We start from the raw sequence: 69,379 nt of genomic DNA, 5'->3' as shown, positions 1-69,379 counted from the left end.
GGAACTGTTGTCTCGTGGATACAGAGTTTCCATTTTGCAAGATGAAAAAGTTGAGGTTGATCGCACAACAATGCGAATAAAATTAACACCACTGAACTATACACTTAAAAACGGTTCAGATGGTAAATTTTATGTTATGTATGTTTTACCACAATTTAAGAAAAAGAATAAATGAGAGGGATTTTCACAATGTTTTGTTAGGTGAGAAAAGCAACTGGCAGAGAAATCTATGTGGTATTTGTGAAATAAATGATAACAAATGTAAAGAAACTCCTGTCGAGTACTCCACACCTACCTGGGCATGACCTACGTCCTCTGATTCCTAAGCGCTCTCCACCCTTCTCAAAGCCCTAGAATTCCGGGCAGGAGCTAGCATTAACCAAGCTCGCTAGCTTTGTCAGCCTTCAGGTGGCAAAGTGCCCTTTTGACTCCTGCCTTGGTGTTTCCCCATCTCAACCCTCCTCTCCCAAACACCAGGCCCCTGCAGGCTCTGGCATCGCCAGCCCAGGCCCGCAGCTGTTTCCAATATTCTGCACAAACTTTACTGAAATGAGAAGCCCCGTTTATCATCCCTCAGGCCCCAGCTCCTCCTGATTAGGTACATAGGACCTGACCTGTCAGCAGGGCCTGAGGCAGCAATCACAGAGGAGATTGTTCTGAGCCAGGAGGTGAGAGGCGAGGTGGCTAGGGAGCTAAGAAGGGCCCAAAGGAGTCTTTAGCCAGCCTGGGGTAGATGGGAAATATTCTCAAGCTGAGGAGAGAAGCAGAGGGCAGGGCTGAGTGAATTCCTCAAGGGCCACTGGTCTGTTCATATTCTCTGGCCATATCTTCTCTCTCTGGCCTCCAAGCCTCTTCCAAAAGACATGTCGCCAAGCTCCAAACTCAGCCATAATTTCTCTTTCCTTTCATCTCTCAGCTGTACCAGGAAACCCCTCTGGACATAATAAAAGAGAAAAAGTGTCTCTTTACTCTTGGCTTCTCCACAGTTCCACTCTTCCTAGAGCTCCAGAATCATCGAAACTCAAATAACGAAAATAACTTAGAGAGCACCTATCTCACCTCCCTCTTAACATAGAAACTCCCTTAAGAGCATCCCTGACCAATGGTCATGCCAGTTGATGCTTGAACAATCTAAGCTAAGTGGTCCATGTAGTTGCTAGTTACATGTGGCTATTTAAAAATAAATGCCACTTCTGGGTATATAGGCGAAGGAAACAGATTCAGTATCTTAAAGAGATATCTGCACTCCCATGTTCATTGCAACATTATTAACAATAGCCAAGATATGGAAACAACCCAAGTGTCCATCAGTGGGTGAATAGATAAAATGTGGTATAAATATACAATGGAATATTATTCATCCATAAAAAAGACATCCTGTCATTTGCAACAACATGGATGAAACTGGACTGCATTATGCTAAGTGAAACAAGCCAGAGAAAGACAAATATTGTATAGTATCCCTTATGTGTGGAATCTGAAAAAAAAGCTGAGCTCATAGAAACAGAGAATAGAATGGTGGTTGCTAGGGGCTGGGGGGTGAGGAAAAGGGGAGATGTTACTCAGACTGTAAAACTTCAAGTTTTAAGATGAATAAGTTCTGTGTATCTAATTGCACAGCCTGGTGACTATAGTTAATAATACTGTATTGTATACTTGAAATTTGAGGAGAGTAAAACCAAAAAAGAAAAAAGTAACTACATGAGGTGATAGATGTGTTAATTAGCTTGGTTGTGGTAATCATTTCACAGTGTATACATATATCAAATCATCACGTTGTACACTTTAAATATATGCTGCTTTGTCAATTATACCTAAACAAAGCTGGGAAAAAAATAACTAAAACAAAACAGCTGGTTTTTAGTCACATTAACCACATTTTGAGTGCTCAGTAGCTACATGCGTTGGACAATGTGTCAAGAAATGTGAAGGAGCTCATACTTTACTCTAGCTGCAAGCTAATAAGCAAATCTGCCAGGTTCATGGATGCTGGCAGAAGACATGAGACTCATGGGTCGGAGACAAAGGACTTTATGATTTACAGCAATATCAATAGCCAGAGCATCAGCATTTTCTTGCTCCAGTTTCCCGAGCCGTAATTCCCACGGGGCAACATGAAGAGGGACAGATGCTACCTGCACATGCAGCAAGTTGCAATACAAGAGAGGAACCCTGAGTTGAGGGAACCTGATCTTTTATAACAGGCAGGAAACATGCTGTCCTTTGTTCTGGAGAAAGGCACTATCTCTACCTTCTAAGGCTGTTGGCCTTGGAATGTGTCCTTGAAAAGTGTCCAGAAAAAAGCCATTCAGTGCCTCTGCTTGCAAAACATGCAGAAATGCAGACACATGGAGAATTTTCTCTGAGCGCAGCGCAGATATTGAACATACTCATCAGTGGAGAGAGCTCTGCAGGACAGCACTGCTCTAAGGAGCTAACTGCTTTACCAGGTCCTCCCATCATTTCTGACTTCTGACCCAAGGAGTCACAGAGAAATGAGCCAGTGCTGGCTCTCTGCACCCTTACAGGTAAGCTTCAAGTTGTCTTCCTTGATGTTGATGTTCGTTTACATCATGCTTCTTGCCTTCTTGACTAAGCTGCAAAAGGCTGGGTCTGTTTTAACGTTTATGTGGTGCTTCACCCAGGGCTTTCATGCACTCTGTCTTCATGAGGACACTGAGAGTCCAGGAAGGACAAAGGGGACACAACCAGGACACTCCTGAGTGGTGGAACACTCCAGTGCAGTGGTGCCCAAACTTCAGCAGGCATCAGAATCACCTGGAGGGTTTCAGGGAAGAGCTTGCTGAGCCCCACCCCCAGAGTATCTGGTTCAGGGCATCTGGGGTGGAGCCTGGGAATCTGCATTGCTAACAAGTTCCAAGGTGCTCCTCAGGCTGCTGGGCTGGGAGCACACTGTGAGACCACTGCTCTGGTGTGACAGGAGCACTTTCGGTGGCATGCAAGCTGACACACGGATGACAATTTTTATCCTACAAATATTTATGCTTGTATGCATGTTGGGAAAATATAACCAGTACATCAAACTAGTTATATTTTTAAGTAAAAATAAATTGATTTAAGGATATATTTATGTATATACGTAGTATGAAGATTGGCAATGATGGGGAAGGTGTTAAAAGAGTGGTTGAGGTTGGGGCAGTACTGCTGCGGGGGGAAGGGAAAGAACAGGGGTTCAGAGAGGCCTGCACTCAGATCCCAGCTCTGCTGCGTGCTGGCAAATTGCAACCTCTCAGCTTCCGCATTCATCAAATGGCATTATTAAGTTTCCATGGGAGTTTCCTAGGACTTGTGAGGATCGACTTTAACTAACTAGCTAACTAACCAACTAACTTCCTCTCTCCCTCAGGAAACAGGCACAATCCCCACCCTTAGGCTGCTCACAGGCTAGGGGACATGCTCTGTCCCCTCTAAACGCTAAGAAATTGTCAGGGGTTGTTCCAGGCCCAGGTCCCCCACCTAAGACAGAAACCACCCTCCCTCCAGCTGAAGCCCAAGGACTCTGGGAGGAGGAACACGTCCTAGCTGGGGGGCAGTGGAGGGTCACCTGGCCATTTCCCGGGTGGACAGGCGCAGATCCTGAGCCCTCCAGCTTGCTGGCCTCCCTCTGCTCGGGGCTGAGCACCACAGGCCTGCCCTCGGCAGGTGTCATTTTTCTCATCACGCTGCCTCAGGTTAATAACAAAGCTGTTTGGTGAATCCTGAGCCCGAACCCATATGAGAGGGATGGACCTGGGCCTGGCCAGAAAAATCCATCAGGAACAGAATCCATATTTCTTTTTCTAGAGCAATAAGGCCCTGTCTTAATGGGCCTGGTCTTAATGGTAGTAGGGCAGCAGGAAAGAGAAAATATGACTTAACAAGAAAGGAAAACGAATCTTCTTGTGACCATCAGCATGGAGAAATCTCTCTGGAGGAGCCCGCCTTCAAGGAGCTCAGGTCAAACCAGCTGGTCTTGCTCCTGTCCCAAGGACTGGTCACTGGGAGAGAGGCAGCCTTTCAAATGAACCCCTATATTCATGCTTTTGGCTGAGCTCTCTAGACTCCAAGTGGTGTTTCCATTGCACCGTTCATTCCAGGTCTTTCTGCTCCCTGCCCTCCTCGTTTTAATGATCTCAGACAGACATAAAAACGGCTGAGCTCAGCACAAGTGACTGAGACATGCACGTTGCCTCAGAGTCCCCGCGGACCCCAGCTGGGTACCATGCCGCCCTCGCTCCATTTTGACAGGATAAAGTGAACTCATTTATTCAGTTGTTTTAAGTGAGCTCACGCGAGGCAGAGCCAGAGAACGGAGACATAAATCTCTCCCAGCACACACGGAGTCGCTGCCAAACACCTTGGATCAAGCTTTCTCCCTGCTCAGGATGGTTTCTGCCCCGTCTAAAAATGAGGAGGGAAAAGCGCTAAAAATTGAAGGGCATGGGGGAGGGTGTCAGCAGATTCTGGGGATGACAAACTTGTCAACGCTTTGGCCTAATAAAAATTCTTCCAGTAAGAAAGGCAAACTTAACTCAGAGATTTTCCTCAGCGCTTTCAGTGGGCGTGGTGCGTCACTGGTCACTTGGTCTGGCTGTAGGTTAACCCTGGCTGGGGATGAGGGATTTTCCTACATCTCCAAAGGCTGCATCTGCACCGGAGGTGGGGCTCTTGTCACATTTCGCTCTCTGGGCCTTGGGTGCAGCCTCCAATGCTGCTTCTACCCTAGAGCAAACTCAGCAGGCTGTTTTAAAACCTCCTAGCTGGAGAGAAAGCTCACTTCAGGAGAGCAGAGTCCCTCCGGGAAGGACAGTGAGTGGTGTGGCCCAGCCAGCCTTGTGTGGCTGCACGACAAAGAATTGCTTTTGTTTTTCCCTTCGCTCAGAGATTTCTTTAAAGTTTTTATTCTTTGCAAACACATTACAGCCACAAACCTGTAGAAGAAAGTCACCCATAACCTTACTTGCCCTATCATGTATCAAATGGCTTGTATTTCCAAGGGTGTTGTCCACACACATACTTTTAAACCATAATTGTGACTAGGGACTCAGCCAAGAGTATTTCAGCCAAGCATTCTCACCTAGGTGTTCTGTGTTCTGCAACTTTGCTGCTCAAAGTGGGGTCTGCAAACTAAGAGCACCAGCGCCAGCGCCAGCGCCACCCGGACTTACTAACTCAGACAGCTGCGTTTAACACGATCCCCAGGTGATTTCTGTTTACATTAAAGTCTGAGACAGGGTGCCTAAAACACATCAGCCAAGACAAAAACTCTTCTCTAAACTGGGGCTACAGGATTTCTTCCTTCCCTCCCTCTTCCCGTGGGTGTGAACACCTGTGAGGTGCTGAGCTCTGGGTTGGGTGCTGGGACCCACAGAGAGCAGAATCGAGCGGAAAGGGTTCTGCCTTCCCGCCCTCCCGGTCTACAGGAGGGGCAGCAGGAACAGCCCTGCGGTGTCTTCCACCACACGAAGCAGACAGAAAGGATTTCAGAGTTGGAAGGGACCATGGGGGACAAGTGAAGTGACTTTGTCCTGACACAGAATGAGCTAATAACACTCTAGGTGGGGCTAGAGCTGGGGTCTCCTGACCCCTCGGGATACACTACTCTTCTGCTCACCTGGACTCACTCTCTGGCAGACAAGTCAGTGCGTGTGCATGCCTGGCCCAACCCGGGTCCCCTCAGCTGAGACCACCTCACCCAACAGCGTCTGCAGTCACAGCCTTGGCCCAGGCCGTGTCCCTTCCCTTTGCGTCTTTGCTCCTGGCATGCCTCCCAACTTTTTTGAGGCAGGAAGACCTACCATGTGATTAAGTATTGTAAAGAAAGCAATTCCCCACAAATTAATGTATGGACTGAATAAATTATTCCTGCCAAATGGATGCAGTCAAATAAAAATCCAGAGGGCTTTCTGGAAGTTGATAAAATGGATCTAAAATTAATCTTGAAGAATAAAACTGCTAATTATATTTTTAAAAAATGAGAGAGAATTAAAGGAGCCAAGAGGAGGAAGAAATCCTTAAATTAAGACACATTATATAACAATACTTATAACTGTGGTACTGGCAAAAGAACAAACTGGAGTTAAGTAGATACCCAGAATCCTACTACATGTGCATAGATGTACAGAAATTTAATATGATAAAGGAGCTATCAGAAGAAAATGGATAAAAGACTTCTCAGTAAATGGTGTTAGAATTATTAATTAGCACTTTTTAAAAAGAGCAAATGTGATCAATTTGATATACTTCACACTAGAATAAATTTCAGATGGATTAAAGTCAAATATCTTTTTAAAGATAAAATTGTAACAATAACTGAGAACAAAATTGAACGTTTTCTAGAGCAGTGCTAATGTTCTAGAACCAGTAAAGCCCCAAAAATTATTGATATATTTCACTTCAAAAATTAGATAATTTTGTGTGTAAAAGCCATAATATAAATAAAAAAGACAAACTGGGAAAATATTTTTTCAGTAAAGTTACTATCTTTATTTGGAAACCAGTTCACACATGTATTTCACACAACTTGATAAGGACAACATTGCGATCTCATAAGATAAATGGGCAAAGGACACCACAGATGTTTTTCAAACAATGAATCATATACAAAAAATAAATTCAATGTTGCTTGTATGAAAAGAAACGTAAACCAAAAGTTACCAGGTAATTTTAAAATGAAACTATCCCCTGCTGGCAAGGCGAGGTGGAATGGGTGGGGCAATAGAAACTGGTATTGTCTGGCCTTTGGAAGCCATTTGGCCCTACTATCTATGCAAAGCCATAAAAATGTTCCTAATTTTTGATCTAGTACTCAAACTTAACATCCCTAATCCTAAGAAATAATTCAAAATAATGAGCAAGAAGTTCTGCTGCAGCGTTATTTATAATGATAATGTTGAAAAACTGAACACCACATAAATGTTCAACAAAGATAGTAATATGCATTGTGTTCTACTCACCTGGCAGGATAATCTGATCAATTATTATTTTTAATAATTCCAAGGACTTTGTAGAAACATGAAAAAACACTTGAATGTTTCAAATAAAAGGACATAACATACATGCACTATGATTAACTACAAATAGAACTATTAAGATGAAAAGGACTCTATCAAGACAATAATTGTTACGATGAAGTAACGAGATTTTTGATAATTTATCCCCTACTACTTTTGTTTGCTGTTTTGTTGCTTTTATAATATAAATATTAAATTAAAAATAACCCACATTCTTCATAAGCTGATGAAGATAGGTATAAAGAGATGGTCACGTGGGGAAGAAGCCAGTGAACCTCAAAGTTAAGACAGGGTGCAGGAGTTGTTAATCACTCCATCTTTTTTCCTTTGTGGAAAATAATCTTCCTCTGAGCAAAGCTTCCATGGCTCATGTTCTTCTGTGTGTGCAGCTCTGCTGTGTGGGGTCATGGAAATATAGTATTTTAGAATGGGCAGAGTCTCAGGGATCATTTTATTCCAAACTCCCAGCTAATTCCAGAACCAGAACTATAGCATCCATTGCAAGCACCTGTAATGGATGCTTCTGATTGATTGATTATTCCCGTGAATGGGGAGCTCACCACCTCACAAAGCAGTCTGTTCAGTCTCTGCCTTCTCCATCGTGCCTGATGCTGTTATCCGTGGCCATGCCTCTAAACCTCACACAAAGCAGGCCTTACTAGTCAATCACTTCTTTCCAGCTGGGATTTCAAACCACAAATCACAAACTAAGAGACTAGAGTGATACCGATCATTCTTCCTAACAAAAGAAAAATATTAAGCTCAAAATACGAGACCATCCCTATTCATGAAAAATATATCCTAGAAATGGGAATATAGAAACCCATGGCTATCCTACTGAATGGGAAAAAATTACAGGCCAAGATGAATTCCCTAAGAAAAGAGCTAGAGACAGTCACTCAGGCTTCTCCCTAAAGATTAAAGGCTCTAGATTTGTAAACATTTTAATTTGGAAAACCCTTTCAGTTCTTCTGAGTACAAGAGGGGGAAGCCATCTTTCCAGTGCTTATCTTTCTTCCTATACCCCAGCTTCTGCTCCGTCTACCTCAGCAACAGAAGCGGAGGGCTGATAAAGTGGCTAAGGAGGGCTGGCGGCGGGACTGGGTTTTTAGGACACACTATTCTCTTAGCCAACAATCACCCCACTGAACCCTGCGGACCTTGATCTTGGACTTTATGGCCTCCCGAACTGTGAGAAGATAAATTCCTGTTCTTTAAGCCACCCAGTCTGTGGTGTTTTGTTATGGCAGCCCGTGCTGACTGAGGCACAAGGCAATAAGGACCATCAGAGGAAGAGGGTGCAGGCGGCACAGTGGGGGACCGCGGAGGAGGGTGTGAGAAGCCGGGGCCTGGCTGATCAGCTCTTCCTAGAGATGCGGGGAGCACAGGAGAGCTAAGAACACAGGAGAACCAAGAACCTAGAAACGAAAACATCAGCCCGGGGCAGTGAGCAGCAGCCCTGGAGGAGGAGGGAGTCTGCAGAGAAAAGCGAGGAGGAAAGGTCTAACTCTTCTCTCAGCTGTGGGTTAAAAAAAAGTATAGAAAATGCTGGGGCGAGTTCTTTTGGGATTTTCCCTGGAGCAGAAAGTTGGTATGCCCTGCTGCATATAGTAGTACTGTGACATTTCACAGTCCGTGGGTTACCAGGTCCTACACGATGATTCCCTCAAAGTGGTGGAGGGTTAGAGCGAGGGGGTAGGAGTTAAGAGGACCTGATTCTCCTGTTAGTCCCTGGGTAACACTAATATGTGTCCACCTGCTGGGCCCCAAGTGCCCTCTGGATCAACACACATAGGCTGTCTGTACAACACCAGGAGGGACAGAGGAAGGCCCTCGAGCTCAGAGGGCAAAGAAGTACAGCCCAGGGGGAGGTCCTTGCTCTGGACTCCCATTTCGGCTTCCACCCCAACAGGCGTGTCGTGTCTGCTTGGATCCCCTTTCTGATCTGGGCCCCTACTTGAATCAAAGGGAAGGAGACAGAGCCTCTCAGAGGACCAAGAGCAAAAACGAAGGCTGGACACAAGCGGCTTCTCTCCCCAGCGTCTGGAAAGGTAGTGCTCACCCAGCAATCCTCTAAGATTTTCCACTGTTGATGACATGTGCAGACTGCCGGCGGCCTTCATGGGGACCGAGCTTTGCAGAGGAGGATCAACACTTTGTCATGACCAAAAGCAGTAATGTCTCCTGAGGCGGGCTGTCAGACATCCTACCAGACTATGACCAACGCGTTTGCCTTTCCTCTTACTCATAGTTGCCTTAGATCCAGCACCTAACACACAGGAGCTGTGCCCTAGGCGGGGTGTTCGCTCACAACTCCCACTGGAGGCCACAGCCCTGCTCTATGTAATCGCAAATTTCAATATGCTAACCGGGTTGAGCTGGCCAAGATAAACCTAATGGATTTGGTTTAGTATTTGGTGCCAAGTAATACACAGCTGATTAACCCAGCTCACAGATGCACTGAAATCAGCTGGCTATTCCTTGCGTCTCCATTTACTTCTTCCTCAGGCAGGCATCAAGTGAGAGAGATGACGTTGGCCAGGCCACGCACGGAGATGTGAAAATTGCTTGCAGTTCTCAGCAAGGAGCTGCACCCTGCAAAAGAGCCTTTGGATTGTTGACTCACCAAACTAGACAGTCAGTGTTAAGACAGCTGCGATGCACACAGAACACAGGATGGCTTTGCTGCCTCCTAGGTGGCGAGACAAAGGGATGAGAGGAGAGGGGCAAGGGGGAAGGCAGAAGAATGCCCACTATTTGCAGACCCTGTGGGAACAGTTGCCAAATGGAAATTACTGAAGACATTTGTGAGGGTAACTTGTAGAGATTCTATCAGAGATCTGAACTGGAAAGGGAAGTGGGAAAGTTTGATTTAAGACATCCCAATGCTGAGCTGAGTATGACTGAAAGTCCAACTCGATTCTCAAATACTAAGAGGGAGCAAAATATCTTGATCGACTTCCTATTCTTATTCATCCTGTGCCATACCATTGGGGTTCAAAACTAGGATGGAAAACATCAAGGAAGAATGTTAGTGAATGAAGAAATGGCAAAGGAATATTTTCTCAACAAGAATATTCATTGAGCGCCTTGTATGTGCTAGGCTGGGTGTGGGACTGCCTGCAAGCTGATCATAGTCCGGAGAAGAAGGCAGACATGGTGTTAGGAGAACCCAAGTGGAGGCTGAGAGGTGGGAGCTCCCCTTTCACAAATTCTGTCTCTGAGAAGTCTCTGGGCCTCAGTGTCTCTTCCTAGGACAGTGGTCTTTATTGACATTACTTTACTATGTTTTCAGCTCCTTTATAGAAGCACATGTGTATTTCTGGGCTCTATCCTCAGGGTGTCTGGTTTTTTCTGTATGGGGTAACGAATCTAATTTTTTTTAAGTTCTCTAGGTAATTCTGGTGATGAGCTGGATCTGGAACACTGTCTCAGTAGCCCTGTATCAGATAACTGCACAGTGGTACTAAGGACATGAGGAGAGGCACTAGGAAATTCATACTCTCTCTTGTAATAGGAGATGCAGTGTCTTCTCCTCTGGGAAGCTGGCCCAGGTGGTGTTAGGGGTCCTTCCTCTGTGCTACACTAGTGACCTGTACACTCTCCTTGAGCACAGTCTATTATGATGCTGGCTTATTCTGGGTCTCTTGCTATTCAACTCTGAACTCTGAGAAGACTGTACCATCTTATTCATCTCCTTTTCCCTGATGTTAGCATGAAGTGTGCACAATACATATCTGCTGTGCAGTGAGGAAGCTGCATGACTGTCATGTATTTCTGGGCCCTGCTCACAGGGAGAAAACACGGGCAGGGTCACATGTACATGGAATATCAAAAGAGGTCAGCCAGAAATACCCTTCCATGCTGGGATGACAGGAGTACTCACTGAGGCTGACAGGGGTTGTCTGCTGTGACAGAGCTGCGGCCTGGGCTCTGATTCGAGGCTGCAGAACCTGCTCAAGCTTTCTGGGAGAGTATCAATTTCCCCCCGTTTTCTCAAGCTCACTGTTTCACTTTTTAGTAGCAAATGTGAGAAATGAAAAGCATCTCAATGGGACTTGCAGGAAAACATCCTGGATTCTCAGACAGATCTTTAAGTTCTTAAAAGCAAAACCTTTCGGCTTTCTGAAATGTTACTTCTTTAAGAAGGCAAGTGGGTTTTTTTTCCCCACCGCCAGCTTTAACAAACGCCTATAATAAAGCCACGTTTTCAGAAACTATTAAATAACTGATGATAGACTAAATCTTCTCTAATTTGAAGGCATTAAGAAGCAAAATAGAAAAATATTTTGAAATTCTGTATGTCAGTTGAAACATTAAAAAAGCAAAATATTCTCTCTTCCAAACTGCTTTGCTTTTTAAAGGCTTCACCCTGCATTCTCACCTAAGAACGCCTGTGTGTGGCAGGGGCGGCAAGCACGCGTGCACGGGGAGGGAAGCCAGTGGCGCGAAGGGGCAGCCTGTGAGCTGTCTCAAGAGGTACTGCTTTTTCAGTCGCCCAACCAGCTCAAATTTTTAAAAAAACAGTAAAGTTTTACTGCCATCTCGTGGTACTGTAAGATGTTCACAAGAGGCATGATCTGCTCAGATCCTATAAATGACATCCAAAAACATCCCAGTGGCCCACACAAATATGTTTACCTGTAAAAAGATCAGAATAAGAAATAATCTTGCTTTTTTATTCAAACGGATCATGTGCTTCACTCAACTTGGTTTCAAAAAGACCTCAGGTCTTAAACTAAGGCTACCATGACATTTATTTTGCCATATGTAACAGTTTCACAATGAAAAAGCCTCAACATAAAAAATTACCTTCAAAACCCACTGTGACATTCTCACATAAACTAGCATATTTCACAAACAATAAAGTTCTTTCTTCAATATTCAATCTTTTCAATTTCATCCATGTCTTCAGGGTCGAGCTGATTAATATTGCTGTCTAAAAGAACAAAAGAGAAGAACCAGTCTTACCCCAGGGCCTAACTGGAATCTCATTTCATCCAACTCTGAATTTTTGAAGACAGTGACACCTTTGAAAATATATATACGTTCTTGTGACAGCTTGTATAGAAAGCCTTGGATAGGAACACTCTCTAGATTTGATAGGGAAGGGATGATATCAAAATAACCAATCAATACTGACTAAAATAGCATTAAAATGCACCAGACAACAGAAACTACATGTCTAGGTATCTTGTGGCAGAAAAAATGACAGAGTGCAAGTGCGGGGAGCCTGGGAAGGGCCTGGCGGAGCTCAGGAGGAATGAAGTGGGTGTGTGAATGGGGGCTGGGCTGCAGGACAGCAACAGGGAGACAGATGAAGGCTCCTCCTGAGGTCACGTCCCAAGACCAAGTCTTCAGGAGCTGACCACAGCAACAGTGCATCTTAATGGTTCTCTCCCCGTCCCTCCTCCATTATCCTAACACAGGAGTGCTTAACCAGCTTCCCTGAAGGGTTCACGGATGTGCTACAGTCAGTCTGCAAACCTTTTAAAATTATACTCCAAATCGCATACGTGTGCCTGTGCACATTTCCCTGGGGAGAGTGGCCATTGCCTTCCACAAAGCTTAAGCACCATTTCACCTGAAAGGTGAAAGATATACTTGGAGTCATTCGACTGCTCCTCTTCCCCTGCTCCCCAGCCATCTCCACGGCTTTGGGGCACAGTGTCATCTGAGAAGTGGACATCTCAGGTTCCGTCACCCTCCCCGTTTCCAGGCCAGGAGCCTGGCAGGTTAGCAGAGCCTGCCTTGCTAGACAGGGGGCTGCAGGCAGGGCAGCAGACCTCAGCATTAGACTGTCCCACTTCGGAGGGTGGGGCAAGAGGAAGGGAAACGTAAAAAAGAGGCAGCTGAGGTCAGAATAGAATCATAAGGACTTTATTATTTTGCTTAGAGTGGCCCTTTATAGGACATGTGACAATCTGCTCCAGATCCAAGAATGAGCAATAACATATAAATCTGAGCTCATACGAATTCTACTTGATTTTAAAATTTTTCTTTACCATATACGAATTAATCAACGGTCTCGTGTTAGGAACTCTGGCACTGTGGATGAGAAGCCTTCTAAACCACGGCTCCTGCCCCCATCCTCCCAAAGCCTCTAGGCCCCAGGTCCATGACACGTCAGCTCTGCCAGCATTCAGCAGGCCCACAGCTCCCACTGTGAAAGGTGCTACTTACTGAAGTGATCCTGGATCTTCATAAGCAAGGGCAGCTTCTCCACTTCAATCATGTTGAAGGCAAGGCCTTTTTTCCCAAAGCGTCCTGTCCGCCCTATGCGGTGGAGATAGATCTCATAGTCTGGCTCCTCTGCTTGGTTTACGGGGAGATCAAAGTTCACGACGATCGTGACCTGCTTCACATCAATCCCTAGAAGAGGGAAGACACTGTAGGGCCTGCAACTTTGTCCTCGGGACTCAGCTATTCAGGAACCACATCTGCTGAGGGGATTCTCATTTAACAGACAATTTATAAATCACACCTGGTTCTACATAATTGAAATTGGCACTTCGGTCAGGCAGTTTGCTTGCACAGTATGTCTGTGATGTTCGATAAGAGTGTCAGTAGAAGGTAATTCACAGAGGTCTAAATGTGTACAAAGAGAGAGTGTGAGTGTGTGTGTGTGTGTGTGCGTGTGTTGTGGGGAGGGGTCTCACCCAGCCCACAGAGCCACTCCCTCCTCTCTGCTCCCCCTGTGCCAGGCCCCTTACCCATCGCAGGGCCCCAGCTCTGCTCCGCTCCATGGACCTTGTTCTAACCAGGTCTTTTTGATCCCTTCCTCCAACCGCTACTACACCTTCCAGACTGGTCTCCCCCTGCTCTCTTCACCCACTCCTCTACTTTCTCACCACGGCCCCCACAGCAATGTCCAGAGCACTTGTGTTTAGAACCCAACTGCCCAAATCGTACAGAATAAAGTACAAACCACTCAAGACTTCCAAACTACCTCAAGTCTCATCTCTTCCTCTCCTGACTCACAGGTCCAACAACAGTCACGCGGTCTTGCCATTTCCCAAGCAGACTGTAAATTCTCACCGACCCGAATTCAACCCTTCCTTCAGAATCTTTCACATCTACTGTTTCCACGAAGCCTTCTGTGATCCCCCAGTGCCTCTGTCCTCCAACATGAACAAGCTGTCTGGGTCACAGTCCTTGTCCTCCTTGGACTGTGCGTTGACTCTGGAGCTCTTTGTGCCCTCTTTCCTCTGGGGTCTAAACTGTGCTGTCCAATATGGTAACTGTTAGCCTCATGTGGCAATTCAACATTAAATGAATTCCAATTAAAAATTGAGTTCCTGAGCTGGCCCGGTGGTGCAGTGGTTAAGTTCATACATTCTGCTTCGGTTGCCTGGGGTTCACCAGTCCAGATCCCGGCTGCAGACCTACGCACCACTTGTCAAGCCATGCTGGGGAAGGCATCTCACATAAAATAGAGGAAGATGGGCAAGGATGTTAGCTTAGGACCAGTCCTCAGCAAAAAGCGGAGGATTGGCAGCAGATGTTAGCTCAGGACTAATCTTCCTCAAAAAAAAAATAAAATTGAGTTCCTCAGTCAACTGGCCACATTTTAAATGCTCAATAGCCATATATGGCTAGCGACTACCAATTGGACAGCACAGAATCGAATGCTTCCATCAATGCAGAAATTCCCATTGGATAGGGCTGGTCTAGAGTCAAGAGTCTAGGCAGTGAGCTCCTGAGGGGCAGGGACCTCATCCTCTTTCAGGCTACTCTTCCAAAGTGCCAACATCAGCACTCATGGCAGGTCCTCAGTTCTATCTGCTGAACTAAGAATGAATTAGAAACATGGTTTGAGTATGGTATCTAGGCAAGATAGAGAAGGGGTGAAGAAAGTAGGAAGGCCCATCTGTTGAGAAAACGAAAACTTTTTTCTCAGTAGCCAATAGTTCTAAAATTAAAAACACCTCAGAGGTGATCAACATCATTAGTCATTAGGGAACACAAATGAAAAACATGAGATACCACACAGATCTATTAGAAAGGTTAAAATGAAAAAAAGAGCGCTAATACCAATTGCTGACAAGGATGCAGAGCAACTGGAACTCTCCTACATTGCTGGTGGAAATGAAGACTGGTACAGCCACTTTGGAAAACAGTTCTGCAGTTTCTTATAAAGCTAAACATACACTTATCGTATGACCCAGAAATCCTACTCCTAGTATTTACCAAGAGAAAGGAAAACATATGTCTACACAAGACCCATATATGAATGTTTAATATAGCCTTACTCAAAAAAGCCCCCAACTGTAAACAATCCAAATATCTACCAACTGGTGAATGGACGAACTGTGGTACATCTATTCAATGGAATACTATTCAGCAATAAAAACGAATGAACTGCTGATACATATAACGACACTGATGAATTCAAAAGCATTATGTCAAGTGGAATAAGCCAGACACAAAGGCTACTAACTGTAGGATTTAATTTATATGGCGTTCTGGAAAAGACAAAAATATAGAGACAGAAATTGGATCAGTAGTGGCAGAGAATGACTACAAAGGAACAGAAGGAAATTTTGGGGGGAGATGGAAATGTTCTTTACTTTGATTACCATGATGGTTACATGATTATATTTGTCAAAACTCACTGAACTGTACACTTAAAAATGGTAAATTTTATCATATATAAATTATTATATCAACAAACTTGACTTTAAATTCACACACACACACACACACACACCTCGAGCACAGACATTTGTCGTTATAAGAACTTTCTCTTTCCCATCCCGAAACCTCTGAATGATGGAAGCTCGCTGGTCCACGGTCAGCTCTCCGCTTAACAAAGACACTTGGTGGCCATCCTGCATCATCTTCAGAGTCAACCACTTGGCATTTCGACGAGTCTACATAAAAATCAAAACCCAGCACAGCACCCCAAGTTAAGCAGACTGGCCGTGTGTGCCATGCTCACGGATGCAGGGCAGGGCAGCCGGAAGGGCTGCAAAGAGTTTTATTTCACCTCTCCCTCAATCCTAGAGGAACCTGAGAATGAGGCATGGGACTCTCCCTCCCCCTGCGCTTCTACGGGTCACATCCTGTCAACCTGCCAGAGCTTTGGCTTCTCAGGCAGGAAACAGACATAATAAATATGCTCTACCTACTTCACAGGAGGTCTGACGACAAAATGAAATCCTGTATAACAGTAACATGAGACGCTCTAACAGTGTTGCATGTACGCCAGGCATCTTGCTAAACTCTTTACACACATTATGGTCACTTGGTTTCACAGCAATTTGATGAAGGAGCTACCTAATTTCATTTTAAAAATTAAAAGAAGACCCCAAAGCTTACAAATGTTAAGTAACTTGCCCAAGGTTATGTGCCTAGTCTGCGGCAGAGCTGAGCTTTCTACAAATGTGTTTCAGTGCTGTCCACATGCCAGGCAGGTGCTATTCTAGTGAAAGGGATGGGAAAGTGAGAAAGACGCATGCGATCCTGCTCCCTTGGAGCTTAGAGTGTTCACAGGGGAGTGAGAAACTAAAATCAAGACAGGAACGTGAAAAATGTCAGAGAGCAAAAAAAACATGAAAATAAAAATAGGGTGATATTAACAGTGAGTAACTGAGTGGTTACTTGACTCACAGTAAATTAGGAATAGAAGAGAACATTCTTAATTCGATAAAGGGTATCTATAAAAACCCTACAAGAAACATCAACCTAAATGAGGAAGTGTCAGAAACAATCCCTCTAAAAAGAAGGACGCCTTCTGTTTAACATCATGTTGAAGTCCTACTCCATCACTTAACCTTTCTAAGTTTCACCCAGAAAACACAGATAACTTCTATTCAGAGTTGCTCTGAAGATTAAACTACATGATGTACAACAAGTGCTGAATATGGTGCCCGCCTAGCCTTATGGCACTTAGCATGATTGACCCCACCTCCACCTGCAGGGAAGTCCGGGCGTGACGAGGACAAACCTCAGCAGTTACCTGGCAGAAGATGATGGCCTGGCCAATGGTGATGCCGCCATAGATGTTGCACAGAGCTTGGTATTTGTCTTTCCTGTTCTCGCACAACACATAATACTGTCGGATGTTGTTCAGGGTCAGCTCCTCTTTCCGTAACTTGATAACATTAGGGTCAGGAATGATTCGCTCTGCAAACTGCCACACGGACTCCTCAAAGGTCGCTGAAAAGAGGAGCATCTGGCACTCAGAGGGTAAAGCTCTGGAAGAGAGGAGGGAAGAAGGCCATCACTCAACTGCCACCCTGTCGCTCTCCTTGGAGGAAGCTTCCAGAAAGCACCTCACGCCCACTGCCATCAGCTGCTCCACACACTCGCTCCAGGGTCAGCATGAGGTGCTGCCTGCAACAACCAGCTACATCTTCATGCAAAAAGCCACGTGTCCTGCCCCTCCCTGCAACCAAGAATTTGGAAAAATACATAAACTGAATGAGGAGCTCCAGAGCAAAGTTTAGGTATGTATTCTGGAGGGTATGAGGTTTTTCATGTGAATTTTCTCCTTGGGAGAGGTAGAATCATGGAGCCAAGAGGGTTGGTCTAAATGCTCTTTATGGCAATCATCTCACACACAGTTACTCGGGGATGATGGACACTGAGGCTAGTCATTAGATGGCAGGTGATGTATTTCTTGAGAGGGAAAGAACAAGGGCCACAACTAACTTTATTTGAAACAGGAAGAACCTGGATATAAATAAAAGGGGAGCAAAAGGGGAAAATGCTATTGCGTGTGAAATGTAAACTGAACCCATAATGAATACAGGCTAATTTACATCAAGTTCAGAAACAGGAAAAGTGCATCTATGGAGTGAGCAGTCAGGAGAGAGGTGAAGCCTGGGGAGGAGGTGGGGCTGGTGGTAGGAAGGGGCCAGAGGGACTTTGGGAGCACTGGTACAGTTCTGTCTTGACCTGGGCCATTGTCACAGGAGCAGAGCCTCTTTGTGACGATTCACTCAGCGTTACGCTTACAACTTGTGTATTTCTCTTGCTATATTTTTTCTATCAGTAAAAAAGTTAATTTTTTTAAACAAAATAAAAATGAGAGATCAGAGAGAAGTCACTGCTTTTGAGAAGAAGACAGAGCACTTAGAAGAATGAGCTGTTGGCGCTAAAAGGGAGTGGGAAAGATCATATAGCCCAGTGACTTCCAAATACTATTTAAGCCTCGGGCTTGGGTCATCTGAGGAGCTTTTCAAAACAACCATCTGCTAGACTCTGATCAACTATGGTAGACTGTCTACATGTGTTACCTTCCCAGCTTCCCACGTCCCACTAATATAAAGAGATAAAAAGATACGAATCCAGAAAAGCATGGAGAGTAGGAGAGGAAAAACTGGTGGATGAGCTATTTCAATACGTTTTTGGAAGATGGAAAAGTGTGGTAAACGAGAAAGCGGATGAAGCTACAATACGAGTGCTATAGAGGGAAATGCTGATGAAAAAGGCAGCTAAGTGGCAAAGACAGTGGTTCCCCCAGAACACCGAGAGGTCTAGGACCTGCAAGCACCAGAGACCGGAGAAGGCAGGGAAAAGGACTGGGAATGGCGGTGGTAGGCTAGAAGCCACGAGGAGAATTCTGCATTAGCGGGCGAGAGCCTCTTGGCCATCTGTGATCCTTCACTTGGAAAAGCATGGCACCAGGACTGGTATCCCAAGGCCCGGGGCATTTCATTCCAAAAAGAAAATTTCTATGAATTAGACAAGGAAAGGAAACATGGGCTGTTCTGCAGAATACATTGGATTTCAAAGACTTAGGATGAAAAAAGGAATGTAAAATATTTCACTAATAATATGGTATTAATTATATCGATTACTTGTTGAAACGCTATTTTTGATACATTGGGTTAAATAAAATATAACATGAATTTCACCTGTTTCTTTTCTTAACGTGGCTACTAGAAAATTTAAAATTACATGTGTAGCTTGCATTATATTTCGATTGGGCAGTACTGTGATTTAATCTTTTTTAAGCAAAAGGAAGGAAAACTGAACAATGGAGGGATGACCAACCAACATATATGCTCTATCTAATTATTACTTAATATTCTCTTAAGTAGAAAGCCCTTTTTGACAAGTGAATCTTGCCTGGAGTTTGGAATCTTTCATTTGCTGTTATATACAAACATACCAACTTATTGGTAAGGAATGGCAAGAAGGGAGTCTTGCCTGATCTTTCACCAAAATTACTTGAAATAGGAAGTCTGGCTGAAAATATGTGTAAGGAGCAGTTGGACGCTGAAGCAGCTGCTTCAGGCAGCTATGCATGTACCAGCAGAAGACTAAAGGTTGATTCTGCGCAGAAATTCCAGACTTGGGGATACCATTCTCAGTAGAAGGTGAGGGTAAAGCATAGAGCTAAAAACAGGGGATCAAGTGGAAACATGCATACGAAGGGTGGACTCCTCTCAGTCCCTTCCCCTGCCCTGCTTCCAGAACGTCAGCAACCAAGTGGCTATCCCCCAGGAAGGAGAAGAGAGACATTCATAGTCCCAAAGACCTAGGACAATCATCCTCAAGTGAAGCTTCCCAAGTTATAAGCCTCCACCATGAGCACAGAGCTGTCAATAAGCTACTTTGTTCCTCATCTTAGATTATGAAAGGCTGGCCACATATCACCAGATGAGAAGGAAGGCCCACCACAAAAGACAGGGACTGTAGAAACAAACAAAAAAGGAAGCTTAGATCATTCAGAGACAATGTGGAGAACAGAAAAAAGGTCTTAAATACTATAATTAACATCCTTAGAGAGACAACAGTAGCATATTGCATCCATAACACAAGAAAAGGAAACTATGGACAAGAAACAGAGAACATCACCCATATGATCCAGAAAGGATAGAAAAAGAAGGTGAAACGACAGTGTTACTTTAATGATGGATGGAAGGACATATACAACTGGGTTAAAGAGGTAAATAATGAAAACAGAGCATACTGCACCACATGAGGGAAGAATCTGGGACTGGGCATGGTGGAGAAGGGGATGTGAAAAGCACAGGGAGACTGAATCGCTTAAGTTCAGGACGCGACAGGCAATACTTCCAAATGAAAAGTTTTTTTGCCTCTTCAAAACACACCAGTGCTCAGCTGGAAACAGTGGGCATGAATTCGTTTGGCCATTCCAAACAAATGGACATGCCTTATTGACCCTTCCCTCGATATCCCTATGAAACTGAATCAACTGACATTTCCTGGTTCGGAGGCTACAAATAAAATGTCCTGTGGGTGAACAAATGGGGAAATTTTGATAGCAGATGTCTTACCTCTTTCAGAGGAGAGCTGATTCTGCTCTCTATGCTTTCTATAGCATATCAAGTGTCATGCTTTCTATAGCATATCAAGTGATATGTCAAATCACAGCAACCAAAAATATATTCCCCCTATTTCTTAGGTACTTGGATTTGAAAAATGGAATTTCAAAGTATCTTCTTGACTTCTATGAAGTTGTAATAAAGCACAAAAATTATAAAACAAAAGACTGTTGATACGGTATCCAAATACAAACTAGCTTTGCTCAACTATCTGCATGTGCAGCAGACACTGCAAATGTAAATTTCAAACTATAAACTTATTTTTTTTTTGAGGAAGATTCGCCCTGAGCTAACATCTGTGCCAATCTTCCTCTATTTTATATGTGAAATGCTGCCACAGTGTGGCTTGATGAGTGGTGTGTAGGTCCGTGCCTGGGATCTGAACCATGAACCCCAGGCCACAGAAGCGGAGCATGCAAACTTAACCACTATGCTTCTGGCCCGGCCCCATCAAATTATAAGCTTCTTATCAAAGAAAATGAAAAGATCTTACCAGTTAAATGTCCTGCATAGTTTGTACATACTCTGTAAAGGCATACAATTTGCTTACCCGTGATATTGAGCTTTTCATTAACAAAGTTTTGATAATGTAGTTATTAAAATGTAGATAAAGTTTATCACGATGGTCACTTTTCAGTTTCCTCAAAACTTGCAGAAGCACTTAAGATTTTTAACTGTATAGAAATAGAAGATAGCCATCTTACACACATGCCTACAAGATGATCATTGTTGCTGGCCACTGAAAAGATTTAAAACGCTGGTCTGCCATAAAATCGTATTTTCAAAGTTTGAGACAAAAAGAATGTCCATTTCCAATTTGGAAATAGATTAAGGATGAGAATGGGGAAAAATATTATAGTAAAACAAAAATTATATGCTGTTTCTCCAAAACTATAATGACAGCTGTAACAACAGGTTTGGAGAGCAACCAGCCCAGGCTGACACTGGAGACAGGGAGCTTGGGAGATCTGCAGGAAGGAAATGGATGGACTTTTAAAATGTATTTGACTATTTGAGATATCACTGACATATGATATGCATGATGAAACAGGTAAAGAAAAACCAAAGGTCCTTAAACAGTGATAAAATTAAACAAAAGAAATTAAGCAATTATTACTTCTAGGGGAACAAGTTGTATAAGAAAAACATAATTATAATAATACACTGCTTAACAATATTTATAATGTCATAGTGATATCAATACTGACTGTTAATGTAACTAAACTTTTCTGATATAACCACAGGGAGGTGACAGAGGGGACAGGAAGTGAGAGTGGGTGGTGGAATCAAAGAACTGAATTCCTACCTCCTGTACTGGGGAGTCGGTAGACTGACTATACATCAAGAAATAGCAACATGAGCACATTATTTAGAGAGATGAAGGTTAATAGCAGAACAGAGGTATTCTCTAGGGGATGGGGCAGGGCATTACTGCTTTTCATTACAAGTCTGTCAATACTATTTGAATTTAACACTGAGCTTATAAATACTTTATTTAAAAATAAGTGACATAGATTCCTAAAGCCACTCCCAGAAATTCTGATGCAGTCAGTCTCAAGGTGAGGCCTGGTAATCTGTCATTTTAAGCCCCTCAGGTGATTCTGAGAGAGAGGCCTAGGACGAGAGGATTTATTTAACAAATGAGAGGCAAAGTCAGGACTAGACCACCAGGCTCCTGATGGCAGATTACTTACTGTCTTCTCTATACCACTTAACCACTGTGTCCTCACAGTAGCCCTATTAGGTTTTAATAAACTCTCTTTGGAATTTTGCTGGAAAAACAGAAAACTGTTGGCAAAATCTGGTGCATCGCACCATATGGATCCCACCCGTAAGCCTGTGGTGCAAAAGGAAAGCCGTCAGGCAAGACCACAAGGTGAAGAAGTTCAAAACTTACTGCAGGCTGAAGGACTGCTGAGCTGGTGAAAACAAGGACAGCTCCAGTTTGTTTAAAGGTGAAGAAAGTGGGGAATTAAGCAGCAAAGACAATTAGGAACTGCAGACAAATGAAATTCCTTGTCTGGACAAAGATCCAGGAAGAAAGGATGACTGAGGATTACCTTTGAATACGAATGCTTTGATCCGAGAACCCTTGTGTGTCGATCATCACATCGGCTTCATCCAGGACAAACACACGAATCTTAGTCAGATCAATTAACTTTCGCTTGAAACACCAATCTAGGACAGTCCCGGGAGTGCCGATTACAATCTGTTTGGTGACGTCAGTGCCTCTGGGAACTAGGGAGAAAAGGTTTGAAGGGCTCCTTCAGATGCAAACGACTCTAGCAGCCCACAATTCAGGGCAACACCACATACAACTCTCTTTTTTTTTATAGGTAATTTTATTGAGATTATAATGGTTTATAACATTGCGTAATTTTGGGTGTACATTACTGTTTATCAATTCCTGAAGACACTTCATCGTGCTCACCCCTAGGAGTCTAGTTTTTATCCATCACCATACATATGTGCCGCTTTGTCCCTTTTGCCCACTCCCCAACCCTCTTCCCCTCTGGTAACCACCAATTTGCTCTCTTTATCCATGTATTTGTTGTCTTTCACATGTGAGTGAAATCATCCAGTATTTGTCTTTCTGTCTCTGGCTTATTACAACTCTTAATGATTTTCCAAGAGCAAACTCTGAGCGTCATTGGGTTTTTTATTTTCCAGAGTTTTAGGATAAATTCCCAAGTTTCTAGCCTTATGGTAATGATAATACTCCTGCATATGTGATTCTTCCCCACAGTCATTTAAAAAGCCACTCCGCAGCAACCCCACTGTCCTACAGAAATACCGGCACAGCTGTGAAAACCCTACAAACCTCCGCAAACGGAAAACAATCAAAATGTCTATCAATAGTAAATAAATTATGGAACATTATGCAGCCAGTCAACAGAATGAGGTGGGGCTCTATTTACTGACAGGGAAAGCTGTCCAAAACATGTAAGTTTTGGAAGAGTATGGAAAAAATGCTCCCATTTTTGTAAACATGCTAGGAAAACAATTTATATGTGATTCATGCGTATGAGCTCAAAAAAAGCAAAAAACAAAGGTCTGTTAACAAAACTGTAGTTATCTTTGGAAATAGGTGTTTAGAGGACAAGGAAGAATAACTTTCACTTTTACCTTCTAATCTTGTGTGTTTTAGAGATTTTTTTCGCTATATGCATACAATACTTTAATGAAAAAGTTAAACAATAAAAGCTATTCTGCACCAAACAACTGAGCCTCAAAGGAAATAATATACAAAAGCATCATCTTGCAGGACGTGGAAATGATGCAGCTGACATTTACTGGGTCCTTATTATGTGCCCAGCGTTGTGCACAGTGCTTTATCTATATCATCTCATGTAATTCTAACAACTCTATGATACAGCTGCCATTACATCCTCCATTTTAGAGATGAGAAAGCAGAGAACTTATATAACATGCTTGTTAGTGGAGGAGTCAGGACTTAAAAAATCCGCCAGAACTGGCTTACTGATACATACTTTGATTCCCTCGAACGGCGTACATCACTTGAACATCCACACAGAATTTTCCCATCCGTTCAACCACACGGCCAGTTTGCAGAGCCAATTCATAAGTAGGAGCCAGGCAGAGGCACTGTGAGTTAGAGAGAGAAAGGGGACGGAGAAAGGTTCGCATGAGCCATCATGCAGATGTGAAATAGAATTAAAATTTGTACTGGGAGAGGCACAAAAGTAAAACTGGAAATTTTGAATAAAGTATTTCAAATTGAATGCAATTTAGCAGTAGATCTGAGCAGATCAATTTAGCAATAGATCTGAGGTGAAGTTGAGTTTGGAGGGGAGGGTAGAAGGGCAGAGGGTTGGAGAAATAGCTACCTTTCATATATTCCTCTCTAAAGGGTTATGAAGAAACACTGGTTTGGTGGGGGAAGAATGGGATGTAGGGAGGCTGGGAATCAAAAAGAGAGGGAATGCAAGACAAATTACAGCTTGAGTATGATCCCCATGACCTCTTGCCTGCTATTAAAATTCTCCCTATTTCCAGAACACTCCCTGCGTGATCTAATCCATCTTATACATCTGTGGCAGAATGTTCCCTCAAACTCTTTCATCTATTACTTCCATCCCCCCTGTGGCTGATGGTGGCTGCTGAATGAAGATGTTGATGGAAGAAGCTGGTGATATTTAATATATTTATGTGCTTCAGTTAAGGATCTGTGATAGAGAGGAGATGGAAACACAGCTAAAGTGCTAAAAACCGTTTCCACACATTTCTCAACATGTGCTCAAGCATAGCTTTTCCTGAAGAATTTTTATTCATAGTAGCAAACCACAAATATAAATTTCACTGAACTTGTCTAAAAAAAAAAGCACAAGACTTCATACACCTGGCATTAGTCATGCACAACCACAGCTTATCTTGCTGATCAGATGGTAAGCTTCCTGAGGGAACCCTCGTCTTCCCCACAGCATTGGCGCACTCAAGACTCAGGTATTCAGCTTGTCAAATGAATTGACGAGTACAGTTTGGAGAAAGAGGGAAAGATAACCAGATACCTTCCCTCAGGGGAAGCTGGGCTAGGAGAATGGCAAGCTCAGTTCCACTCCCCGCTCAGTCACCCTCTGACATCTGTAACTGTATGTGAGACACTCCCTCTCCAAGCCTGTTTCCTCCTCTGCTAAATGATCTTCTAGTTCTATAGCTATCAATATTGAATGCTCACTTTATGCCAAGCACAGAGCTAAAGAGTACATTATTTCCTTTAGTCTGCATGACAATCCTATGAGGCAAGTATTCATTATTTCATTAGTTCAATGTTTAATCAGTGGTTTCTGGAAGCCAGGCACTGTGCTTGGAGTTAGGACTCAAGGGTGAACAGAACAACTACGATCCATGCTTTTATAGATGTTATCTTTACAGACAAGGAAATAGACTCAGAAAGATTTACTAACTTGCCTAAGACATTCAGCTAGTAAGCAGAGAGGCTGGGACTGGACCTGGTCAAACTATAAAGCCTGTGCTCTCAATCACTGTCCCATACTGTGGCCTAATACTCTACGACCTTATGAAAGAAGGTCTATTCTAAATATTATCATATCATTGCCTATTACTAAAATATCACTGGCATTGCAAGCATTCCCATCTCTCTCTCAGCCTTTCCTTACCTGTGGGAACAATTCCAAGGCATTAACTCTGCTTAGCATTGCCAAGACAAAAGCAGCTGTTTTTCCTGTTCCAGACTGGCTCTGGGCTATGAGGTTCTGGGGTCTGTAGGAAAGAGGAGACCACTGGGCATAAACTGAATACAAGAGCCTGTGCACAAACTGAATATAAGAGACTAAAAATAACCAAGTTGGAATACCACTACCCTGGAAACTCACGGATGTGCCAGCATCATAGGGAGAGCCATCTCTTGGATTTTGGATGGCCTATTAAATCCCATCGCATAGATCCCTTTTAGTAACTCTTCCTTTCTGTCAAGAAAAAAAAATCTTACACTTAAAGATTACGGACTGGTTAGCAGCCTCAGAAACACACACTTGAAAGGTGCATTTCTAAATTAAGCCACTTTGCAACTCAGCTTCAAAAGCAGTATTTAGAAATATATAATTTATAGCTCAACTCCAAAACATATACAATCATGCCTATACAGTTGGACTACTGAAATAATAACCTATGCTATAAGCCTAGGCTAAGGATAATAATAAGAGCCTAATGTTGAACTTTCTGTTGAACCAAGCAAAAAAGGAAAAACTCATCTGATAGAAATATATCAATTTGCTAGGAGAGTTTTATTTTCCACACAAGCAGAAAACCAATTGAGATTTACTGTTTAATTCTTTTAAATGAATGACAAACTTTCATGTTTTACCACTAATGTCAGAGAAGACAAAATTTTATTTAGGTGATTCTTCTATCAACTCTCTCTAGGAGCAGAAGACATAATATTACCTCATTCTCCTGAGCCAGTATTTTTAAATGCATCTTTCCTGAGGTCTCATGATAGATGTTAGAAAGAGGAAAGAGAAGTAGGCTGGAACACTTCCACCTTCAGTGACATGCACATTTTGGATGTGCTTACTTGTAGATAGCTGGTAGCCAACTTAGAATTATATGTAGGCTTCTCCTGCCATTTAGAAAAGGTCTGAGCCTTAGAAGTTTGGATTTTCTCCCTTTACATAAGTCTGTATCAGGAAATCTCTTTGTTAAAATACATTTCCTTAATACCAATTCATAAATTCCTAGGATATGAAAACCCATTTTGGAAAGTTATTCATTTTAATACCATTTGAAACAAAATATAATTAGGAAGGAAAAAGCTTGTAACTAAAGGAGATGGGAGAGGATATGTGGGTCAACAATGTCCCTGCCTCTGTATTCTAGAATGGAGAGTAGCAATATGGCTGTGTCACGCTTAGCTATTCCCCTCAGCACAGTAAGGTTAAAATATTTTACCATGAAAAATGTTCTCAATTCATTGGAGAATTCAGGTATCCTAGTGTTCCTCTTTGAGCTATATTTTAATTGCATGCAAAATGTATACAGCCCATTTTAATATTGAATATTAGAACACGAAGGCAATTCTGATGGTTTTATTATTGGCAGTGTAGTTGGTTCTGTGCTATGCTTTCCAGCATTTTCCCATACTAAAAGAGTAAAAATACTCACAGCCGCAGCTCTTCAAACGTTTTCACTGAGTAGAGTGGAGAGCTGGGATCCTTTTGTAAAACTTCGACTCGGTGACTGGATTCTACTAAGGATTGTCGGATTAACTTGTTTAAAAGTGAATTAGATGCCAAATCCACTAGAAAGAGCAAGAGTAAAAAAAAGGGGATATTGCAGGGGAAAAAAATCAAGCCTCTTCAATGACATCTAGTAAGTTGCTCCCTCCCATTTAGTGTTTCTATACCAAGCAACTGCTCCGACTCTCACCTTTCTTCTAAAAGAAGGTTCTAGAAAGAATGATGAAGCACTGAGAATTCCTTTCATGAGGATCCAGTTTTTTATGCTCTGCTATTACAGTAAACTCAAGCAAGCCTGCACCCATTGCCACTAGACCTAATTTTTCTTTGTCAGCTGAAAATTCTTAACTCATTCCTGCATATTCCATTTCAACTTCCTCTAAATAAACACACCCCACTCCTAATTTAGTATTTCTTCTGATATTCACTATTTATAAAGAAAATAGAAGCAAAGACAGTTCTTTTGCAATTGAGATTATTCACTCATAGTGTCCAAGTCACGATTAACTGAAACAGAATGCTAGTAGATACATGCAAATGAATTTATCTCCTACCTACATCTTCTTCATCATCATCTTCGGTGTTATTAATAGAACCATCTAAAAGGATAGAAGAGAAATAATACACGTAACAATATATTCTGAACAGAAATGTAAAGTGTATTATCCCAATTTCTCTTGATGACTGTGTGCACTGACAGGAAGGGTCATCCAGGGAAGGAGTGGGTAAAAAGATTGGGAAGGTAACCGAAGGCCCTGAATGTTAAATTATGGGAACCAAAGGTATCTCAGTTGCCAGGGACATGAGGAAAGCAACGCTTTTTAATTAATTAAGGCCAATCTGCTTTACCCTAACAACACTCACCTACGTTTGGGATTGTAGTACTCTTAATACCCCGAAGGTTCTTCCGGGGGTGGATGAGGTTTGAAAACTATTGAAAGACACAAATTTCAACCAATATTAGGAAGCAAGCCATCAAGCAGCCCAGTGCTCCCCCCTAACAGGCGCTGGAAGGGAGGCAGGGAAGACCACCCGAATACTACAGTGTTAGGTAACAATGGATTCCTTACAGGAATAGGCCTCCTGAATGAATTATCCTAAAATTGGTGGAGACTTTCTGCTGCCCCTGGACGTGAAGTTCCTCTTTAAAGGCCTCTAGTCTAAATGTGGCAGTCCTTGGGGGTCACAGCACAAGCAAGGGATGGCGGATAGGAAAGCGCTTTGATCGATAGGGTAAAAGCCAGCCGAGGCTAAATGGTCAAATTGGGAGACCAGAAAGCTCAGAGTCTAGTTGGGACTACCAGCTGCTTTCCTTCCCGGCACTTCCAAGTGTCTTCATTTTGCCCTTTCAAAGCAAAGGTCTTTTTCTCTCTTGTGGTCTCCTTTCCCGTGACCCTCTTCCAAATCCTTGCCACATCTCCCCTCCACCATCTGACACCCCACTCCAAAGGCTAGCGAGGCTCCCCTACCCCTCCCCAGCAGACTTCCCTCTGGGAGTGCTGTTCGAGCCCCCGCCCCTTTGCCCTTCCCGGCTCGGTGGCGGTTACGTGGCTGTTCAGCCGCTCGCTCTCCGCCGCCCCGGCATCGCCTGCCCAAAGTAACGACGCCATAGCTCCGATCGCTGCTCCCGCCCCCAGCACGTGCGTCCGCCACAGGCGCGAGGCAGTGCCTGGCCCACTCGGCGACCAATGGGCTTTCTCAGGGGGCAGGGTTATGCGCCCGTGACCACCCGCTGCGCGGCGCGCAAGCGCCGGAGCCTGGGAAGGGGGAGGGGTGGGGAGCGGGGGGAGGGGTGGGGAGCGGAGGGAGGGGCCCGCAGGAGGAGGGGTAGAACTGCACAGATCAGCCAGATTTTTGTTTGGCCATCCCAGAGCCCGGGCCAGGTGTTAGAAACCGGGGAGGGGGCGCGATCCTGGTGAACAGTCGCCTGCTGCTGAGCTCTGCTAAGCCAACAACAGCTTGGGACTCTTAATTGGCAGCAATCTTCTTACCGATTTGAGAGTCCTACCTCCCTTATTTACCCCACCGCCCACTACCCAGACAATTCTCCTGGAGGTGAGGCTGGACTCCCCCCTCCCACCCCAACCCGCTTCAAGCTCTCGCCCTCGCGTTTCCCCCAAAATTCCCGCTTCTACATTACAAGACCTCAGAAAGGCTAGCGAATTGCATAGGAAAGTGGAGGGTCAAAATGGGTGTGCCATCTGGCAAATGAATTTGAATGCGAAAGATGCGGAGAGAAAGTAAAGTTGATCAATTTTAACTACTATCTCTGTTCCTTGATACCTTGATGTTTCCACGTACCGGCTTATTTTAATTTTATTTCTAATATGTCTCCCTTGCTAAAACAATCGTGAGAAAACTGTTTTCCTTACAACTTCCACCTCCTACTTGCACCTTCACAATCCAGGATAGATCCCTGGTACTACTGATGGCTAAATTTGGACAGAAGAACCAGACTTTTTCCAGTTTCCTGACGGGAATCTTGAAATTTGGATCAGCACCTCTGGAAAAACCCGTAAAAACCTACTCATGATCTCTCCGTGGTGCTGAAGCAAGACTCCTCAGCTCTGTTCGGTCACTCTTAGGCACCTCAGTTGTTTGTTTTGAGGATGTCATATTCCTTTTCAGCCTTTACATGTGGATTCTAATAGTAAATGTTTTATCTCTCAATGGTAACTTTCTACTAATTTAAGTAGGTATAAAATCGTGCCAGCTTCTTTAGTTTTCATATGAGGACAGCAGACACTTGAAAAATTACTTTTCCATTACTTTAGTGTACTAGAATTTATCCTATCTTTTATTCTTGTACTACGACAGGCCCCTGATTCTGCCTTGTCGGAGGTAGAGAAATGGTGGACAGACTAGAAAACAGGCAGATTTCAGCGCCTGCACCCCCGGCTCTTAGAACTACATTTCCCACAAAGGTGGACTACATTTCCCATGAGGCCTCGCGTGCGCGCGTAGAAGACGCAAAGCAACAGTTTCCTGTCTCGTGAAAAGCTGCGTGGCCCACGACCGGAAGGTAAGTGTGGGTCTTTTGGGGTGAGTTATTTTCTAGGTTTTACAAAGAGGAACGGTAAAATGGATAAGCAGTTGGAGGTTTCTCTTTCTCCTCTCATACCGTTTTCTCATACTTTGATCTTTTCAGGAAAGCACCGGTGTGTGAAGTGTGGGACCTCACTTAAGACCTTGTTTTTCTGTCTGTGGTGCTTCTTGGAGCTCCTGGCAGAAACTCGCAGCGCTAAGATCTTTAATTCGATTCTTAGGGAACCCTTGGACTGTGGAGTTAAGTCTTTGCTGCCTCAGAATTCTGTTTGCTCATAAAACGGAATACTGCTAGAGGCCGGGATCCCAGTCGTACGTCGGGTGGGAGAGAGGCGTGGCTACATTTTTCAAATTGGGCCATTACTTGCCCCGCGATCGTTTTTCATTAGTTATCACGGTGCGTGCTTCCTGATTCTCTGGATATTACCCCTCCTTCCTTCTTTGGTTACAATAAAGTTGATCATGGGGAAGGCTCTTTGTACTACTCAACTGGTTACTAGTATTTTCGAGACTAAAACCCATTTTTAACTTTAAAAAATGTATTGAAACTCTAGCAGTGGCTGTTTTAGTATTTACACTCGATGCTTAGGGCACGCAGCAATTCCCTCTTTCTGGTATTTGGCAGCCCCCTTTGGGTGTTACATGTCTGCTTGAGAACCACTGTATTTCACCTTGCGGATGGTACGGTGTGCTGGAGAAAGCACTAAGGAGTCTTCAGCTCAGCTCCTCTTTTTGCCACAAATTTGTGTTACCCGCTTAACCTGTTTGGACTAGTTCTTTGGTTAAATAAGGGTTGAACTAGATAACCTTGGAAACTTTTATTTGCTAACATTGGGCCTTGAGATACATGTAAAGAAGGTAAATCACTGGACTGTTTTGCTGTAATTTGCATGTAAAAAATGCCATGTGGCTTTTAACTTTTTAAAATAGAGGTATAAATAAACACTACCTTTAATCCCACTACACAGTTAGGCTTTAATCTTTTCTTGTGCCTTGTGTGTATATGGGTGTATGACTGAGATCATACTGTATCATTTGCAACCTCTTTCACCTAATTTGCATTTTCCATTAGCTTCCCATATTCCCAGTGACTAATATTGTAATGTCCATTTAATCCCTTTACTATTGGGTAGTTTGTTTTTACTTATTTGCAGTGAATATATCCTATGTGTATGAGTCACTCATTATTTCTTTCCCTTATAAATGCCTAGCAATGGAACTGGGTGAATGTATGAATGATGTAGCTTAAATATTATGGACAAAATGCATTTTGGCAGATAGGAATGGTCAAGGTCATTCATTTTTATGGTACACAGCTGTTTTTCCTTGAGCAAGCAAATTTTTTCTGCTGTCATTCTTCTGGCTTCAAATGCCAAAACTGACAACCCCCAGATTTTATATGTTCCTCATTGGATTAGAAGCATCAAGAACAAATAGATGATCCAATTTAAGGTGAGCAGAATTAGTGTTTTGGTCTGTACCCAAATTCATTTTGGTATTTAGGTCTGCACCTGGTTCCAGATAGCAGTAGTGTGAAGTTCTGTTGCAGGGGGAATAGCCTTCAATTGACAGGCGTAATTTCTAAGGAAATCTCAGTGACAAATTTTTTAAAAAGCACAGTATTCTAGAAGTAACAACTGGAGAGTAATATATTATTGAAGTAATTCTGAAGCAAAACTTGGGTTAGAATCCTGTATGTCATATAGTGCTGTTATTGAGCATCTATTACAAAGAACTTAACTCAGTTATCTCGATTTTCTATATTCCTTTAGTAATGGCGGATAACTCCTGTTACCTTTCTTCCTTCCTTTAGGATTGTGTGTGTAAAGGGCAAGTTTTTGTTCCTTCCCTTTGGCTCTCATTATTTAGGTGCTGAGAGTATGATGTAGCCGAATCATAACCCAGTTTGAGATCATCTTCCTTTGGGAAGTAAAAGTAAGGTCAAGTTCACAAATTTCCAAAATTCTTTAATGGATAAGCTTAATGCCGAGCAACTTTAAAAACACTAGTAAAAACAACAACTCACATTGGCCAAAGGCTAAAAGGTTATAGAACAGAAATAGCGCTAACTGACTTTGCTTACTAATGTGACAAAACAGAAAGACCAGGTCTGTTTTTCTTTCTTTGGCATGACTGCTGCAATTGCTGGATTTGAGAGTGGTAATTAGGAAGTTAAATGGTATCTGATACCAAAAGGTATCTGATAATACCTAGAAAAGATGAAGGATGACTGAAGTCCTTACTCTATAATGTCCCATGGGCTTTCAAATTAGTTGTTTCTGTTTAAATAAAAGGAGAGCTATAAAGAACCAGGTTACCCCAAACAATCCTGTGAAGAGACAGGTAAAAAAAAAAGACTTAAGAAGGAGAAAGAGGGAAGGGAAGCTTCCTGGGCATGACACCATTTGCAAGGTCACAACGAATACCCCAACGAAGGGCAGATCTTTTCTTCTCAGTTGGTACTAGGTAATTGTTGGGAACATATATGTGCTGAGGCTTCGATTGGGGTTCTGCTCGACACAGCATCTGCTCTCGGACACCCCAGCGTAATTCCTTCCTATGATCTTCACCAGGAAACCGCATTGAGTCCCAGTCTCGTTTGTACTCAAAATACCGGGCTACCCGGTCTACCTTGCCCCGGTTTCGGCTTAACTGGTCCAGCTTTGGGAGAATAAAGGACTTGGGTCGGCTGGCAACAATCAGGTCTTGTTCATACGCTGGAGGGCCTATTCCTTCTCTTCCTAGATAACAAATGAGCTGATCCTGAGAAATTCCTTGGTATTCATGTGGTAGATTAAATTTTTGTGAAGTATCAACTGGGGATTCCCTGTCTTCCTGAAACTGCAGATTCATCAGCCTTTGTCTTAAGTCCCAGAGATCCACATCACTTTCTGTACCAGACTCCGATTCACTGACGATGGACTCATCTGTCACTAATACTTCCCCACCTGGCTTTCTACGCAGCACTTTTCTCTTCATCACTGGCTTCCGGAGTCTTTGGGAGGCCTCTGAGACTGTTTCTGAAGTGACATTATTTTCTACATGTGGGTACTGCACGTGCACAGGAAGAGCAGATCGCTTTCCTGGGGTTATTGAAGCTTTACTGTAGGGATCATATTGGACAGACTGGGCTTCTCTTCTGACATCTCCCTCACCCTGCCCTGCACAGATATGGGTAAAAGCTGTAGCAGCTGCTAACATTCGTTCTTCTGGATCCATATTGGCCCATTTTTGTCCATCAGGTCCCATGAGTTCCTCCATTGCTTCCCCTACACTGTAGGACCTTCTGCAAGAGAAAACACTGATCAGTTTTCTGATAATAAATTCCCAGCTCATAAACTGTTCATTCCCTTCTTGTCTATTATTTTATAGCAGTCAAATGGAAAAAGAATGGCTAAAGCAATCTTAAGTACAATAGATATACAGTCATGTTCTGCATAACGATGTTTCAGTCGATGACACACTGCATATACGATGGTGGTCCCCTAAGATTAGTACCACACAGCCTAGGTATGTAGTAGGCTATCCCATCTAGGTTTGTGTAGGTATACTCTATGACGTTTGCACAATGACTAAATTGCCTAATGATTCATTTCTAAGAACGTATCCCCATAGTTAAGTGACACATGACTGTGTAATAAAATACAGATTAGTACAGGGTAGTATGGGAACAGTTTGGAGGGGCATTAACTCAGCTCTAGAGAATCTGTTACCTGCTTTCATTTCCACTCTTCTTACTCACTCTTACTTTCTACTGCCTGGTAGTTCTTGCCACCTTTAGTAGCTCCTAGGACAGGACAGGTGGGTTCTGGCACAAGAAAAACTTGAGACTACATGATATGGGGTATAATGCTTAACGTACATTATGTAACTTGTACTTAGAGGGACACTTTATGTATCCAGCAGTGTTTTAAGTGCTTTACAGATATTAATTCATGTAATCTTCACAACCGTAGGATAGGTACTCTTATTAGCTCCTTTTCACAGGTAAGTAACATGAGGCAGAGAAAGGTTAAATAACTAGCCCAAGATTATACAGCTAGAAGTAGTAGAGCTGGAATTCTAACTCAGGGAGTCTGGCTTAAGAGTCCTTGTTTTTAACCACAAGGGTGATTTAATGCCAAAAATCATCACAAAAAGCAGTAATGTGCATGCATACACTCCTTATGCTTAAGTAATCTTAATGCATCTTCAGTTGCCAAGCTAAATCTGTTCATCCCAGTACCCTGTCACTGAAATAACTTTCAATATCCAAATCGACCAGCTAAATACCCAGGGCTAGTTTCCTCACTGGATCCAGGATAGGTATCTACTGCCCACTATTTCCTGTGTCCCTACTATTTTTCTTTTTAAACTGAAAAACGAATACATGCAGCACATGGTAATTTTAAGCAAGGATTTCCCCTCCTTCCACCAAGTTTCGCTCTCAAAAGCAGTTTCTTATAATTTCTCCAGTAATTTTCCATTTTCATATGCATGTTTTTTATACCATAAAGGAGCATATATTATAGAAGTCTTCTGTGCCGTTAAGACATTCTTGGTGAGCCAGCTGTATCAGCACATGTAGACTTACTTCATTTTGTTTAAAGTTGCAGAGAATTCCAATGTAAGGGTGTACCATGGTTTATTTAGCCAGTCCCTGACTGATTTAATTAAGGCTTACGATCTTTTGTTGTTAAAAATAAATGTTACAGGGGCTGACCCCGTGGCCGAGTGGTTAAGTCTGTGCGCCCCACTACAGGTGGCCCGGTGTTTCGTCGGTTCGAGTCCTGGGCGTGGACATGGCACTGCCCATCGAGCCATGCTGAGGCGGCGTCCCACATGCCACAACTGGAAGGACCCACAACTAAGAACATACAACTATGTATGGGGGGCTTTGGGGAGAAAAAGGAAAACAATAAAAAAAAATTAAAAAAAAATAAATGTTACAATATCTTATAAATTTTTACATACTTGTGCAAGCATATGTGTATATTAAATTTCTAGAAATGGAATAAGTGGGTCAAAAGGTCGTTGTGCTCAATTTTGATAGCTGTTGCCGAATGCCCCCTAAAAAAGTTGTAACAGCAGTGTATGACAGAGCTTGTTTCTCCAAAGTGGTGTAGTATCAAATTTTCTAGTCTTTGCAGTCAGTTTGGTAAAAAATAGTTCTCTCATAAATTTATTTAAATCGAGTAAAATTCAGCATCTTTTCATACATTATAGGTGTTTTCTCCTTTTTTTATGAAATGCTTGTTCTATTTTCCTTTTCCTCTCAGGATGTTGGATTTTTTTAAATTGATCTTTATATTAAAATGGATTTATATATTCATGAAATACTTATGTATTAAGGAGGTTAGCCCTTTGCTGTCATTAATTTTTTCTTCCCAGTTTGTTGTTTACCTTCTGACTTTATTTTTTGCTAGTAGAAACTTTTACTTTTAGGTAGTCATATTTTTTGGTTTTCTGTAGTTTCTGGGTTTCTGAAGTGTCTTACTTAGAAATGCCTTTCCCACTCCAAGATTTTAAGAAAGTTTATTCCATATTTTCTTCTAGTACTTTTATAGTTTCATTTCTTACACTTAAATTTTTAAGCTATCATAGATATAGAAATTCAAAGGGCAAAAAATTAAATGAGCTACCTAGACTTAACATAGTCAGCCTTAGTAACACATGTGGAGATGATCTGCTATAACTAAAGTAACCATCAGTCATAGATTGTCTAGTACTGTCCCAATTTTAAGAATATAGTACAGCTATCTTCAGACTATTGAAATATGCCAAGAATTTCAACACTGACATCTAAATTACATTATCAAGACTGACTCTTCTAGCTGCTAGAGGTAGAGAAATCTTTTATCAGAACATGTATTAAATTTGACTTACAAAAAGGATCCTGATGCTTAATTACCTTCTTTCTGCCATCAAAACTGCTTAAAGTGGGAAAATCTCTACTCCAGGTTCTACTTCCAATATGAAGTACAATCATTGACAGGTTTCTGCAGTCAAGCTAGCTCTTATTGTACCACCTTTAAGATAGAACTGAGTATTAGATGATAGAACATACAAGTCACTAATTTTACCTGAAATATTGGAAAGCAGTAGAAACTCAGAGTAGACATTTATATTCCATATAAACAGATCTTATGATTAGAAAGATTGGACAAATATAATGAGAAGTCAAAAGGAAATGTTTAGGGAAAAAAATACCCGTAACATCAGTCCTCAATCATCTCGGCTAATGAAGAATAGAGAAATGAAATCTACAGAGATTTCCCCTAAATTCTGACTACTTAAATCACAACAATGCAAGCTGAATAATTTTTGCTACTATTTTCCTTTTCCCCTGTGAATTGGCCAGACAGGATGGAAAAGAATAATATCTGTGGATGGTCAACCCATAATAATTAAGCTAATGCTTGTATCCCTGGGCAGAAGCAAAAATCTATATCCTTTAGGCATTAAATTAAATCTCAGATACTATTTGAACCTGATGACATGATACTGACATCACCAAAGGAATCAGCACTGAAACTGTTGCATCCTGTTCCCTTCTTTTCAGGTAGGGTGGACCTATATGATTTATTTATTCCTGGAGTTGTCTTATCATGGCTGAAAATGACATAGACAGAATCCAGACTGAGAAACTCCTAAAAAGAGTACAAGAACTGGAGCAGGAGGTACAAAGACTTAAAGAACAGACCAACAACAAGGACTCAAATATTAGAGAAAATTATTCAGGAACTGGAAAAGCTAAGCGTGCATTTGATTTCAGTGCTCATGGTCGAAGACACGTAGCCCTAAGGATAGCCTATCTGGGCTGGGGCTACCAGGGCTTTGCCAGTCAAGAAAACACAAACAATACAATTGAAGAGAAACTCTTTGAGGCTCTAACCAAGACTCGACTAGTAGAAAGTAGACAGACATCCAACTATCACCGGTGTGGGCGAACAGACAAAGGAGTTAGCGCCTTTGGACAGGTAAGGGCCACTCTACTGTTACTCAGATCAAGCAATACCAATGTGTTCTAGGTGTACAAACTGAGGATTCAGGTTGGTTGTATCTCTGAAACACAGTATCTTTCTCTAATTCCACAGGTGATTTCTCTTGACCTTCGTTCTCACTTTCCAAATGGCAGGGATTCAGGGGATTTTAATTTAAAAGATGAAGTCAATGATGCTGCTAAAGAGATCCGTTATACCCACATTCTCAATCGGGTGCTCCCTCCAGACATCCGTGTACTGGCCTGGGCCCCTGTAGAACCCAGCTTCAGTGCTAGGTTCAGCTGTCTTGAGCGGACTTACCGCTATTTTTTCCCTCGTGCTGATTTAGACATTATAACCATGAACTCTGCAGCTCAGAAGTATGTTGGCACACATGATTTTAGGAACTTATGTAAAATGGATGTAGCCAACGGAGTGATTAATTTTCAGAGGACTATTCTGTCTGCTCAAGTACAGCTAGTGGGCCAGAGCCTGGCTGAGGAGAGAGGGCAAGAACCTTTCCAGCTGTGTCAGTTTGAAGTGATTGGCCAGGCCTTCCTGTATCATCAAGTCCGTTGTATGATGGCCATCCTTTTTCTGATTGGCCAAGGAATGGAGAAGCCAGAGGTTATTGATGAGCTGCTGAACATACAGAAAAATCCCCAGAAACCTCAATACAGGTAAGTTAAAAAAAAAAAAAAAACCCGAACACAAACAGCTATTGTGCTTAGAATATTTTAAAATGTATTCTAACATATCTTCCTCTCCTCACAATTGTCTAAATAATAAATCACAGATTCTGTCTTCATGAAACTTTTAATCTAACTTGTAGAATGTTATGAACACGTAGGAGGGAGTGGTATCTTTTAATTTTCTTCTGTCATTGTTCCATCCCTTTAGTAACAAATAGCTGTTTGGACCAGGCCCTTAAAAGGACGTTCATTTCTCTCTCTCTCTGTTTTCTGAATTTGTGTTAAGAGGTATATCGTTAGGTTCTGGTGAAGTTAAAAGCTGAGCATTCAACTGTTCATATTAAATCTTGCTTGCTTTGTATTATGGAGTAGTCATACTACTGTACTTTTTTATTTTTCCTAATTTTCAGTTTCTGAAATGGTAGGAAAGGCAGGAAGAATAGTCAGGCTTTTCTTTTAAGAGCAGGCTGAGGTCAGACAGACCAATAATTCATTCCTAGGCAGGGAAATCTAGTTTTTACTTCATACTGTACAAAATTTGTATAATTTTGTTTGGACAAGTTTGGAAAAATGCCACCAGCTGTTTTTAATTTTATAGCAGTATGGTGGAGCAAGTTGACTCACTTCTAGGTGACTTGTTACCATTGAAATTTATCCTCATCTAGAGCAAGCCTAACCAGTTGATCCATGGTTTATTGCCTTTTTCTTTTTTTAATTATCAAGTTATTCAAAGTTAGGGATGGTGTTATATTTTCTTACCTATTAAATACTTAATATTGACAGTTTTTCCCCTCCTTTAAACCCAACTAACCCCATTTTTTAAGAACTGTTGGATGGCTGCTATGTATTCTCATACCCTATTTCTTCTCTTTCTCTCTAGTATGGCTGTAGAATTTCCTCTAGTCCTATATGATTGTAAGTTTGAAAACATCAAGTGGATCTATGACCGGGAGGTTCAGGAGTTCAATGTTACCCACCTACAACAACTCTGGGCTAATCAGGCTGTTAAAACTCACATAGTGTATAGTATGCTGCAAGGACTGGACTCTGCTGCAGTACCCTGTGGGACAGGTACGCCAGGGAAATCCAAGGATAAAATCACTTAGCGGAACCAAAGTTATACAGAGTTACGGGGGAGGTAGCTTTACATAAAGTTTGGAGGTGATTCTGTTGTGGTGAAGTATCCATGTAATGCTTGACTGTATATATTACAGGACCAAAGATGGATGGAATGATAGAATGGAGAAATGTTACGCCTTCTGTCATAAAGCAGACCAGTGCCTTTGTAGAAGGAGTGAAAATGCGCACGTATAAGCCCCTAATGGATCGTCCTAAATGCCAAGGATTAGAATCCCGGATCCAGCATTTTGTACGTAGGGGACGCATTGAGCACCCACATTTATTCCATGAGGAAGAAACAAAAGCCAAAAGAGACTGTAATGAAAAACTAGAGGAAGAAAATACTATTTTGGAGAAACCAGCAAAGAGAATCTGTGTTGATACAGAAATTAAAACCATCATTTAACCATAGAAAATGCACCAGGATCTAGGAGGCAATAACTAGTTAAGTGGGTAGGTGGGTAGAAAGAAAATACAGAAAAATACTTACTGCAAGAAGTCCTAGAAATTCAGATGATCGGCTCTCTAAAAACAAAAACCAAAAAAGACCATAGGTCCTATTAAGCAAGTTCTTACTTGAAGAAGAAAGAATTCAAACATTCCGTCATTCCTTCCTACACAGAAGGATTAAGAGGTAGAAGCAGCAAAAAGCAGCTGTAAAATGGAGAGCTGTTTATGTACACCTGGAAGCCTGTGCCTTGTGTTCACATACATTGAAGCCCGATCCGGCTGGTGTCTGCTTTGCTGTGCTGTCCTTTTAAAAGCAAATGAGATACTCACTATCATCTGAATTCTCATAAAGAGCTTTGCCCGAGTGTCTTATTTTCTAAGACAGAAGTTAAAAATAGGAAATTTGGTCAGTTAAATATTTGCTAAATTAGTTTAGCGCCACGCACAATAGTACCTGAAGTGACCTAACTGAATAAGACAGCATCTCTTAGAAAGCTTATCAGACTAGTGCTCTGTAAGCCACAAATGGTCTCTGGTGCATGGTTTTTTTTTTTTTTTTTTACAATCTTTTACATATGTAAAAAACACTGTCGCTCATGACCTATATAAAAACAGGCCATGTAGTTTACTAACCCCTGGTCTAGTGGTTTAAGGAAAGCTCTTACAAGAGGAGATATCCAAGCTACATCTTGCACAACCAGTGGGAGCCAGTTAAAGTGGGAATAAAGAAGCAGTTTTAAGTGTGTCTAAGGCAGAAGATGCAGTTTGTGTCAAGGGTTAAAGATGACAGCTCTTGCATTCAGGTAACTGTAAATACAGTAGTATGGCTTGAGTGACAAAAGCATAGTTTAGAAAGGTGAGCAAGGATGATGTTTGTGCAGCCTTGTAGGCCTTCCCCAAGATGCTTAGATTTTATCTTCAGAGGCCACTGGGAAAAAACATGAAAAGCCAGAGTTGTGTAGCAAAAATACTGCTCTGGGTATGGTGCGGACTGGATGAGGGCAAGACAGTGGGACCAATTAGGAGGCTGTTGAAGTAACCAAGAAAATAGATGATGATGGCCCAGACTAGATTTGTACTGAGGGGGGTGGAGAGAGTAGGTGAATTTGAGATTAAGAAAGGAGAAGTAACAGCACTCTGTGGTTGAGAGAATGGGAGGTTCAAAAGTAGGAAGCTTTCAGGTTAAGTCCGAGGGTCCGATTTAAGCCTATCTGAGACACACTGGGACAGGAACATGAAGTGGGGCTTTGCTTGTTCTCAAAGTTGATAACCTTCAAAATATTACTAAAACAGCAATATTTATTCAGAAGAGTTCAAAGTTCTCTTAAATACATTATCCTTTATAGCAATTAAAATAATAAAGTAAATGAACTGAGACCTTTTGCCTCAATAACAGTTTTCATCATTGCAGAATGTATTATCCACATTTATGATATAATATTATATGTTTTTGAGATCCAAAGTTTTATTCATCAACCAACAAATAGTTTGTTCCTGGGGCCAGCCTGGTGGCACGCTCTGCTGCAGCGGCCTGGGGTTCGCTGGTTCAGATCCTGGGTGTGGACCTATGCACCACTTGACAAGCCATGATGTGGCAGGCGTCCCACATATAAAGTAGAGGAAGATGGGCACAGATCTTAACTCAGGGCCAGTCTTCCTCAGCAAAAAAGGAGGATTGGCGGCAGATGTTAGCTCACGGCTAATCTTCCTCAAAAAAAAAGTTTGTTCCTACCTATGTTCAAAACTGCATGTATACAAATGTGGTTTATCTCCTCAAGCTGCTGGCTAAAATATAACTAACATATGGGACAATGAGAAACAATGCTATCATATAAATAGTAAAGTGATCCAAAAGCTTAGTAGCAGGTGGGCTACACAAATAAGACTTCATTGGAAAAGTTCCAGGTTTAGGATGTAAAATACCGTAAAAAAAGTGAAGTGACCTTCTAGTATTGAAGAGTAAGAAGACATGTAACAGGGCTGGCCCAGTGGCGCAGTGGTTAAGTGCGCACATTCCACTTCGGTGGCCCAGGGTTTGGCAGTTCAGATCCCGGGTGCAGACATGGCACCGCTTGGCACGCCATGCTGTGGTGGGCGTCCCACATATAAAGTAGAGGAAGATGGGCACAATGTTAGCTCAGAGCCAGTCTTCCTCAGCAAAAAGAGGAGGATTGGCAGCAGATGTTAGCTCAGGGCTAATCGTCCTCAAAAAAAAAAAACCCACTAAGATTTATTCTAAATAGTCAATTGTATGATCCAGGTCTTCTGGATTTTGAATCATGTCCTCAGTTTTTGGGACTCGATCTGCCAACATTTCATAATGCCCTGAATATTCTTAAAATATGATTGCTTTCTCAATTTTGATGTGAAGATCCTTTTGTTTTTAGTGTAATCATTGAGCATAGTAGAATATCTTCACTTAAACATGTAAGGACAAACCAAAGCATTTTATTTTTTTCTACTTCCTACCTTATTTCAATGTACCTTCACTGGCTTTAGTTTTTGAGTTAAAGAAAAACCTAGAAAAGAACAGAGTTTAAAATAAGTCACTCCTTATTTTTAAAAAAATCAACTCTAAAGAAATGCTACATGGGACAAAACACTAATTAAAAAGGCATGCTTGGAAGATTCTATGGAGGCAAAGGAGTCAGAGGAGCAAAGGCTTAGATCTTAAGTAAAATCCTTTCAAGGTGAACTAGATTACACTATCAAATCTAGAAGAATAAAGATTTAGTGACATTATTTTTGGTAGTTACCACAGGAAAACTTCAACCATAAAAGTCCCAAAATGTGGGGCTGGCCCCATGGCCGAGTGGTTAAGTTCGCGCGCTCCGCTGCTGGCGGCCCAGTGTTTCGTTGGTTCGAATCCTGGGCGCCAAACCACGCTGAGGCAGCATCCCACATGCCACAACTGGAAGGACCCACAGAGAAGAATATACAACTATGTACCAGGGGGCTTTGAGGACAAAAAGGAAAAAAATAAAATCTTTAAAAAAAAAAGTCCCAAAATGTAATTTTGCAAAACTTCAGTTATTGAAGTAGTGTTTGTATAAATTCCAAAGTCTCTGACCCATGTAAGGACTAAATAAATGTTAGCAGTAAAGTAGGGCTTAGATCTTACTTTCTACATTGGAAAAAGGAATTATTTCAGTAGGTTGTGCAGTTTAAATCAGATTATATATAAATATACAAAATGTTACATATGTGATGTACATAACATGTAATATGTAACATGATATATATAAAATACATATTAATATGATATATATGTAAGTAAAATGGTGCTTTGTGAGAAGTATTACACCATTCAACGTTCATGCAATACAAAACTACCGACTAAAAAGATAGAATAGAGGAAAGTAGGGACAGAAATGGAGTAGGACTCGGGGCTAGGCGTCCTAGACAACGCTAAAGCCCAATGAGAGTTTTTTATGGCATGTGTACTATACTATATGGTGATTAGTATGTTATTTTCTTTTTATTTAAATTATGGCACACTTACTTTTTTTCTTGAACGTATGAACATGGGTGTTTGCAAATAATAAAATACAAGCTTAAGTAAGGTCCACAGGTAACTGCCAGTTCTTTTTCTTTTCTTTTGACATAAAGACCTGATAATCCTTTCTCTTTACTTGGGGGGGAACTTTCACATAGAAGCTAGAGCAGCTTATATTTTGAAGATAAATAAAGATAATATTGACCAAAATGCCCGGCAGTACCTTCTCTTCAAAAATCTTAAGACTCAGTGTCATCCTAGGTTTAGCTAGTTGCAAGTGAAAGGATCTCAAGGGTGGAAGGAGAGGACTTTAAACTGGGACAGAGGGGCTGGGTGAGTAGTTAGATTCTAACCACTACAGGGAGGCCACTGCAGAGTTACAACAAATCCCCTACCTCTGGGGAGGTTAGCATGCGGCTCTAAGCCGCAATATTAGAAAACAAAACAAGGCAACCATAATCCAAAGAGACAACAAAAGGGGGAAATAATTCTAACAGATTAAAAATCACTAATTCAAATTCCTCTTAGAAAGCTACTACAGTCACACACCTGCAGAACAGAGAAAAGAGATGATTTCCAAAGAAATAATGACTACTAAACATAGAAAAATATGTTTAATATCATTAAATCAAGCAAATAAAAACATTAAGATATCCTTTTAGATTGGTAAGATTTTTCAATACTTAGTGCTAGTCAGTGTGGAGAAATCTGCACCCTTACTCCCGGTGGGGGGGTGGGGGGGGTTGTAGATATCAATTTTTCTAGAGAGCACTCTGGCATTATGAATCAGAATTTAAACAGTACCATAATTTCTAAGCCACAGTCCACTTCCAGGAATTATTCTAAGAAGATAAATTGGACAAAAATGCAAACATGTATATGTTCAAGTAACCACTACTATGCTATTTTCTGATGATGAAGAAACTGGAAAAACAAATATCATTAGTGGATTGGTTAAATAATATATGGCACAGTATGCCATAGCAAGAAATACCATGCATCTATTAATGGTAATGCATATTCACAACAGCCAAGACTTTGAAGCAACCTAGGTGCCCATCAAGGGACGAATGGATAAAGATGATGTGGTATTTATACACAATGGAATACTACTCAGCCATAAAAAATGATGAAATCCAGCCATTTGTGACAACATGGATGGACCTTGACTTGGTATTATGCTAGGCGAAATAAGTCAGAGGGAGAAAGTCAAATACAGTCTCATCTCACTCATAAACAGTAGATAACAACACACAGACATAGAAACAGAGATTGGATTGGTTACCAGAGGGGAGGGGGGGAGGGGAGAGTGAAAAGGGTGCTTAGGCACATATGTGTGGTGATGGATGGTAATTAGTCCTTGGGTGGGGAACATGATGTTATCTACACAGGAATTGAAATATAAAGATGTACACAAGAAATTTATATAATGCTATAAACCAATGTTACTTCAATAAAAAAAGAAAAAGAATGGTAATGCATACCTACATTTGACATAGACACGTGTTCCTGAAATGTTACTAAGGCATAATCTGCTTTTTAAATGAATATGCTTTATTATATTAAAAACATACAGTTATACAAAAATAAATACATTTTATAAATATGATCATGTAAATACATATTCATAATGCATATATCTGAAGTAAACCCAAATGTGAACAGTGGTTTTTTTGATGGTTATCTGTGGCTGATGGAATTTCGAGTATTTTCTTCCTTTCTTTATATGTGCTTAATATTGCTTGGATTTATTTCTAAAAACAATGAAACTGTATAATTCTTATAATCAGAAAAAAAGGCTTATTTTCATTCTGTGGTAGGACTATAGGGTTCTTCAATTTTACCCGCTATCCTAACTCATTAGGGAAAGAGATTCTCGCACGGTTACATCCAGAAATTCACAAAAGGGGTGTGTAACTAGAGGGTGAGGACGCTTCCCCCTTTACAACAACAACACAGACGCGAGTCTGCACCATCTGCCCAGGGCGTGGTTACCGTCTCGGCCGCCCGCGGCCTCCGGGGAAGCCGGCGCCCTCGCTGGCTCGGGTCCCCGAGCCCCCGGCCCCGTCCGCCTCGCCGGGCGGCGACCCGGCGGTCCAGGCAGGCCGTGGCGCGGGAGCGGGGCGCGGTGGGCGGTCGGCGCACATTGTGACCTCGGGGGGCTCGGGCGCGCCCAGAGCACGGCACCGCTTAGACGCGCCTTAGGGAGCAAGAAGCCGGGTTCACCAGCAATGCCGAGGCTAGGACGGCGCTCCAGGGGGGACGGACAACCAGGGGAGGGAAACTCCAACTCCGTGCTACTCAGAACCCGGCCTCTCCTCAGCAGGGCCGCCTGCCCTCGGGGGCCCGTGCCGCCCCCGCCCAGCCTCCGCCCGCTTACCGGTCCCGCCGAGCCCGCCCGCCGCACCGATTCCGCCGCCCGGCTAGCGCGTCTCCGCAGGCTTCGGTTAGCGCTCCTCAGCTCGCGCAAGCGCACAGCCAGCCCACGCGCCGAGGCTGCCGTTAACCGACACACCCGGAGGTTTAAACCAGAAGAGCGAACCGGCGCCCTCGGCCCGCCCGCCCAGCCTCTTATTGGTCCTGAGGGTGAACGTCTTCCAGGCCTACATTCTGATTGGTGCACATTTCCTCTTGGCCGTCCCCCAGGGCGGGAGGAAGCCCGGGATTTGGGCTGGCTGGGAATTGCCGGACCCCGTCCGGTCTCTGGCGCGTAAGCAGCACCCGTGGCCGCGTTGCCCTCAGGCGTCACCGAAGGGGAGGAGAGGATTCTCAAGCGTCGGTTAACGGCGAGGTAGCTGGGTTTCTGGAGAGGCGGTCTTAACGTCGCGTCCCCCCCAGCGGAATCGGTCTCTGCCCTTCCCAGCTGCGGCTGCGGGCCGGCGGCGTCGGGCAGGGAGGGCGCTCAGAGCGGGGCTGGAGGCGTGTCCGGCGGCCGCGCCGCTTCTCCCGGACGGTCGCCTGGGCCCTGAGGCGCTCGGGTTCTCGCGGCTGTCTTCCGGCCCCGTCGCCGCGTCTGCAGACCCTCCCCGCGTTCCTCTCACGGTGCTCCACACCCTGGCGTCCTTGCTGGAACGAGCACGCGCTTGTGGCCTTCCTCCGGAGTGCTCCTGTCCACTCCCTTCACACAGTCTTCCTCTTAAAAAAATTGTTTTCCTTTGGTGTATGTACCTGGAAAAAAAGGTCTGGTGTTTTGGGAATTGCTGAGGATGAGACCTAAAAAAGAAAGAGTAGAGGTCCCCACAGCTCAATATCCTGTCGCTGTCCTGCAGCATAACTAACCTTGTCTCCAGCCCTGCGCGTTCTGCTTATATCCCGCCTCACCCGATAGGCAGGTGCCTGCTTGTTGACAAGTTCAATTTCTATTTCTTAAATCCTGGCTTCAATGGCAGGGAAAAAATAATGTTTAATTATTTTCCTTCCAACACTTCATATTACTTCTTCCTCCTCCCTCTTTGTCTCACGGCCTTCACACTACCACTAAGGCGATTTGGATTTGTTGGGGGAAAGAAAAAAAGAATAAACAAAGGAGAAGATGACGGAGTAGGTTGTGAAGCTTTGAATGACCCTATACCTAGATCTCCGATATCTTAGCACTACTTTAGTGCACACATTCTTTCCCCACCTCGTGAACGAATGTCCCATGTTCGGGTTTGGTCATCTGATACCTGCGTGACTTTTCCTTTGGCATCGAATCTCCAATCAGTCTGTCTTAGAAACAAGAGTAGATAGTCATTTTTCTCACCTACTGCTTTGATCATTCAATATACCCCCCCACCCATTAGTTTCCTGTTATCCTTTATATTAGAATTTCATCTTTGAAAACTTTAATCGGTAACAACTTGAAGGATCTATCTGCTGTCATGTTTCAAGTGGTATCCTGTGTTCAACTCAATCCTTGTTTTCTGGTGGATCACTTCATCCTCCAACTTTGCCTAGATCTGATAATAATCCTCATGATTCCCTGAAATCTGCTGAACACAGGTCAAAAAACCTTAACTAAGGTATGGAAGAAAATCCTATTCTTGCAAACCAAATTGCATCTTTAAAAAAATTTATTAAGGAATATTTCAAACATATAAAAAAAGTATATGTAATGAAGCCCCATGAACTCAATGCCCAGCTCTGACAATTAACTCATGACCAATCTTGTTGCTTCTATATCACTATCCATGTACATCCTCTTGTATTATTTTGAAGCAAATTTAAGTATGATTTCTAAAAAAAAAAGGAACTTTTAAAAGCATAACCACAATACTGTTGTCACACCAAAGTATTTAATGTATTTCCTTAATATCATCAAATATCTAGTGTTCAATTTTCTACTTGTCTCATTTTTTTTCTTTAGTTTGCTTGTTTGAACCAGGATCCAGTCAAGTCCACGTGTTGTGATTGGTTATGTCCTTTAAGTTTCTTTTATTTTATAATTCCTCCTCCATTTTTTTTCCCTTGCAGTTTATTTCTTGAAGAAACCAGGTTGTTGGCCTTGTGGGGTTTCTGATAATCTGGATTTTGCTGATTAGATCTAAGTGACGTAGTTTAACATGGCTTCCTTACCTTTTGGTTGTAACAGCTCTCTTTCAGATGCTTTCCCTAATTAGGTCTAGCTGGTTTATTAATGCACGAGCATCTTTATGCATTCAAATATTACTTTCAACTGGTTGTGTTGTCATGCTTTTAAGTTAATCACTCCTTTATGATATCTTTGCTTACCTCACCCCTTTTTTTTTGACATTTTCAAACTCCTTCAACTGTAGTCCTCTCTCATCTGACAAATTATCTCCAATCTGTCACGTTTCCAATTCTTCTCTCTTTATGTCTTCCCAATACTGGAGAATCCAACAACGGCATAAAGAACAGCAAAATGAAAACAACTCTCCCTTGGCCCTGCTGCCGTCTGTTAGCTTTCTTGTCCAATCTCTCTTCCCTGTTTCATTGCTCAGCTGTTCCTTAAGTTCCTGCCTTCTGGATTCTCCCCTCATCAGTATATTCAAACTGTACTCTCAGGGGTCACCAGTCATCTTCGTAATAGTCACCTCCACTTGTTTTGCTCAGTCTCATTCTATTTTACTTTTTTTTGAGTGTGTTTGATAATTTATTCAACAAATATTTATTGAACACGTGTTAGGTACTGTGCTGTGTCTTAGGGATTTGATGATGAATAAAAAGACACAATTCCTGCCCTTATGAAGCATCCGGTCTGATATGAGAAATTGACATTGATCAAACAATCACAAATTATTGTACAATTACAGCTGTGTTCAGTGCTAAGGAGAGGCAAATGGTCCAATGAGAATATCTGGTAATAGGGAGATTTGACATAATGTTACTGAACTAAGAGCTAAATGATAAGAAGGGGAAAGGAGTTTTCTAGGCAGAGGGAAGTACACATGCAAAGGAATAGAAGCTTGGAAGACTCAAGAAATTGAAAGCAGACAAGCAAAGAGACAGAGGGTATAATGAGGCCACAGAGGGAGGCAAGGGCCGGATCATGTAGGTCGTGTGGGCCAAGGCAAAAGATTGATCTTTACCCTCGGAACTGTGGAAACTCACTGAAGTGAGGATTGGGATGTGTTATGTGATGTACTCGGGTTTGCATTTGAAGTTTCATCTTGGCTGCGTTGAGGAGAATGAATCTGAGGAGGGCAAGAGTATATGTGAGGACCAAATGGCAAGCAGTAACAGTGTTCCAGGTGGAAGATGGTGGTGGCTTAGACTACGGTAGTAATAGCCAGAGATAGCAAGTAGGGGACAGATAGAAACATTTAGTGGATAAAACCCATAATGTTTTGAACATGGATTGGCTGGGATTGACTTATGAGAGGATGTCAGGTCATAGATTATTCGTAGGTTTCTGGTGTGTGCAGCTGGATGCCATTTTCTGAGATAGGTGATACTGGAAGAAGCAGAGTTAGATTTTTGGCATGTTGAATTTGAGGTGCCCTTGATACATCTAGGGAGAGAGAAAATTAGGCAGTTGGAAAAATGAGTGTGGAGGTTAGATGCAAGGTATGGTCTTGTGATATTTGCATATAGGTGGATGGTAGTTTAAGTAATGGATGAGAATGAGGTCTTCCAGGAGCGAGTATAGAATGAAAAGAGAAGGCAGTCTACTCTCCTCTTGAAACTCTCATCTGTTGAACTCTGTGACACCACCCTGTCCTGGTTCTTCTCCCGCCTCTTCTTTTCTGCCTCTCAATTGTTGCTGAACCCCAAGGATTGGTCCTTTTCTTTTTCCCTTGGACAACATAATAGTTTTGTTGCTTCTGCTGTTCATTTTATGTGAGATAATTTCAAAACCTAAATTTCTAATCCTTACCTCTTTCCTGAGTTTCTAAAATCTGTCTTAGCTGAATACTAGAATTTCTATATGGATATCTTTTCATCTTCCCAAATGCAACAATCTGAAACATTACTCATCTTTTCCTTCTGGATTCACCCTTGTGATTTCCATATTACTAGAGGTGTTATTGTCATTTCCCTATGCTCCCAACACTTAAAAAATGATCATTTTTTACTCTTTCTTATCCCATATATCTCATAATCATTAAGTTCTGTCATTTGTTCCCTTGTAAATTCTCATCTCGCTCTCTTCTATTTCCTCTTTTGACTACTAATCACTAGTTCAGCCCTAATTATTTCATTCTTGGGTTCTTTTAGTAATGCGTTTAATAATATGGGAGGATATGACATAGTAATTAGGAGTGTAGGCTCCGGGCTCGTATTATCTGGGCTCAAATTCTGACTCCTCCACTCCCTAGTTTTGTGACTTGGGCAAGTTATGTGGCCTCTTTTTGATTCTATTTTCTCACTTTTAAAATAGAGATGATAATCTGACTTCCTTCATATGGTTGTTGAATTAAATGAGAGATATTGATAATTAAATGAGAAAATGTGTGTTAGTACAGTGTCTACCAAATTGATGATAATAATAATCATCACTGAGATGCCAATAATCACTGAGGGGCAGATATTGTAGAAATTGATATAGAGTGAAATATGTTGACGTAAATCAGAGTTTCTCACCTTCAGCACTGTTGATATTTTGGACTGGGTAATTCTCTGTTTGGGAGGGCTGTTCTCTGCATTGTAGGATGTTTAGCAGCAGCCCTGGTGTCTACTTACTAAATGTAGTAGCATCCCAATAAGGACAATAAAAAATGTCTCCAGACATCAACAGATGTCCACTGTGGTGACAAAATCATCCCTGATTGAGAACCAGCTGTTAGAAATAAGAGGCTAAGACTAGACATGTCAGGTTGTGAATGAGGTTTTCTTTGTACCATGTTTCTTTGTATCTGGTGTACTTCTTAAAGGTGCTTAAATTTTTAGAAATAAGAGAATTAAGAGCTGAGTAGAGTTCTTTTGTGTGCAGAAGGAAAATACCAGGACATTTCTGTGCCCACAGTTCGAGGAAAAGTAGTAAAGTTAAGCCAGAAATTAAGTGGCTTCATAGAAAGTAGTTTCAACCTGAGGCTCAGACAGAAAAGGACCCTGATTTCTGAGAGCCTTAGGAAGTTGTGAGAAGTAATTTTTACTTTGGAATAAAGAATGAAAGTAAGATACCTTGGAGAATAATTGGCCCAAGGGTTGAGCTAGAGTGGGACTGAAATAGAAAGAAGCGGGAACACAGGGAGGAAAGCCTTTGATGCCTTATGTGATAGGTGTCTCCTGAGCTTTACCTTCAACCCAAACTGGGCCTTTCTAGCAAGTGACGTAGGGCCATTTAAAAGTAAATTCTTTTGGACAATAATGCCTTTTTGTTAGTAGATCTTGATTAAATGAAGGTGAGGTATTTGGGACCTTTGGAATAGATGGGATTTTCTGAATTCCCAGTTCCTGACAGCTCAGGACCTGTGAGCAAATACCTGCAGGACTTATATATCTCAGGGATAACATAGCTACCCAATGCATTGAGTTATCAATTTCTTGCTGTTAGCCTGAATGGTGCTGATCATTCCTAGTTCCTGACTGGTGCTGAATACCTTAGAATTGAGGGCACTGTGACCCAGCCTCATGGTGGCCGTGAGAAGTCTGATGGGGGAAGAATTTGTTTCTTTGTTACTTCAGTAAACCAATCTGGTTGATAAAGCCATTGGTTGTAATGTGGAGGCATTGGAGTTCTGTGTTGAATTCTATTTTTTTTTTTTTTTTGGTAAGGAAGATTGTCCCTGAGCTAACATCTGTGCCAGTCTTCCTCTATTTTGTATATGAGACACTGCCACAGTATGGCTTAATGAGTGGTGTGTAGGCCAGCACCCGGGATCTGAACCCGTGAACCCCAGGCCACCAAAGTGGAATTTGTGAACTTACCCACTATCTCACTGCACCAGCACCTAGGTTCGTTTTTTTTGTATGTGGGTTTTTCTAGCATCACTGGTTAGAAAGTATCTTTTCTCCATTGTTTTGCCTTTGCTCCTTTGTGAAAGATCAGTTGACTATGTAGGGGAGGAAGATATTTCCTCTACCCATTCTAGGTCCTTCTGGCCAGGCTATGAATTAAATTGACATGAGACAGAATAACAGGAGAAAATTAAACAAAGCTTTATATCATGGATACATGGGAGAGACTCAGGAAAACTGGGCAACTCGCTAAAATAGTGGAGGGTCTCATCTTAAATACCATCTTCAGCTACAGACAAAGGAGGATGTTGGGGGTGGAGGAGTCAGTTATGGGAGATGACCAGAAAAGTACAGTAAACAAGAGTAAGGTTATTATGCAGATTTAATTCCTTGCCTTCCGCGTTGATAAGAGTTTTTAGAGATAAAGTCATCCCCCCTTCTTCTTGGTACAGAGAGGGGGTGATACCTTTACAGATGGAGATTTCCCTTACAAATGTAAATGTCTCTTACAAAGGGTAACTTCTACTTTTCAGAGTTTCTCTCATGTCTGCGGTTTTAAAAAGTAATCAGCCCAAAATAATCCTCATGCCAAAGAGACATATCTTGGGGTGGCCAATTCCAATCCCCCACAACTACATTTGTGTGGGTCTATTTCTGAGCTCTCTATTCTGTTCTATTTATTTATTATCTGTTCTTTTGCCAACACTATACTGTCTTGATTACTGTAGCTTTGTAGTAAGTCTTGAAGTTGGATAGTGTCAGTACTCCAACTTTATTCTTCTTCAATGTTTTGTTGTCTATTCTGGGTCTTTTGTCTTTCTGTATAAACTTTAGAATTAGTCTGTTGATATCCATAGAACAACTTGCTAGGATTTTGATTGGGATAGCATTGAATCTATAGATCAAGTTGGAAAGAACTGACATCTTGACAATATTGAGTCATCCTATCAGTGAACAAGGAATATCTCTCCATTTATTTAGTTTCTCTATGATTTCTTTTATCAGAATTTTGTAGTTTCTGCATATAGATCTTGTATATTTTTTGTTAGATTTATACTTAAGTAGCTCATTTTTTTGGTGCTAGTGTAAATGGCATTGTGTTTTAAATTCTGAATTCCCAGTTCATTACTAGTATATAGGAAAGTGATTGACTTTTGTATGTTAACCTTGTATTCTGCAATCTTGCTATTATTGCTTTTTAGCTCCAGGATTTTTTTTGTTGATTCTTTTATATTTTCTTTGTAAACAGTCATGTGATCTGCAAACAAAGACAGTTTTATTTCTTCCTTCTCAATCTGTATACCTTTTATTTCCTTTTCTTGCTTTACTGCATTAGTTAGGACTTCTAGTACAATGTCGAAAAGCAGTGGTAAGAAAGAACATCCTTGGGGCTGGCCTGGTGGCACAGTGGTTAAGTTCGCACGTTCTGCTTCTTGGCAGCCCCGGGTTCGCCAGTTCAGATCCTGGGTGCGGACAGGGCACCGCTTGGCACGCCAGGCTGTGGTAGGCATCCCACATATAAAGTAGAGGAAGATGGGCACAGATGTTAGCTCAGGGCCAGTCTTCCTCAGCAAAAAGAGGAGGATTGGCAGCAGATGTTAGTTCAGGGCTAATCTTCCTGAAAAACAAACAAAAAAAAGAATATGAAAAATAAAAGGTTTTATTTTACCTTCTCTACCTTCTTCAGTCCTCCTCCTTTCATTATACAGATCTGACTTTCTGACCTATACCATTTTCTCTCTCTCTAAAGAACTTCTTTTTAACATTGCTTACAAGGCAGGTCTACTGACAAAAAAATTCCCTCAATTTTTTTTTTGTCTGAGAATGTCTTTATTTCTCCTTCACTTTTGAAGGATAATTTTGCAAGGTACAGAATTCTATGTTGGTTTTTTCCCTTTCTCAACGGTTTAAATATTTCAGTCCACTCTCTTCTTGCTTGCATGGTTTCTGAGCAGAAGTTCATATTATTCTTATCTTTGCTCCTCTGTAGTTATGGTGTTTTATTCCTCTGGCTTCTTTCAAGATTTTGTCTTTATCTCTGATTTTCTGTTGCTTGAAAATGATATATACAAGTGTAGTGTTTTTGGAATTTATGCTGCTAGTGTTCTCTCTCAGTTTCCTGGATCTGTGGTTTTGTATCTGGCATTAATTTGGGGAAATTCTTAGTCTTTATTGTTTCAAATTTTCAAATATTTCTTCTGATCCTTTCTCTCTTTTTTCCTCTGGTATTCCCATTCCGTGTATGTTACACTTTTGTAGTTGTCCCACAGTTCTTGGATAATCTGTTCTGTTGGGTTATTTTTTAGTCTTTTTTCTTTTTGTTCTTCAGTTTTGGAGTTTTCTATTGAGATATCCTCAAGCTCAGAGATTCTTTCCTTAGCTGTGTCCAGTCTACTAAGAAGCTAATCAAAAGCATTCTTCATTTCTGTTATGGTATTTTTGGTCTCTGGCATTTCCTTTGGTTCTTTCTTAGAATGTCCATTTCTCTGCTTGCATTCCTCATCTGTTTTTGCATGCTGTCTACTTTATCCATTAAAGTCCTTATCATATTAATCAGTTTTAAATTCCCAGTCTGATAATTCCAATATCCCTACTATATCTGAGTCTGGTTTTGATGCTTGCTCTGTCTCCTTCACACTGTGTTTATTGCCTTGTAGTATGTCTTGTAATTTTTTCTTTATAGCCAAGCATGATGTACTAGGTAAACAGAACTGCTGTAAATAGGCCTTTAGTGATGTGGTGGTGAGGTGTGGGGAGGGGAAGCATTCTGTAGTCCAATGATGAGGTCTGAGTCTTTTAGTGAGCCTGTGCCTCTGGACTGTGAACTTCACATGTGCTTCTCAGGTTTTTTATCCCACCCCTTAGGTTTGACAGGACAGCTAGAGGGGCTGGAATTGGGTGTTTCTTTTCCCATGTGGAAGGCTAGAGGGGGCTGGAATGAGTATTTCCCTTTCCCCCCTAAATTAGGCTCTGATAAAACCCCAGCAGGTTAAACTCTGGTTAAATTTCTCCTAAGGGTGGACCTTCTTACGAACAGTGTACTCTGGTGTATTTCGAAATGGTTCCTTTGCCCCTCTTCTGGAAGCATGAGGGAACTTTTCTCCAATTTTTACTGTGAGGACCTGGTACACAAAAGTGCGGGTGCCCCAGGTTCTCCTGGAGTTTGTCTCTCTCTGGGTTAAGACAGCAATAAAAACTCCACCCTGAGCCTCTAGCAATTCATCAGTTACACTTCAAGATTCCCTACCCTGGCTCTGGTTCCTGCAGAGGTGGCTGCTCAGGGATTTCAACCCCAGTAAGTCGTAATTCTCAGTATTCTCTTGTTGGTCGCTCCACTGGGGGGCAGCAGTTTGCCCTGTGACCTCACGTCTCATGGATTTAGGAAGAGTTGATGTTTTCATTTTGTTCAGCTTTTTACTTGTTTTTAGGATGGAGTGGCAACTTCCAAGCTTCTTACATGCTCTATAGGAAACCAGAAGGTCTGTTCTTTTTTTGAAGGAATAATATTAACAGCACATTTTTCACAAGAAGTTCAAAGTTATTGGATATTCCATTTGTTGCAATAATGTGAACTTTGTATTTCTTTCCTCAGTGCCCGCCCTGGGCCAGGAGTGCGCCACCGTGCACTGCAGGTCAGCAGTTCATCTGAGCCTCCTCAGTCCACCTTCTTGTTCCTCGTAAAGCTGTCTGAAGAGAGCTTTGTAATCTCATTATGACCGAACTTCCCTGGGAAAGGAAGGTAGCCTGTAAGTGGGAGTATTGGAAAGTGTGAGTGCGAACCTATGATCTGTCAAGCCGGGATGTCACCCGACCTGGCTATTGGGCTTTCTCCACTCTCTGATCCGACAGACCAGGGAGCTGCCAACAGGGAGCAGACTTGTTTGTTCCCTAAAGCTCTTCAGTGCACTGTAATATTTGGATTTTTTGCCTTGCAGCATGGACATGAAGGAGGACCTGGAAATACTGATGGCCTTGGAATGAGCCGAGCTAATAGCCAACTACAATCAGGTAAGGCCCAGGAGGAGATCATAGCCACTAGGAACAGATCCGGCCCATGCGGGAACCATAGGCAGCAGGAGCACTTATGTGGCAGGGATCATAGCCATGGACGAGCCGGCAAGGCCCAGGTGGGGGTCCCAGCCAGCAGGAACAGGTGAAGCTGTCAGGCTGTTCCCATTCAGATGGGCATGTCCTTGTCTCTCATGCTGTGCCCATTGTCAGAGGTTTTTGGGCGCCTCCGGGATGCAGGGGAGGGAGGAGCCATCCTGCTCCCTCTTTGCCCTTACGTCCCTGGCTCTGGTATGCCCTCACCACAGTGCCCCCTCTGGGTTTCAGGGCTGCCAAGGAGGGACACTGGTGGAACCTTGGAAAGATGCTGACCTCTTGCTGTACAAAGTCACCGACCATGTTGGTTTTTTGCAGTGAGACATCTGGACACCCCTCCCATCTCATCTCAGGGATGGTTTCCATTTGTGGAAACACCCATCTCTTCAGCTCAGAGCCTTGTCCCCTGGTGCCTTCTGTGGGCCAGGGTCTGTACTAGGCTTGAGCTGAGAGACCCAGCATGCAAACTTGGGGAAGTGTGCAGGGAGTGGAGCTGGGCATTTGGCCAGGCACCTGGGCACTCAGTGGTGTGGCCTCCACACCTGCAAGGGGGATGGGGTGATGATGTCTTCCTCCCATGGTCAGAGGGGGGGTCCAGCCTGGTCAGCAGTGGCTCCACAGGGTGTGAGGCACCTGACCCAGGGTTGTCTGCCCAAGCCTGTGGGCAGTTATGCAGAGGTCTCCAAGAGCTCAAATGGGCCCAGCTGAGTAGCCACCTTGGGACAGGCACAAGGGGCAGCAAGGGGTGTGGCCTCAGGCATTGAGGGAATGGGCAGGGGATGCATTCAAGCAGGACCAGGCCTCAGAATCTCATGGGAAGGAAGGTGACAGAGGCAGGTTGAGTTTGCAGTTGAAGACTACCTGGTCCCTTCGTCTGGTGCTGGGAGGAGATTTAGGGTGGAAGTCTGAGCTAGGCCATGGTGGGGGGAGAGAGACGAGAATGAGGGGAGATGGGTCTGGGGTGATAAGTGTGTGTATGTGTGTGTATCTGGACGGAGGTAGCCTGGGGCAGGGCTGAAGACACTGGGTTCCCAGGATGGTGGCATCCTCTCTGGGGGAGGTCAGCCTGGAATGGGCCGAGGCCCTGGGTGAGCGACTCACCTGAGACACCTGAGCCAGGGGCTTCGGTCAGTCCCGAAGACACTGCAGCATGAGGGAAGGAGGCTGATGGCCATTGCAGGAAGCCAGCTGAGGCTGGAGACGTGGTGTGGGGCCAACCTGGCTACCTGTGGGGCCCTTAGTCACTGCTCATTGCCCAGTGGACAGGCAGTTGTTTGGACTGAGCAGGGGTGGGTCAAGCTCAGAGGTTCTGACAGGACAAGGGGCAAAAGATGGACCAGAGTGGCTGAAGTGACGGATGAGAGAGGGGTGAGGTCAGGGGACAGGAAGGGTGCAGGGAAAGGCAGGGTCCTGTGAGGGGCATGGAGACATCAGCAGGGTGGGCACAGGGTGCACTCTGGCTGCACTGGGCAGTTCTCAGGCCGGCCCAACCCCAGGACAGTGGCAGGTCACATCCTGGGGGCCTGCTGTCAACACCCCCTGTGCCAGCACCAATCCTTCTCAGGCTCCCATAGAGGGCACCGCCTCCAGCCGACTGTGGCTGGATACCCCATAAGCACCTGTCCTCCCTCTGCCCCACATCACTGACACCTTTCTGGGGTCAGCCCTCCCCTCTGGAGTCTCCTGGGCAGAGACTTGGGGGTTGATGGGGGGCAGGTCTGGTTGTTCCCTGGCACCTGGCCTGGTGCAGGTCCTCATGGCTCTGCTTCTCTTGCCTTCCAGTGAGAAGGAGCTGCCTGGCCTTGGCACCCAGGAGGCAAAGGTAAGAACCCATCCTTGCTGCACAGGCGAGAGTTGGTCCTGGGTGCGGGGCTGTGGTTCCTGCCACCCCTGACCCCAGAGCTGTCCTAAGGGGAGATTTTAATAAACCCACCTGTCCGAGAACCACACTTGCAGCTCAGGGGTGGCTGCCTGCTGGCTGCCAGGACCCCACCTCCAGGCTGGGACCTGACTGGAGGCCGAGTGTCTGTGTGAGAGGGTCTGTGCCCAGGGTCTGCGCCTTTTCTGGCTCCTTTGAGTTTGCTCATGTCAGGACTCCTAACGTGACTCATGCTGCACTAAGTGCCACTCTAGGAAAGCTGGCAGTGTGGCTAACACTGCCATTTCTCATTTTCCAGCAAAAACACCAAGAGATTGGACAAGTGGACAAGTAGGTGAAGATATTGAGGAAGTAGAATGAATACCACAGCAGCGAGAAGTTACAGACCTGAGCGATTGGCGGGCAGCATGTTGTCTTGACCTTAAAGGATGATGGGCCTGGGTCCCCAGGGCAGCCCTCAGCTCCCCTGCCCTCCCCACAAATGTCATCTCGCCTGGAGAGAATCTCATGTCAGAGCTGGAGCCACCCCAGGCCCAGGGCCCCATAGGGAGGCATAAGTCAGGACCACAGTCCATGACATCCCTGAGACCTCGTCCACTCCTAATTTTAGGAGACAAGGCCCAGTTCTAGGCAGACCCAACCTCTCTCGAGACACCACGGAGCCAAACACTAGAATCCTCCTGATACCTCATGCTCCATCTCCTCCATGGTGTCGCTCTGTGGCCTGTTTCACCAGAGCTGCTTCTTTCCTATAGGCACATTGACAGGTCTGAAGGGATCCCTCCACAGGGGTGGGGTCAGTGTGGTCTCTCCTGTTGGATGTTGAGAAAGTGATGGTGGAGAATGAAGGAAACTATGAGGTATGACCCTTCTTTACTTGGCAGAGGCAGCGCTAATGGGCCAGGCCTTGTCAGGAGCTTGGGGGAAGCCCAGGGGGTAGGTCATATGCCATGGGGAACCCCTATCCACTCTCAGTGCTTTCCCAGAACCTCCCAGACTTACAGGCCCTGGGCTCTCCTGCCGAGAAGGCCCTGCCCATCTCCCTATGGCCAAGGCCTCCATTCCCTTCAGTTTGGCCTAGAGCAGACACTGGGTCCAGAGATAGACAGATGCCATTCCATCTCTTAGTTGGAATCCAACTAAGGCCTCGCAGACACCTGAGTGAGGGACAGAGTCACGCAGCAAAGGAAAGAAACCAGGGAAAAAGAGCAAGGAAGCATACCCAGAAATCATAAAAAGGAAAAGTAAAACCAAACGCATGTGAAGAACAGATCTAAGTTAAGCTGAATAAAAAGAAAAAGACTTAATTGAGACAAGAAATGAGTCTTTTCCCATCCCCCCAGCAAGGATCCTGCACCTGGCCTCATTCCCACAGCTCAGTCCTCAGTTTCCACCCAAGGGTCCCCTCCAGGTCACACTGCCCCAAGGAGGGTCCTCTGTGCACACTTGGCAAGTGAAAGAGCAGTGATGTGCCCAGACTGTGTGGGACCGGCCCAGTGAAGCCTGGACACCAGGAAATGCAGCTGGGAGGGAGTGTGACGGTGGTCACACTTCAACAAACAGCTCAAGATTAGATAATTTCTTAATGTGGTAAATATGTACACGTGTACAGCCATTTATAATTCTGGAACAACAGCCAGCATCATGCTTAATCATGGAATCTTCAAAGGGACCTGTAAAACTGGGGCCAAGAGGAGGGTCTAGTTACTAATCATGGAGCTTAACGTCGTGGTCCTGCAAATGCGGCTCCGTGTGATGAGGCAGGATAAATAAGATGTTTAGAGAAGAGGTGGGGTTATTTCTGGCTGTGGAATGCTATCTGGCGGGAGGGTGAGCCTGGACCCCTCCTGCTGCCTGTCTGCTGGGCTGGGTGTGGCCAGCTCCTTCCCAGGAAGGAAGGGGCAGCTCATGGACATGTGCACTCCCACCTGGTCCAGAATCCAGGCCCACAGGCTCCCTGCACAGCTACCCACAAGTTTCCCTGTGCTTCAGATAGCCTGAATCCATTTCTGAACTTATTACCAGGAACCCAGCCAGATGCCTCTAGATACAGGTGAAAATCCAGACAAACTGTACAGTAGCTGATGATGCCATGTATGTAGGGACACAAGGGACTTGGCTAAGAGCCCAGTTGGCAAAAAGAGAGTTGACTGAAGTAGCAGGTCGTTACTACTTACAGCATAGCTGGTTGTAATTTATATTACACAAGGATGCCACATCAAGAATAAAAGCCATTGTCTTAGTAAATATTATAAGAAAAATGTTCTATTCACCATAGCATATCAAATATATCAAAATATTTAGAATATCAAGACCGAAATTACAAATTATCTAACAGACAATGAAAAGCCCCACAAAACATGTTTTATTTCTTAAAGACTGACATTAAAGAACTAAATATTCAACTTTAAAATTAGAAGAAAAAATTAGAAAAAAATAAGGAAGAAGTTTAAAAATGCAAAATGAAGTAGAAAACCAAAAGATATAGAAAACATAAATAAAGCCCAAAAACTGGATATTTGAAAAAACTAGCTAAACTCCCAACATTGAACAAAGGAAGAGAGGATAAAATGTGGGGCCTTCAGATAAACAGGGCCCTGGCCACTAGCAGGCTGAGGTCAAGAGACTTACAGGGGAAGGTTGTATGCAATTTGGTGGCATACATTTGAAAATTGAGGAAACAGATGATTTCCAAGTAAAATTGGCCCATGTGGAAGAAAAAGAGAAGCCTTAGCTGAAAGATAACCAAAGAAAAGATGAGCATGCTGTCAGTGGAGGGGGGCGGGCCACTCCGCTGCAGCGGAAGCCATCTCCCAAAGAGGCAGGCCCTCAGCCTGGGCTCGGACCGGGGCACAGGGAAAGCTTCACTTTTATAAAGCTGTCTGTTGAATACCAAAAACTGGTATCATCCTGCTATTCAGAATTGTTTTGGTAGTTTTAACAAATACAATCAGACAAGAAAATAAAACTGTTAACACAGATAAGAGGAAACAATTACCTTCATTTGCAGGTAATATCATATACTTAGAAAACTCAAGACCTAATTCTACAAAAACCTATTAGTCAGAATTAGTAAACTAATCTAGGAAGTTGGCTGGGTACAAGATACTATGCAAAGGTCGAGTTTTCCTTTACACGAGCAAAAAAAGCTTGAAAATGGGGAACGTGTATCGGTGAGACCTATGTGGAGCCCCAAGGATACTCTTTTGCCTTCACAACCAGGAATCTGAAAGGGGGGTATCAGGGCTGTGGGGCTCCACGCTCCTCCTGGGCAGTCTTAGTGTCAGGGTGATGGGAGCTGGTGCTGCAGATGGGCCTGCAGCTCTGGCAGCCTTCCCTTCCCCCAGGGCCCTGAGTGGGGGGACGTCGGGTGGGCTGGTGCCAGATTCATGCTTGGTGAAACAGAATGAGCAAGCGAGTAAAGATCGGAAGGTGAAGACAGCTGGCCTCACTTCGCCTGTCCGGCTGTAGGACTCAGGAAGGTGTCAGAGAACAGAAGCCGAGCCACCCTCCCTGCCTACCCAAGTGCCCTGAGATGTGCCGGTGCCCTGGGAGCAGGTTCGGGAGAGCAGCCCCTCAGGGGGAGGCTCAGAGCCCAGGCGGACACCGTCATCCTGGACAGGCCCCTGTGTAGGGGAGGGGAGGAGAGGTCGGGGTGGCCTGGATGGTGCCAATTTAACAGTGGGGCTCTGGGCCTTAGAGGAGCTCCCGGGCTGACCATCGGTGGTCTCCTCCCCAGAACTTCTGGCCACAGGCCGTGATGTGGCCATTATAGGCAGGGTGGGCACTTGTGACCCTCCCTGGCTTCAGTAACAAGCCAGAGAATGAGGTTTCTGCAAGGGAAACTCACGTTCCAGCCAGCAGCGCTTGCTCTGTTTCTGACGGCAGTTTGTGGCAGTTAGCGTTCTGTATCTCTGATGCTGGCTCCGACTCCTTGGTTCTGTGCACAGAAAACAAAGGAGGAGGCCAAACTCTCTCTCTGGAAATAAAGCAGACAGACCTGGATGTGAACTGCACCTTCCACAATTGCATCATGTTCTGGGACCGCTGGGCCTGGAACAAGTGTCCCCAGTGCCCAGGCTCTCCTCACCTCTCCCAACATTGAGATGCTCCCTAAAGAGGATGGGCTGCCCCTCCCCAGCCCACCTGCTCAGCATTAGCAGCTCAGACCCTAACCCAACCAGGCTGTCCCTAAGGCCTGCGAGCGGCGGCATGAGGGACCTCCATGAGGCCCATAGCTGCAAGCCACCTCTCTGGGGCCCTAGAGACTCTGGGTCTGGCCTGCCTGCCCCTTGCCTAGGACAGCTGTCGGGACTGGCTGTGGCCACAGTGGCAGAATTCCCTCCCAAATCTTGCAGTGAACCACAAGGCAGGGGGCAGCTGGCCCCCAGACATTGGCCTTCAGCTGGAACCCTGGGTCCTTTTCCCTTTAAGACCTGCCTGGCCACCCCAGGGCCACACAACAAGCCCAGCCCTGCAACTCCACTGTGGCCCCTGGAAGTGAGGCTGGAGAAGAGGCAGGGCCCTGAATGCTTTGCTGGGAGCCTGTAGGGTGTGTAGGGGCTGAGTGGGTAGGACCCAGCTTAGCCACTGCTCACTGTGTGCCGGGGACGCACCAGGCTGCCCATCACCTCCTCCCCAGGTGGGCCGTCATCGCCAAAAAAGGCTACCAGGAGCAGAACCTGGACCCCGAGATTTCTATCGTCACCAAACTCAAAGGGGTTTCTGTGACTCAGATCAAGGAGCTGGGGAACTGGCTGTGGGACATGACCGACTTCATGAAGTCGCCACAGGTGGGTGCCTGGATGCTGCTGCCAGGCACTGACACCTCTGGTCCCACCCCTGCAAGCGAGTGTGTGCAAGAGGGGCATGTGATGCCAGAGGGAGTGCTGGTGCTGTTACAGGGCTAGTCTCAGGAAGGGCCCGTCTCAGGAAGGGCCCATGGAGGAGTGGGCCTGGACAGGCTCTCAGGGATGTGTAAGAGGTTTCCAGGTGGACAAGGGGACGGTCAGGAAGCCAGGCCAGAGGGACCGCATTTACAAAGTTGCATCCAGAAGAGTAGAGGGTCTGGGGACTCAAGGCTTGAGCTTGATGGAGGGGTGGGGGGCATAGGGGCAGGGCTTGGAGCTCCTGAATGCTCCCCTCCCTGCCCTGGGCCCTGCAGGCTGGCTTCTCCTCTGGCCTCCCCACCCTGCATCCCGGCCCCATCTCCCTCCACCCAGCTTCTCTAAAGCCCCTGTTTCCAGCCCTGTTCTGCTGATGCCCAAATTGTACCATGGGGACCACCTGCCCCCAGCATAGCTGCCTCCTGAAGCACATTCCCTTCGTCCAAGAGAACCCTCTCTCTCTCCCAGAGGGGCCTCTTTTCATCCAATGAGGCCATGACATCTACCAGTGCCAAAGCTGGACCCGGCTTGACACCTCCCTGTCCCTTCCTCCTGTCCGTTCTATATCCTGACGGGTTCCCCTGCTGCTGCCGCTGTACCTGTGGTCTTCCTGTGGGCCTCCAGGTGTCCTCCACACAGCAGCCAGGCTGAGCTTTCACAGGTGACACCATCAGAGCCTGCCAACTCTTGCTTTCCACCCTGGGAGGCTCCCTTTCCATGATGGTGGCCACCAAGTCCCTGCAGATCCTGACCGCTGCCACACCCCACGGCCCTCTGCCCAGCCCTCCCCTCCCCTTCCTGAGTGTGCATCACTGAAATGTGCAGAGCCTTCACGGCAGCACAGGGGGCCAGCCCCCCTTCCCCACACCCACCCTGCCTTTGTCCCAGGCCGAGCTCACCATCTGTTCCCCTTGCCCCTGGCCATAGATGCAATGAGGGGACCCCTCCCCACCAGCCTGGGTGGGCACCTGGCCCAATTTAGCTCTGGCTCTTCAGTGTCTAGAAGCAGGAGGCTCTTGGAAAATTCTGGTTGAGCAAATGACAGTGAATATGAGAAAAAATCTTGCCTCAAAGAGGCGGAGAGGGGCTCAGAAATGGCCAGAAACCCAGCCAGCCTCCCATCTCTGCCTCAACTTGCCTCACTGGAGGCGTTTTCCTGGGGCACAGGGTTGATGACTCGATGGGACAGGACCCCTTCCCTCACAAACCCGGCTGCCCGCTTCTGGCTTCTCCCATCGAGGGAGCCAAGCACAGGCCAACCCTGACCCTTGCTTTCCAGGGAGAGAACGTGTTCTTGGTGACCAATTTCCTTGTGACGCCAGAACAAGTTCAGGGCAGATGCCCAGAGGTAAGCCTTCCCAGGAGCCTCCTAGTGGGTCCCTGGTTCCTCCATCAGCCCTAGGTCACCAGCCATGTCCCCCCTTCTCCTTCCTGGGTGACTGAGGGCTCAATATGTGCTACTGTAGCCCAGGCACTGAGTTTTTTGTGCATCGTTTAGTTCAGTCTTCACAAACACCCTGCCTAGTTGGAATTACTGCAGTCTCCATTTAAGACGAGAAGACTGAGGCCTAGCCAGGTTGAGTCACTGACCCAAGGCCTCCCAGCCTGTGGGTCATGGGACTGTGCACCTCTGAGCAGTGTGCTTCTGGATCCTTCTACTGTTGCTTTCTGTGAGATGTCTAGGCCCCTCGCCATCCTGGTCCTGCCTCTGGACACTCCACAGGTTGTCAGTGTAACACCCAGAACTGGGCACAATGGTTAAGTGGGCTCTAATAGCAAGAGCCAAGCTGGAAGATCACCTCCCCTTCTCTATGCCCAGCCTCTGTTAACCTGTCTCGGGGGAGCTTCTGTTTTCGTGGGCAAACACAGCACACTCCTTATGCTGAACGCAGAGTCACTTATGATCTCTGGGTATTTTCACTACAACTGAGGTCAAGCCAGAGTGCCCCACCCTCTTTTTGTCTGTTCGTGTAGAAATGCAGACTCTCCCCTAAAATCTCACTTTTTCTCTAGTCTGGAGATGTCCTGGGGATCCAGCGTCTGTCGCAGAGCACACTTGCTCTCCTCCCCAGCTGTGGATTTTTTTTCCATTTTTTTTATTGCCATAAAATACATGTAACAGAAAATTTGCCATCTTAATCATTTTTACATGTACAGTTCCGCAGTTGTGAATTTTGGGTGAGCAGTTAGGACCTGAGACATAGCCCTCATCTCCATAGTGATATCTTTCTTTGAGTCTCACATTGAATCGCTTGCTGGGCTGGAGCATCACTGTGTGGGCCCCTGTTCCTGAGTCCTGGTCGTTGGTCCCACCGCAGTTGTTAGGGTGCCAGCGTCCCTGGTTGGCCCTGACCACAAAGGAGGTGAGGCACATGTACAAAGGATGTGCTGGCATTCGGAAACACACACGATGTCCTTCCCTTTCAAAATGCTCAGAAGACATCCATTTAATGTTCGGTTTGTAGACTGTCCTGAAATTGTGCTAGGGCCATTGTTCTGCATTTTCTGGAATCCGTGTGATCCTCTTTGCCCATGTCCGGGCTTCTGGCCCTTCCCTGGAAAGTGCCAGTGCTGGGTAATTCATCAGACCCAACAAGCCTGCTTCCTGAGAATAGCAGAGTTCCTGCCAGCTCCTCTTGGGTCCTGGTTGTCTGGTCCCTCCCAGCACATGTACTGTGTCTTTGTAGTGTCACAGCCTCCAGCAAACACCTGCCAAGCCTCCCTACCTGGGCCAGGCCTGCAAAACTCCACCCTCCCCACCTCAGGGAGCTCCTGCACAGACAGCCCAGCCAGGTGGACAGCCTGCGATGGGGTAGAAGCTGCAGCTAGGAGACCCAGGGAGGCACGTCAGCCAACCCGGGGCCTCAGGAAGGGTTTCCTGCAGGATGTGAGGCTGGAGGGGGATCTTGAGGATGTCCAGGCAGCAGGGGCTGTGTGGGCAAAAGCCCTGAGATGTGTGAGTTGGGGCACCTCCAGGGTTCCCCACTGCTGAGTGGGGTTGTTCCTAGATTTGAACTGGGTCAGGAAGGGGTTCGCCCTCGATCACAGGGCCCTGTGAGGCCCTCTCAGGAGCTGAAGTGGATCACAGCAGCAGTGGGAGACACAGATGGGCTCAAGGGAGGGGCACTCGATGGTCTGTGCATTGGGATAGACCAATCGGGCTGCTGGAGGGAGGTGGATGAGGGCAGAGGTGGGGCCCTGTGTGGTCACCATGGGGTCCGGTCAGAGGAGATGGTGACCCAGCCAGAGTGGAGAAGAGGGCAGACTCAGGACCTAGGTAGGGACAGCGAGGCAGAGCAGGTGGCCCCATGCTGTCCTCCGTCCACTTCTCACAGTCTACCCCCAACAAAGTCCCACCAGCATCTCCCTCCACGGCACACGGGGCTTTCTTTTTACTTTTCCCTTTAGGTTTTATCTAAAAAATTACAAGAATCTATAGAAAAGATCAAAGATTAGTACCATGAAAACCCACATAGCTTTCATCTGGGTTCACCACTGTTGGGTTTGTTTTGTTTTGTTTTTTACCATTTTTCCCCATTTGCGTTCTCTCTCCCTCTCTAGAGTGAGCTGGATATATTTAGATAGATTTCAAAGGAAACCATTGGGAAGTAGGTGGCAGATATCTGGACACTCACCCCTCTCAATGCTGTCCTGAGAAGGAGGACCTCCCCTGTGTGACTGCTGTCCTGTTGTCACACTTAAGAAATTTAACATTGGCAGATAAACCTACTATTTAAATTTCCCCAGCTGTACCAATAAGAGTCCTAAATCAATTTATTTTCTGATCCAGGATGCACTCAAGCATCTTGAGTTGTATGTACTGTCATGTCTTTGAGTCTCCTAAGCAGACCTGTCCCATCCTTCTGCCCCCTCATGTCACCTCATCATGCTTATACATGTATGCACAAAGCCACCAGGCCTGGAGGTGATGCCCTGTGACACTGCCTGCTGGGCCGTGCCTGGCCTGGCTTCGCTGGCCTCCCCAGTCCTTTGCAGCCTGTGGGGCTGTACCTGCCCACACCCTACTCCCCTCCCCTCTGCACTCTCTCTGCCCAGAACTCCTTCCTGAGCCCTGGGAATCCAGCCTGAGGGTCTACCGGCAGGAAGTCTTCCCTCGGTCTTCCCCCACCTCCCCCACCTCAGTGCCGGTGTCTGTTTAGGGACTCTTCTGCCCCTGTCCCCTCAGCAGGCAGGGAACTTCTGAGAGGCAGCTCCCAGCTTGCTTGTCCCCTGTGTCCTCGGCAATGACACAAGACTGAGACCCAGGACTCAGGCTAGGGGGATGGAGTTAATAGATGAGTAAGATGGAGGCCTGTGAGGACTGGGCAGAGCAGGCCACTAGACTCCTGCCCCCAGGACAGACATTCACAGGTGGGAGGCCTGAGGCGTGAAGGCCCAGAGCCTGCTCAAGTTCTAGGAAGCCACTTCAACATCCTTGTCACTGGACAGGTGAGGCCAGCCCGGGGGGGTGGGGCTGGGCAGGAGTGAGGGGGTGGGAGGGGGCAACAGCCACAGCCAGAGAGGCTCAGCCCAGGTCTCTCTCAAGCAGAGAAGTTTGGGTTCATCCCCACAACCATCACGCTGGGCACCGGAGCGGCTCAGCTGGGTGTGGTGAGTCGGCCAATGTGGCTCCCTCTAGCTGCTGACAAGCTTGTCCACCCCCCCAACCTGACCCCCAAGTGCACACCCAAGACCCCTGTGCTGACATTGAGTCTTGGGCTGAGGGCTGGGGAAGTGGCAGGATGGCAGGTTGGGGGCCAGGCCATGGGTCTGCCCTGCCTCTCCCAGATCACCTTCTTCTGTGACCTGCTGCTGCTGTACAGGGATGGAGAAGCCCATTTCTACTGGAGGACCAAGTATGAAGAGGAGGGCTGCCGGCCTGCCCAGACCCTGGGCTACACTTTGGAGGATGGTGGCTGGAGCCCCAACCTGCTGTCCTCATCTGCAGCAAAGGCCCCAAAGGGGACTGCCGACCCTGAGCAGACAGAACTGCCTTCCCCACCCCCACATCCGGCTGCCCAGGTACCTTAGAGGGGCCCAGCGCCTGTCCCCACTGCTGCTGCTGGGAACTGGACACCATTGCCAGGGTGGCCCTGGCACCCACTCACTGGCCCATTCCTGAGGCCTGTAGCCACTCTCTCCTGCTTGAGGGGCTTTGAAGGGTGAAGGCTCTGCCTTGGGGCCTCATGGATGAAGTCCTAGCAGGACCAGGGCAGGGCCTTAGGGGAGAATTCCACCCTTCAGCTCCAGCCTCGGCAGGGTGCTGCCTAGGGACTGCAGAAGCTAGTTTTGTGTAGAGACACACACACGCAGGCCACTGGTGCAGTAGGGCTGAGGCTAGGGCTGGGGCTGGGGCTGGAGAACCCCCTCCCGGGCTCTGTCTCCAGTGTTCCCAGCAGCTCCCCGCTTACCAGCTGTGCATCACACTGGCTTTGGTCGCCTCCGGCCCTGCCTGGCTCCCAGCCCTCCTCCCCCTGCCAGCACCCTCCCTGCCCTCTCAGCTGCCCCGCACTGGGGTCTGTGCAGCCAGAGTCCAAGGCAATGGAGAAAGCAGCCTGACACGAGGAGCTGTCGCAGCTGCTCTGTGCTGGGTTCCTGGGGCAGGTCCCCTCCAAGCTCTGGGCCTCATCCATGGAATGAGGAGTGCAGGGGGCAGATGATCTGACTCCCTAGAACCCCAGACAAGGCCACAGCACCTCTTGGGCCCATACTTGCTCAGCTTGTGAGCACCAGCCCCTTCCTGGTGGCAGCCCTCTGGGTGTGGAGGGCTGGGATGGGAGGAGGGTGGAGGGGCTGAGTTGGTGGACATTGGGTCCTTTGGGACCTTCTATATGTCTCCTTGGTGCCCCCCCAGCCCAACGCCCTGGAACCTGCTCACTGGGCTCCTGGGAGCCATAGGGTGGGGAGGCTGTATATCCAGACACATATGTTACTGCTGCCCAAGGTCACACGGAAGAACATGTCTGGGCAGCTGCCCACCCCAGCCTGAGGCAAATGCACGAGGACTATGCTCTGACCAAGACCCCAGGTGGAGCCCAGGGCCTGGAAAGAATGTCCTTAACAGAGGACATGGAAGTCCCCAGCAGGCTGGCCAGGTTCTGGCTCTGGAATCCTCCAGGGGGCCTGAGTCCTACCTGCTGGAGAATTTCCCTGTGCCCCTTGGCCCACCGTCAGGAGGGGAGGGACGGGGGTGCAGGAGCCAAGCCCTCTCTGGGTTCCAGGGAGGGGCAGGGATTTGGGAGTATCCACCCCAGGGAGACAAGGGGCTGCCTTCTCATGGGTCCCTGATGACCCAGGGCATGCTGGCAGTTTGCTGGTGGAGCGATGTGGGCCAGGTTGGGGAGGGGAGGACTGGGGCTCAGGCTGGGCAGCATCTGGAATCATCTGGCACCTGGAGCCTCAGCAAAGCCTTGGGGTCTCTGCTACCTCTCACCCCCAGGGCAGTGTCTGTGGGAGATGGTTCAGGTGGGCCAGGTTGAGAGAACACCCAGGCCTGGTTATTGGAGCGGGGTTACATGTACCTGGTTGTCCTTGGGGCCCAGAGAAAGCTGATGAGAGCAGAGAGTCGAGGAGTAAAGCTGCCAAAGCCAGCAGCTTCCTGTGTGGTCCTCACAGGCAGGAAGGGGGAGGTGGAAGTGTCTAGGGTAGACAGAGCATGGTCTTGGGGAGACCAGTAGGTGGTGCAGGGTGGGCCTTGGCACCCCCAAGGACTGGATCCCCACCACCACCAGGTGGACTGGAAGTCACCTAGAGCAGGCCCAGGCCCTTGTGCACCCACCTGCCCCTGTGTGTCCCATCCCAAGCCTTTATCACAAGCCCTTAGAGGGCAGGCAGAGGGGCAGCTGGAGAGCTGCGGGTAGCCCTGAGCTTGGAAACAGCTGTTGCCTCAGTCTGCACATGGGTGTGCACCCCCAGGGGAGCCGTGTGGGCCGCGTGTGCCCGGCCAGGTGGGCCTCTACATCCCTGGGCAGGCCTCAGGCACATGCCCTACTCTCTGGGAGCCCTGGGAAACCGAGGGAACCCTGGAACTCCACTGCCCTTTCTAGGCAGGCTTCTTGGGGTCCAGGCTCTGCTCTCTGGATCCTCCCCGGAGGGGACCCTGGGAGGGAGCTTGGCCCCCTCATTTCATGGCCTGGTGTGTGTAGCTCCCCTCTGAGCTGGGCAGAGGGCATTGGCCTGAGGGCAGGACTCCGGGACCCAGGCCTGGCAGTGTCCCGGACTCAGGACTGGCACCTCCCCCTTACAGAACATCTTTATTTCTCTCTTGGTAAGCCCGGAAATCCTGGCCTGAGTCTGCCCCAGACCAGTTTGTCCCCACCTTCCACTGGATACAGGATAGAAGCCCTGTTGTTGCTCTCCAGCTTTGTCCAGTCCTT

The 69,379-nt window shown here is 45.0% G+C and overlaps 3 protein-coding genes and 2 long non-coding RNA genes across 14 annotated transcripts in view; 3 read left to right on the top strand and 2 right to left on the bottom strand.

Moving 5' to 3' along the window:
• Positions 1–11,704: 11,704 nt before the first annotated feature.
• On the bottom strand, positions 11,705–28,640 carry DDX25 (DEAD-box helicase 25). The gene is made up of 12 exons (XM_046686086.1): positions 28,578–28,640; positions 27,895–27,961; positions 27,585–27,629; positions 26,957–27,092; positions 25,669–25,761; positions 25,453–25,555; positions 23,806–23,920; positions 22,375–22,552; positions 16,975–17,212; positions 15,724–15,886; positions 13,197–13,385; positions 11,705–11,952 (listed from the first exon to the last, which is right to left on the bottom strand). Exons 1-12 carry the CDS (start codon positions 28,638–28,640, stop codon positions 11,891–11,893), a joined length of 1,452 nt encoding a protein of 483 aa, XP_046542042.1. The 3' UTR covers positions 11,705–11,890.
• Positions 28,641–30,014: 1,374 nt separating this feature from the next.
• PUS3 (pseudouridine synthase 3) lies at positions 30,015–40,675 on the top strand. Of its 3 annotated transcripts, none has more exons than XM_046686088.1 (5): positions 30,015–30,052; positions 36,617–37,034; positions 37,152–37,717; positions 38,610–38,800; positions 38,944–40,675. In XM_046686088.1, the coding sequence occupies exons 2-5, from the start codon at positions 36,663–36,665 to the stop codon at positions 39,252–39,254; spliced, it is 1,440 nt and encodes a 479-aa protein (XP_046542044.1). In that variant the 5' UTR covers positions 30,015–30,052; positions 36,617–36,662; the 3' UTR covers positions 39,255–40,675. The 3 variants fall into 3 exon arrangements, with proteins under 3 accessions (XP_046542044.1, XP_046542043.1, XP_046542045.1); XM_046686087.1 differs by lacking the exon at positions 30,015–30,052 and adding an exon at positions 30,101–30,472; XM_046686089.1 differs by lacking the exon at positions 30,015–30,052 and adding an exon at positions 34,913–34,939.
• HYLS1 (HYLS1 centriolar and ciliogenesis associated) lies at positions 32,026–45,270 on the bottom strand. Of its 8 annotated transcripts, none has more exons than XM_046686095.1 (5): positions 45,175–45,270; positions 41,768–41,817; positions 39,339–39,373; positions 35,941–36,083; positions 32,026–33,361 (listed from the first exon to the last, which is right to left on the bottom strand). In XM_046686095.1, the coding sequence occupies exon 5, from the start codon at positions 33,334–33,336 to the stop codon at positions 32,434–32,436; it is 903 nt and encodes a 300-aa protein (XP_046542051.1). In that variant the 5' UTR covers positions 33,337–33,361; positions 35,941–36,083; positions 39,339–39,373; positions 41,768–41,817; positions 45,175–45,270; the 3' UTR covers positions 32,026–32,433. The 8 variants fall into 8 exon arrangements, with proteins under 8 accessions (XP_046542051.1, XP_046542047.1, XP_046542052.1 ...); XM_046686091.1 differs by having other exon boundaries at positions 35,966–36,083; XM_046686096.1 differs by lacking the exon at positions 35,941–36,083.
• A 190-nt stretch (positions 45,271–45,460) lies between these two features.
• LOC124225460 (uncharacterized) lies at positions 45,461–60,878 on the top strand. The gene is made up of 5 exons (XR_006885080.1): positions 45,461–45,585; positions 54,727–54,880; positions 55,070–55,142; positions 57,021–57,060; positions 57,416–60,878. It is a non-coding gene; the product is annotated as an uncharacterized LOC124225460 (long non-coding RNA).
• Positions 60,879–66,375: 5,497 nt separating this feature from the next.
• LOC124225461 (uncharacterized) overlaps positions 66,376–69,379 on the top strand; it is a 10,592-nt gene continuing 7,588 nt past the window's right edge. Inside the window, exons 1-2 of the long non-coding RNA XR_006885081.1 lie at positions 66,376–66,614; positions 66,827–67,025. This is a non-coding gene — a long non-coding RNA (uncharacterized LOC124225461). The remainder of the gene's footprint in view (positions 66,615–66,826; positions 67,026–69,379) is intronic.

Source organism: Equus quagga, chromosome 14, assembly GCF_021613505.1.
Source record: "Equus quagga isolate Etosha38 chromosome 14, UCLA_HA_Equagga_1.0, whole genome shotgun sequence".
Classification (NCBI taxonomy): domain Eukaryota; kingdom Metazoa; phylum Chordata; class Mammalia; order Perissodactyla; family Equidae; genus Equus; species Equus quagga.
The sequence above is the reverse complement of the archived record's forward strand: the minus strand, read 5'-3'. Positions and strand labels throughout refer to the sequence as shown.

Excerpts from the sequence above, each read along its gene's own strand:
- DDX25 (XM_046686086.1), bottom strand. The coding sequence starts at position 28,640 with ATGGCGTCGTTACTTTGGGCAGGCGATGCCGGGGCGGCGGAGAGCGAG. Across the intron at positions 27,962-28,577 it reads GCGAGCGGCTGAACAGCCAC|TTTTCAAACCTCATCCACCC; the intron begins GTAACCGCCACC and ends GTCTTTCAATAG. Across the intron at positions 22,553-23,805 it reads CGCCGTTCGAGGGAATCAAA|TTCCCAGAGGCACTGACGTC; the intron begins GTATGTATCAGT and ends TTTTCTCCCTAG.
- PUS3 (XM_046686088.1), top strand. The coding sequence starts at position 36,663 with ATGGCTGAAAATGACATAGACAGAATCCAGACTGAGAAACTCCTAAAA. Across the intron at positions 37,035-37,151 it reads GAGTTAGCGCCTTTGGACAG|GTGATTTCTCTTGACCTTCG; the intron begins GTAAGGGCCACT and ends CTAATTCCACAG. Across the intron at positions 37,718-38,609 it reads CCCCAGAAACCTCAATACAG|TATGGCTGTAGAATTTCCTC; the intron begins GTAAGTTAAAAA and ends CTTTCTCTCTAG.